General features: G+C 55.6%; 3 protein-coding genes across 7 annotated transcripts in view; 2 read left to right on the top strand and 1 right to left on the bottom strand.

Moving 5' to 3' along the window:
• The window catches only part of EFHC2 (EF-hand domain containing 2), a 26,876-nt gene extending 7,569 nt beyond the window's left edge, over positions 1 to 19,307 (top strand). Inside the window, exons 5-16 of the mRNA XM_078880229.1 lie at positions 3,151 to 3,283; positions 3,506 to 3,633; positions 4,697 to 4,831; positions 5,295 to 5,433; positions 5,994 to 6,165; positions 8,509 to 8,651; positions 11,251 to 11,450; positions 12,637 to 12,776; positions 13,541 to 13,843; positions 14,561 to 14,653; positions 17,628 to 17,748; positions 18,163 to 19,307. Of these exons, the coding sequence (XP_078736355.1) occupies positions 3,151 to 3,283; positions 3,506 to 3,633; positions 4,697 to 4,831; positions 5,295 to 5,433; positions 5,994 to 6,165; positions 8,509 to 8,651; positions 11,251 to 11,450; positions 12,637 to 12,776; positions 13,541 to 13,843; positions 14,561 to 14,653; positions 17,628 to 17,748; positions 18,163 to 18,273 (1,818 nt within the window). The 3' untranslated portion in view covers positions 18,274 to 19,307. The remainder of the gene's footprint in view (positions 1 to 3,150; positions 3,284 to 3,505; positions 3,634 to 4,696; positions 4,832 to 5,294; positions 5,434 to 5,993; positions 6,166 to 8,508; positions 8,652 to 11,250; positions 11,451 to 12,636; positions 12,777 to 13,540; positions 13,844 to 14,560; positions 14,654 to 17,627; positions 17,749 to 18,162) is intronic.
• A 5,861-nt stretch (positions 19,308 to 25,168) lies between these two features.
• On the bottom strand, positions 25,169 to 57,026 carry ARL16 (ARF like GTPase 16). 5 transcript variants are annotated; one of them, XM_078880168.1, is made up of 6 exons: positions 56,960 to 57,026; positions 55,035 to 55,155; positions 53,292 to 53,347; positions 48,692 to 48,808; positions 47,113 to 47,228; positions 25,170 to 26,354 (listed from the first exon to the last, which is right to left on the bottom strand). In XM_078880168.1, exons 2-6 carry the CDS (start codon positions 55,093 to 55,095, stop codon positions 26,081 to 26,083), a joined length of 624 nt encoding a protein of 207 aa, XP_078736294.1. In that variant the 5' UTR covers positions 55,096 to 55,155; positions 56,960 to 57,026; the 3' UTR covers positions 25,170 to 26,080. The 5 variants fall into 5 exon arrangements, with proteins under 5 accessions (XP_078736293.1, XP_078736294.1, XP_078736290.1 ...); XM_078880164.1 differs by lacking the exon at positions 56,960 to 57,026 and adding an exon at positions 56,680 to 56,943; XM_078880165.1 differs by lacking the exon at positions 56,960 to 57,026 and adding an exon at positions 56,572 to 56,620.
• A 2,610-nt stretch (positions 57,027 to 59,636) lies between these two features.
• On the top strand, positions 59,637 to 67,524 carry LOC144950161 (mapk-regulated corepressor-interacting protein 1-like). The gene is made up of 4 exons (XM_078880228.1): positions 59,637 to 60,982; positions 63,175 to 63,323; positions 65,113 to 65,202; positions 65,529 to 67,524. The coding sequence occupies exons 1-4, from the start codon at positions 60,975 to 60,977 to the stop codon at positions 65,594 to 65,596; spliced, it is 315 nt and encodes a 104-aa protein (XP_078736354.1). The 5' UTR covers positions 59,637 to 60,974; the 3' UTR covers positions 65,597 to 67,524.
• Positions 67,525 to 70,295: the final 2,771 nt, after the last annotated feature.

Below are 70,295 nucleotides of genomic sequence, written 5' to 3'. Positions count from 1 at the left end.
CGCGTGACTGTGTGTGTTTGTGCGCGTGACTGTGTCTGTGTGTGCGTGTCTGTGTGTGAGCGTCTATGTGTGTGTGCGTCTCTGTGTGTGTTTGTGCGCGTGACTGTGTCTGTGTGTGTGCGTCTGTGTGTGAGCGTCTGTGTGTGTGTGCGCGTCTCTGTGTGTGTTTGTGCGCGTGACTGTGTCTGTGTGTGCGCGTCTGTGTGTGCGCATCTGTGTGTGTGTGTCTGTGTGTGTGTGTGTCTGTGTGTGTGCGTCTGTGTGTGTGCGTCTGTGTGTGTGTGTCTGTGTGTGTGTGTCTGTGTGTGCGCCTGTGTCTATGTGTGCATCTCTGTGTGTGTGTGTGCATCTGTGTGTGCGTGTCTATATGTGTATGTGCCTGTGTGTGTGTGTCTCTGTGTGTGCGCGTCTATGTGTGAGCGTCTGTGTGTGTGCGTACCTATGTCTGTGTGTGCGTGCCTGTGTCTGTGTGCGTCTGTGTGTGTGTGTGCATCTGTGTGTGTGCGTCTGTGTGTGTCTGTGTGTGCGCCTGTGTTTGTGTGTGCATCTCTGTGTGTGTGTGTGCACCTGTGTGTGCGTGTCTATATGTGTATGTGCCTGTGTGTGTGTGCATCTGTGTGTGAGCTTCTATATGTGTATGTGCCTGTGCCTGTATGTATGTGCATCTCTGTGTGTGTGCATCTGTGTGTGTGTGTGCATCTGTGTGTGCGTGTCTATATGTGTGTGTGCCTGTGTGTGTGTGTGCGCCTGTGTGTGTGTGTGCATCTGTGTGTGCGTGTCTATATGTGTGTGTGCCTGTGTGTGCGTCTCTGTGTGTGTGTGTGTGCATCTGTGTGTGCGTGTCTATATGTGTATGTGCCTGTGTGTGTGTGTGCGTGTCTGTGTGTAGTGGGGAGCGGTAGTGTAGCGGTTAGCGCGCTGCGCTACGAACCCGGCTACCCGAGTTCGATTCCCGCTCTGAACCGGTCCTGGGCCTCCCCTAGGTCAACTCAGCCTCAAATGAGTACCTGTATACGCCGTGCGTAAGTATCGCCACTAGGAAGACAAAGGCGGCCGGGTGTGCCGTGCCGGCCTTCATAGGTGCTACTCGCTAACAGCACTTGCCCCAAATGTCTATTAAGGCTATACGGGGCATCTTTGTGTCTGTGTGTGAGCATCTGTGTGTGTGCGTCTGTGTGTGTGCGTCTGTGTGTGTGTGCATCTGTATGTGTGCGTATCTGTGTGTGTGTGCGTCTGTGTGTAAGCGTGTGTCTGTGTGTGTGCGTCTGTGCGTGTATTTCTGTATGTGCGTGTGCCCGTGAGCGTGTGTCTGTGCGCCTGTGTATGTGTGTCTGTGTGCGTGGCTGTGTGTCTGTGTGCGTATGTCTGTGTGTGTGCGTCTGTGCGTGTATTTCTGTGTGTGCCTGTGTCTGCGTGTATTTCTGTGTATGTGCGTCTGTGTGTAAGCGTGTGTGTGTGTCTGTGTGTGTGCGTGTGTCTGTGTGCGTATGTCTGTGTGTGCGTCAATGTGCACCAATGTGCGTCTGCGTGTGTCTGTGTGCGTCTGTGTGTAAGCGTGTGTCTGTGTGTGTGTGTCTGTGTGTAAGCGTGTGTCTGTGTGTGTGCGTCTGTGTGTGTGTGTCTGTGTGTAAGCGTGTGTCTGTGTGTGTGCGTCTGTGTGTGTGCGTCTGTGTGTAAGCGTGTGTCTGTATGTGTGTCTGTGTGTGTGCGCGTCTGTGTGCGTGCACGTCACCACGCGTTCGGAGTGCCGTATTTGGCTGCTGGTGTGAATGTCCACACGGTGATGATATCAGGACACTCCGTAGAGCCGTCACGCTGCGATGGCCAGGGGCGCTCCTGGGAAAACAGCTGAGTGGGGTGCCTTGCACCTGGTGAAATAAAGCATAAAGTTGTTTTGTTTAGTAGTAGGTTTTTACCCTTTAAACTGGTGCAAAAACTGACACCTTTATACATCATGTTTGCAATAACCACAACACAAGCAGTCAAAATGCAAACAAAAAGAAACAACTCTGATGATGATAATGATATGCACTGTCCTTGAAGTTGATAGGTCCACACCCGAGACAGCTTTTCTCAGAGCCTAGTCTCCATTGGTGTTGGACCAGATGACGCCAAAAGGTGTACAACTCAAAAACAGCGCACTATCAGAGTATTGAGAGCTCGGGTTAAGCATTTACACTATGAGACATCTCCTTTACCAGTGGCAAAATATAGTAGTAGGTTTTTACCCTTTCAACTGGTGCAAAAACTGACACCTTTATACATCATGTTTGCAATAACCACAACACAAGCAGTCAAAATGCAAACAAAAAGAAACAACTCTGATGATGATATGCACTGTCCTTGAAGTTGATTGGTCCACACCCGAGACAGCTTTTCTTAGAGCCTAGTCTCCATTGGTGTTGGACCAGATGACGCCAAAAGGCGCACAACTCAAAGACAGCGCACCATCAGAGTTTTGTGTTTTGTTTGTTTTAATCGTTTTCAAGAGAGCGGCCATTATTATTGATCGGTGTTCTTTGTTTTTGTCGTCGTTGTTGTTCTTGTTTCTTATTCTTTGTTGTTCCTTGTTGTCGTTTGTTGTTGTTGTTCTTTGTTGTCGTTTGTTGTTGTCGTTTGTTGTTGTTGTTCTGTTGTTGTTGTTCTTTGTTGTCGTTTGTTGTTGTTCTGTTGTTGTTCTTTGTCTTTCTTTGTTGTCGTTTGTTGTTGTTCTGTTGTTGTTCTTTGTCTTTCTTTGTTGTCGTTTGTTGTTGTTCTGTTGTTGTTCTTTGTCTTTCTTTGTTGTCGTTTGTTGTTGTTGTTCTTTGTTGTCGATTGTTGTTGTTGTTCTGTTGTTGTTCTTTGTCTTTCTTTGTTGTCGTTTGTTGTTGTTCTGTTGTTGTTCTTTGTTATCGTTTGTTGTTGTTCTTTGTTATCGTTTGTTCTTTGTTGATATTTTTGTCGTTCTTTGTTGTTATCGTTTGTTGTTGTTCTTTGTTGTCGGTTGTTGTTGTTCTTTGTTATCGTTTGTTCTTTGTTGATATTTTTTGTTGTTCTTTGTTGTTATCATTTGTTGTTGTTCTTTGTTGTTATCGTTTGTTGTTGTCTCGTTCTTGTTCCTTGCGTCTTGTTCTTCCCTGTCTCCGCCGCCCGCCCGCCGGCGTGCACCAGCGCGAGGGCAGCCAGCGCCCTCGCCGCCCGTACGAGCGCGTGGACACGCTGCGACAGTTCCTGGAGCGCGACCGCCAGGTGCTTCGCTTCTACTGCGCCTGGCACGACGACGACGACGAGGAGGAGGAGGAGGGCGACGGCGACGACGACCTCGTCGACGAGGGGGTCGCGGGCGGGGTCAAGGCGGGGGTCGACGAGGGGGTCGACGGCGGGGTCAAGGAGGGGGTCAAGGAGGGGGTCAAGGCGGGGGTCAAGGCGGGGGTCGACGAAGGGGTCGACGGCGGGGTCAAGGAGGGGGTCAAGGAGGGGGTCAAGGCGGGGGTCAAGGCGGGGGTCAAGGGGCGACGACGCGGAGGGGAGCCGCGTCGCCTGGTGCTGCACTACTTCCTGGCCGACGACACCGTGGAGCTGCGGGAGACGCTGCCGCCCAACTCGGGGCGCGACGCGGCCCCCGTGTTCCTCCGCCGCGGCCGCCTGCCCAAGGTGGGGGGCGGGGGGGGGGGGGGCTACTTTTTATTTTCGTCGCGGTCGTCGCGAGTAGGCTACCCGGGGGACATTTAGCTTTGTCTCGTGCGTCCGTGACCGTGGGGGAGCGGAGGGACAGCGGTTAGCGAGAACCCTGCGGCGGCCCGAGTTCGATTCCCGCTCGCGGCCACCGCCGCCGGCGACCATTGTCCGAGCCGGGTCCTGGGCCCTCCCCTAGGTCGACTCAGCCTCAAATGAGGCTGAGTGCGGCGTGTAGTGAACATCGCCACTGGGGAGACAAAGGCGGCCGGGCGTGGTGCCGGCCACCCAACCCCCCCTCGTGCGCCCCAGTGCCGGGTCTGTGCAGGCACTGCTGCTTGAAGTGCCCCACGGGGGATCTCTGTTGGTTGTCTTTGTGTGTGTGCACGTGTGTGTGTGCACGTGTGTGTGTGTGCACGTGTGTGTGTGCACGTGTGTGTGTGTGCACGTGTGTGTGTGCACGTGTGTGTGTGCGCGTGTGTGTATGTGTGTGTGTGTGTACGCGTGTGTGTGTGTACGCGTGTGTGTGTGCACGTGTGTGTGTGTGCACGTGTGTGTGTGCACGTGTGTGTGTGCGCGTGTGTGTATGTGTGTGTGTGTGTACACGTGTGTGTGTACGCGTGTGTGTGTGCACGTGTGTGTGTGTGCACGTGTGTGTGTGCACGTGTGTGTGTGCGCGTGTGTGTATGTGTGTGTGTGTGTACACGTGTGTGTGTGCACGTGTGTGTGTGCACGTGTGTGTGTGTGCACGTGTGTGTGTGCACGTGTGTGTGTGCGCGTGTGTGTATGTGTGTGTGTGTACACGTGTGTGTGTGTACGCGTGTGTGTGTGCACGTGTGTGTGTGTGCACGTGTGTGTGTGCGCGTGTGGTGTGTGTATGTGTGTGTACACGTGTGTGTGTGTACACGTGTGTGTGTGCACGTGTGTGTGTGTACACGTGTGTGTGTGCACGTGTGTGTGTGTACGCGTGTGTGTGTGTACGTGTGTGTGTGTACACGTGTGTGTGTGCACGTGTGTGTGTGCACGTGTGTGTGTGCGCCAGTTGGCGCCGCAGCCGCTGAGGCTCCCCGGGGCGAGTGGCGAGCGCACGGTGCTCAACGTGATCGGCCCCGGGGGCCCCGGGGGCCCCGGGGGCCACGGGGGCCACGGAGGGCGCTTCATCCTCGACAGCCTCAAGGTCCGACGCGGAACGACGCCCTCTTCCTTGTTTGGCTTGTTTGTTCGGAACTCGGACGCGCACACATGTCCGCACACACACACGTGCGCACACATACGTGCGCACACACGTGTGCCACGTGCGCACGCACGCACGTCCGCACACACACGTGCGCACAAACGTGTGCGCACACATACGTGCGCACGCGCACATACGTGTGCGCCAACACACACGCACACACACACACGTGTGCCACGTGCACACACACACACCCGCACACACGCACCCGCACACACACACACACGCGTGCGCACACACACGCACACACACACACGTACGCACACACACACACGCGTGCGCACACACACGTGCACACACACACACGTGCGCGCACACGCACACACACACGTGCACACGCACACACACACACGGCTCTCCCGCACGAGATGCGCCCTTGACAGGCTTGGCCCTCTGAACCCGGCAGACGGGCGCGCCGAGCGAGGAGTTCTACACGGACGGCGACCTCCGCGTGGGGGTCACCGTGAACGCGTGGGGGCGGCCGCTGCACCTGCTGGCGTGCGACGGGTTCACGCGCCAGTACCTGAGCGACACGCACGGCGCAGGTGCGTGCGTGTGTGCGCGTACTGGGGAGACAAAGGCGGCCGGGCGCGGTGGCGGCCACCCACCTACTCGCGTGCCGTGCCGGCCTTTGTAGGCGCTGCGTACTCGCTAACAGCGCTTGGCCCGCCGCCAACGCTCCGTTGCAGGCTACACGGGGGATCTTTGTCTTTGGTATGGGGAGGCAAAGGTGGCTGTGGGGTGGTGCTGGACCACCCACCCCCTCGTGTACCGTGCCGGCCTTCGTAGGTGCTACTCGCTAACAGCACTTGCCCCGACATTCTGTTAAGGCTGTAGGAGATATCTTTGTGTGTGGGGGGGGGGGGGGGGGGAGGGGGTGTTAAAATATAAATATACAACAGGCGACGTTTCGGGGCAATGGGTCTCTCTCTCTGGAAGTCTATGGGTCTGCAAGTGAATCAGTAATGATATCTGTGTGAGTCTATATGGGTCTCTACGTGCGCGTACTTGGCAACCCCCGTGTCAAACCCGGCCCACAACGGTGCGCTGAAGGTCTTCACGGGGTGGGTGGGTGGGGGGCCTTTTGTTTCTCCGTCGTGAGCAGAGAGCGTGGGGGCCGTGGCCTCGCCCCCCGGGAGCCCCCCGCGGACGCCGCCCCGCCGGGTGCCCCCCCCCTACAACGGCTTCGGCTCCGAGGAGGACACGCGGCTCGGCTGCCTCGCGCTCGTGCCCAAGCCTCCGCAGAAGGACTTCGTCAAGTTCATGGAGCTGGGCAGGTACGGGGAGAGAGGGGGGGAGCGGCAGAGGTCGCAACCGGGTACCCGATACCCGTACCCTACCCGATACCCGGCTACCCGTACCCGGCTGGGTACGGGTAGCCGTTTGCGACCCTGGTGCGGCCGGGTACGGGTACGGGTAGGCCGTGAGTCACTGGTGAGTCACCGTTTGTCACTCATTTCCCAACGTCTTGTCTCTTCTCACAATTCAAGTTCCTAGAATCAACCCACCCGCGCCTGCAACGTGGCTTCATCCCAGAGGTCGCAATCGGGTACCCGATACCCGATACCCGGCTACCCGTACCCGGCCGGGTACGGGTAGCCGGGTATCGGGTAGGGTATGGGTATCGGGTACCCATTTGCGACCCTGGTGCGGCCGGGTACGGGTGTTGACTACCTCGCCTGGTCTGCAGGAGGTCGTGGGTTCGATCTCCGTCATCATCATCACGGTGGCTAGGAGATGTTGACTACCTCGCCTGGTACACAGGAGGTCGTGGGTTCGATCTCGATCATCATCACCGCTTCCTACACACACTCACACAGCGCGCTAACCACTGCGCCACCGCTCCCTACACACACACACTCACACAGTGCGCTAACCACTGCGCCACCGCTCCCCACACACACACTCACACAGTGCGCTAACCACTGCACCACCGCTCCCTACACACACACTCTCACACAGTGCGCTAGCCACTGCACCACCGCTCCCTACACACACACTCACACAGTGCGCTAACCACTGCACCACCGCTCCCTACACACACACTCACACAGTGCGCTACCCACTGCACCACCGCTCCCTACACACACACTCACACAGTGCGCTAACCACTGCACCACCGCTCCCCACACACACACTCACACAGTGCGCTAACCACTGCACCACCGCTCCCTACACACACACTCTCACACAGTGCGCTAGCCACTGCACCACCGCTCCCTACACACACACTCACACAGTGCGCTAACCACTGCACCACCGCTCCCTACACACACACTCACACAGTGCGCTACCCACTGCACCACCGCTCCCTACACACACACTCACACAGTGCGCTAACCACTGCACCACCGCTCCCTACACACACACTCACACAGTGCGCTAACCACTGCACCACCGCTCCCCACACACACACTCACACAGTGCGCTAACCACTGCACCACCGCTCCCTACACACACACTCACACAGTGCGCTAGCCACTGCACCACCGCTCCCTACACACACACTCACACAGTGCGCTAACCACTGCACCACCGCTCCCTACACACACACTCACACAGTGCGCTAACCACTGCACCACCGCTCCCTACACACACACTCACACAGTGCGCTAACCACTGCGCCACCGCTCCCTACACACACACTCACACAGTGCGCTAACCACTGCACCACCGCTCCCTACACACACACTCACACAGTGCGCTACCCACTGCACCACCGCTCCCTACACACACACTCACACAGTGCGCTAACCACTGCACCACCGCTCCCTACACACACACTCACACAGTGCGCTAACCACTGCACCACCGCTCCCCACACACACACTCACACAGTGCGCTAACCACTGCACCACCGCTCCCTACACACACACTCACACAGTGCGCTAGCCACTGCACCACCGCTCCCTACACACACACTCACACAGTGCGCTAACCACTGCACCACCGCTCCCTACACACACACTCACACAGTGCGCTAACCACTGCACCACCGCTCCCTACACACACACTCACACAGTGCGCTAACCACTGCGCCACCGCTCCCTACACACACACTCACACAGTGCGCTAACCACTGCGCCACCGCTCCCCACACACACACTCACACAGTGCGCTAACCACTGCGCCACCGCTCCCCACACACACACTCACACAGTGCGCTAACCACTGCACCACCGCTCCCTACACACACACTCACACAGTGCGCTAACCACTGCGCCACCGCTCCCCACAAAGACCCCCGTATAGCCTGAACAGACTGATGGGGCAAGTGCTGTTAGCGAGTAGCAGCACCTGTGAAGGCCGGCACGGCACACGAGGTGGTGGGTGGCCAGCACCACGCCCGGCCGCCTTTGTCTCCCCGGTGATGATGTTTACACATTACACCAGGTACTCAGTTGAGGCTGAGTCGACCTAGGGGAGGCTGGACCGGTTCAGAAATTCGTCACTGATGGTGGCCGTGAGCAGGAATCGTACTCGTGTGGCTGGGTTCGTAGCGCAGCGTGGCGCTCCCCACACGCACATACACTTGCCCCAAAAGTCCGTGGAGGCTATACTGAGGGGGGGGGGGGGTGGTCTTTGCCTTTGTGTGGTGGTGGTGCTGGTGGGGGCGGCAGGCAGGGCCTGGACGGGCACGTGCTGCGATTCGCGGCCGAGATGAAGTCCGGCAACCCCCTGGACGAGGGCCGCCGATTCGTGGTCTCATACTTCCTGGAGGACGACACCATCTCTGTGTTCGAGCAGGAGCAGCGCAACTCAGGTGGACACTACGGGCCACCCGCACACGGCGGCCAGGAGATGTTGACTACCTCGCCTGGTCTACAGGAGGTCGTGGGTTCGATCTCTGTCATCATCATCATCACGGTGGCTAGGAGATGTTGACTACCTCGCCTGGTACACAGGAGGTCGTGGGTTCGATCCTGACCCTGACGATGCCTGCTGTATATTTGGAGTTTGCGTGTCTCTTTCATCATCAAGGTGGCTAGGAGATGTTGACTACCTCGCCTGGTGTACAGGAGGTCGTGGGTTTAATCCCGACCCTGACGCCTGCTGCTGTATATTTGGAGTTTGTGTGTCTCTCTCTCTCATCATCATCACGGTGGGTAGGAGATGTTGACTACCTCGCCTGGTGTACAGGAGATCGTGGGTTCGATCTTTGTCATCATCATCACAGTGGCCAGGAGATGTTGACTACCTCGCCTGGTCTACAGGAGGTCGTGGGTTCGATCTCTGTCATCATCATCATCACGGTGGCTAGGAGATGTTGACTACCTCGCCTGGTCTACAGGAGGTCGTGGGTTCGATCTCTGTCATCATCATCACGGTGGCCAGGAGATGTTGATTACCTCGCCTGGTCTACAGGAGGTCGTGGGTTCGATCCTGACCCTGACGATGCCTGCTGCTGTATATTTGGAGTTTGCGTGTCTCTCTCATCATCGTCATCACGGTGGGTAGGAGATGTTGACTACCTCGCCTGGTCTACAGGAGGTCGTGGGTTCGATCCCGACCCTGACAATGCCTGCTGCTGTATATTTGGAGTTTGCGTGTCTCTCTCATCATCGTCATCATGGTGGGTAGGAGATGTTGACTACCTCGCCTGGTGTACAGGTCATAAGTTCGATCCCAACCCTGATGCCTGCTGTATATTTGGAGTTTGCGTGTCTCTCTCATCATCAAGGTGGCTAGGAGATGTTGACTACCTCGCCTGGTCTACAGGAGGTCGTGGGTTCGATCTCTGTCATCATCACGGTGGCCAGGAGATGTTGACTATCTCGCCTGGTCTACAGGAGGTCGTGGGTTCGATCTCTGTCATCATCATCACGGTGGCCAGGAGATGTTGACTACCTCGCCTGGTAGACAGGAGGTCGTGGGTTCGATATCTGTCATCATCATCACGGTGGCCAGGAGATGTTGACTACCTCGTCTGGTAGACAGGAGGTCGTGGGTTCGATCTCTGTCATCATCATCACGGTGGCCAGGAGATGTTGACTACCTCGCCTGGTAGACAGGAGGTCGTGGGTTCGATATCTGTCATCATCATCACGGTGGCCAGGAGATGTTGACTACCTCGTCTGGTAGACAGGAGGTCGTGGGTTCGATATCTGTCATCATCATCACGGTGGCCAGGAGATGTTGACTATCTCGCCTTTTAGACAGGAGGTCGTGGGTTCGATCTCTCTCATCATCATCATCACGGTGGCCAGGAGATGTTGACTACCTCGCCTGGTCTACAGGAGGTCGTGGGTTCGATCCTGACCCTGACGATGCCTGCTGTATATTTGGAGTTTGCGTGTCTCTCTCATCATCGTCATCACGGTGTCTAAGAGATGTTAACTACCTCGCCTGGTATACAGGAGGTTGTGGGTTTAATCTCGACCGACGCCTGCTGAATATATGGAGTTTGTGTGTCTCTCTCTCTCATCATCATCACGGTGGTGAGATGTTGACTACCTCATTTGGTATACACCACCACCTCCAACAGCACCTCCAACACCACGTCCACCACAACCAACACCACCACCACCATCTCCACCACCGCCACCACCGCCACCACTACCACCGCCACCACCACCTCCACCACCACCTCCACCACTACCACCTCCACCACCACTATCACCTCCACCACTACCACCACCACTGCCACCACCTCCACCTCCACCACCACCACCTCCACCACCGCCACCTCCACCACCTCCACCTCCACTACCTCCACCACCTCCACCACCTCCTCCACCACCACCACCTCCACCACCTCCACCACCTCCACCTCCACCACCTCCACCACCACCACTACCTCCACTACCACCTCCACGTCCACCACCTCCACCACTACCACCTCCACCACCTCCACCACCTCCACCGCCACCACCACCACCTCCACCACCACCACCACCTCCACCACCTCCACCACCTCCACCACCACCACCACTACCTCCACCACCACTACCACCTCCACGTCCACCACCACCTCCACCACTACCACCTCCACCACCTCCACCGCCACCACCACCACCTCCACCACCACCACCACCACCTCCACCACCTCCACCTCCAACACCTCCACCACCACCACCACCGCCACCTCCACCACCACCACCACCTCCACCACCACTACCTCCACCACCGCCACCTCCACCACCACCACCACCACCTCCACCACCACTACCACTACCATCACCACCACCTCCACCGCCACCACCACCACCTCCACCACTACCACCGCCACCACCACCACCACCGCCACCTCCACCACCACCTCTACCGCCACCACCACCACCACGTCCACCACCTCCACCGCCACCACCACCACGGTCTCACCCCGGTGCCGGTGTTGCCGCTGCCGCGTGGCCCGCTCCCAGGCGTGGTGTCCGGCAGGTTCCTGGAGCGCGGTGCGGTGGAGAGGCCCGGCCAGCCGCGGGTCGGCGCGACGGCGGCACCGGCGCGGTTCCTGGCGCCGGACCTCCACGTGGGGTCCGTGGTCACCCTGCACGGCCGCACCCTGCGCCTCACCGGGGCCGACCGCTACACCCTGCGCTACATGGAGACGCACCGCGACCAGGTGGCGGTGACGTGGTGCTGGTGGTGCTGGTGGTGACGTGGTGCTGGTGGTGCTGGTGGTGACGAGATGATGGTGATGATGCGATGATGATGATGATGATGACGAGGTGGTGATGTGTCGAGATGATGAGATGACATGGTGACGTGAAGACGAGGTGATGATGACGAGGTGGTGATGACGAGGTGATGATGACGAGGTGGTGATGACGTGGTGGTGATGACGAGGTGGTGATGACGTGGTGGTGATGACGAGGTGGTGATGACGAGGTGATGATGACGTGGTGATGATGACGTGGTGGTGATGACGAGGTGGTGATGACGTGGTGGTGATGACGAGGTGGTGATGACGAGGTGGTGATGACGTGGTGATGATGACGTGGTGGTGATGACGAGGTGGTGATGACGTGGTGGTGATGACGAGGTGATGATGACGAGGTGATGATGACGTGGTGATGATGACGTGGTGGTGATGACGAGGTGGTGATGACGTGGTGATGATGACGAGGTGGTGATGACGAGGTGGTGATGACGTGGTGATGATGACGTGGTGGTGATGACGAGGTGGTGATGACGAGGTGGTGATGACGTGGTGATGATGACGTGGTGGTGATGACGAGGTGGTGATGACGAGGTGGTGATGACGAGGTGATGATGACGAGGTGGTGATGACGAGGTGATGATGACGAGGTGATGATGACGAGGTGATGATGACGAGGTGGTGATGACGAGGTGATGACGAAATGATTATGACGAGGTGGTGGTGATGGTGATGATGGTTATAGTGGTAATGCTGGTGGTTATAGTGGTGATGGTGGTGATGATGGTGATGATGGTGATGATGGTGATGATGGTGATGATTATGACGAGGTGGTGGTGATGGTGATGATGGTTATAGTGGTAATGCTGGTGGTTATAGTGGTGATGATGGTGATTATGGTTATGGTGGTGATGATGGTGATGATGGTGGTTTCGGTGGCGATGGTGGTGATGATGTTGATGATGGTGGTTTCGGTGATGATGGTGATGGTGGTGATGTTGATGATGGTGGTGTTTTCGGTGATGATGGTTCACAATGACGATGGCGGCGGTGACGTCGTTGACGGCGGCGAGTTTGCCCGTACCAACCGGCGCGCGTCACGTGATCGCGTCTCCTCCTCGACCCCGTCTCGCCATCCTCCCCCCGCCAGTTCCCCGAGGCGGACCCCTCCCTGGCGGTGGCGGCGCTGCGGGCGGCCCTGGGGGGTGGCGAGGGCCCCAGGGCCTTCAGGGCGGCCTGCACGGAGGCCGACCCGCTGGGCACAGGGGCCTTGCCCTGGGCACAGTTCAGGTGCGGGGGAGGGAGGGAGGGAAGTTGATGATGGCGACGATGACTACAATGACGATGGTGGTGAAGGTGACGATGGTGATGACGATGGTGACGATGATGGTGGTGACGGTGACGACGATGTTAATGATGGCGGCGATGATGGTGACGGTGTCGACGATGGTGACGACGATGATGACGATGGTCGTGGTGACGGTGTCGACGATGGTGACGACGATGATGACGATGGTCGTGGTGACGGTGACGACGATGGTGACAATGATGACAATGGTGGTGACGGTGACGACGATGTTAATGATGGCGACGATGGTGGTGATGGTGACGACGATGGTGACGACGATGGTGATGGTGGTGACGGGGACCACGATGGCGACAATGCCTAAAATGACGACGATGGTGGTGATGGTGACGACGCTGGTGACAATGATGACAATGGTGGTGACGGTGACGACGATGATGATGATGGTGGTGATGGTGACGACGGTGACGTTGATGACGCTGCCAACAACGATGATGACTATGACTACAATGACGACGATGGTGACGACGATGATGATGATGGTGACGATGGCGACGACGTTGATGACGCTGCCTACAATTATGATGATGGCGATGACGACGACGACGCCTACGATGACGCCTATGATGATGCTTATGACGACGACAGTGACGCGTACGACGACGGTGACGACGGTGACGAAGATGACGATGTCGTCGTCATCGCCGCTGCTGCCGCTGCTGCTGCTGCTGTGTCGCGCGCCTCTCAGGGCGCTGGTGCGCACGGCGTGCGGGCCGCAGAGCCTCAGCGAGCACGGCCTCGTCACCCTGGCCAGGAGGTTCCACGTGCACCGGGAGGACGACGACGACGAGGAGGAGGAGGAGAAGAAGAAGAGGGGTGGTGACGTAGAGGAGGAGGAGGAGGAGGGAGCGACGGCGACGAGGAGGATGAGGAGGATGAGGAGGAGGAGGGAGGACGAGGTGGGAGCGGCGTGCAGGAAGGTGCTCCGGGCTCGACGGTTCGAGGAGTTCCCCGTGCTCCTCCAGGAGTTTGCTCAGCGAGACGCGGCGCGGTGAGCCGGCGATGGGAGGATGGTGGTGGTGGTGGTGACGGTGACAGGAGGATGATGGTGGTGGTGACAGGAGGATGATGGCGGTGGTGGTGGTGGTGGGGAAATCTGTGGAGCGTGGTGGAGGGTGGTGATGGATGGTGATGGATGGTGGAGTGCGTGTGTGTGTGTGTGCATCTGCTGGGTCTGCCCCGTGACCTCCTTGCCAGCGGGCGTTCGACACTTCACGTGGCGGCCTCAAGGTGCACATGGCCTGGCACGAGCGTCGTGGTGACGTCACCGCCACTTGGTGGCGAATGGCGGTTGTTGTTATCTCCGGGTCGGAGTGGCTGTGTGTGATGGTGGATGGTGATGGTTGATGGCGGTGGATGATGATGGTTGATGGTGGAGCGTACGTGTGCGTGTGGGGAGCGGTGGTGCAGCGGTTAGCACGCTGCGCTACGAACCCGGGGACCGGAGTTCGATTCCCGGCTCACGGCCAACAATACCCAGTGGCGATTATCTGAACCGGTCCTGGGCCTCCCCTAGGCCGACTCAGCCTTAAACGAGTACCTGGTGCGGTGTGTAGTAAACATCGCTACTGGGGAGACAAAGGCGGCCGGGCGTGGTGCTGGCCACCCACCCCCTCGTGTGCCACAGTGCCATAGGTGCTGCTCGCGAACAGCACTTGCCCCAACAGTCTGTTGAGGCTACACGGGGGACCTTTGTCTTTGTCTCCAGGTCGGGGTGGCTGTGTGTACGGGAGGCGCGCTCCGTGTGCAAGTCGCTCCGTCTCCCTGTGGACGACTCCCTGCTGCACGACCTGCTGGACACGTGGGGACGACGCACCACGACCTCCACCATCATCACCACCATCACCACCACCTCCACCATCACCACCACCTCCATCATCACCACCTCCACCATCACCTCCACCATCACCACCACCTCCATCATCACCACCTCTACCACTACCTCCACCATCACCACCTCCACCATCACCACCACCTCCATCATCACCACCTCTACCACTACCTCCACCATCACCACCACCTCCATCATCACCACCTCCACCATCACCTCCACCATCACCACCACCTCCATCATCACCACCTCTACCACTACCTCCACCATCACCACCACCTCCATCATCACCACCGCCACTACCATCACCTCCACCACATCCACTACCACCACCTCCATCATCACCACCTCTACCACTACTTCCACCACCACCTCCATCATCACCACCTCTACCACTACCTCCACCATCACCAACGCCACTACCACCACCTCCACCATCACCACAACCACGACATCCACCACCATCATCGCTGCAAGCTTCGCGACCAGCATCACCACCACCAGCATCATCTCCATCTCTACCACTATCTCCACCACGACCTCCACCACCACCTCCACCATCACCACCACCACTACCACCACCTCCACCATCACCACCACGACATCCACCACCATCATCGCTGCAAGCTTCGCGACCACCATCACCACCACCATCACCACCACCACCATCAACACCACCACCGCAACCTCCATCACCACGATGCCCACCACCACAAGCACCACCATCACGACCACCACCACAAAGGCGGAAGGGCGCGGTGCCGGCCACGCACCCCCTCGTGTGCCGTGCCGACCTTCGTACATGAGGAATCGACGTTCGCGCGTCGCTGTAGATTTCAACGCGATGACGATAGCCCCACTTCGTTGGGCTACTGTCCGTGACGGCCAGGCTCGCTACGCAGCTGAGCGGAGCCTTGCACCTGGTAGAATAGACAATAAGTTTATAGTTGAAGTCTCGTTATGTCGTCAAATACTCGTTGGTTCTTTCTTTCGGTAAAGTCACGTAGGTTAAAATAAAATAAAAATGAAAACTCAATTAAATCGCGACGTTTCGATTGCAACACAAGCAATCATCATCATCATCATCAGGTGTGAAAACTACGGCGAGAAAATTGTAGCTGAAGTGGGAGAGATGCTGTGGTACGGGGTTATACTGGTAGGAACCACCTGGTTACACCAGCCCACAGGGGATTATTGTGTCCGTCCGTCGTGCATCCAAATATTGGAGGGGTGGGGCTGGGTGGAGGGTGGGGAGGGGCTGGGTGGGGAGGGTGCGGCGGGGCTGGGTGGGGAGGGTGGGGCTGGGTGGGGGGTGGGAGGGGTGGGGCTGGGTGGGGAGGGGCTGGTCACCCCGTGGTGCCCTTATAAAACTCAACGTTTCACCTACTCACGCCGGCTTGTGTCCGCCCTCACAGTCGGGCATATTTGCGGAATACACCACGCCGCCGTTGACCCTGGCCATTGACCAAGCAACCCAACGTTCCTACCAGCTCCCTCCGCAGGAATGTGTTTTAAGTCACTTCAGCTAAAATGTCCTTCACGTAGTTTTCACACCTGATGACGACGATTGCTTGTGTTGCAATCGAAACGTCGCGATTTTATTGAGTTGTTTTCGTATTGTATTTTCTACCTACGTGACTTTACCGAAAGAACCAAAGAGTATGCATCCTCGCAGTCGCGAAAACTTGGAATCTAGAAATATCGTCAAATGTTCGAACTGCATGTGAGAAAGATCGATGTGGCGGGCGGTGCAACGGTCAGCGCGCCGCGCCACGAACCTACGGACCCCGGCCAGCCGAGTTCGATTCCCGGCCAGGGCCTTGCACCTGCTAAAACGAACAATTAGTTCCTCTCGATTTGAAGCTTTCGTGACTGCAAGGATTCATATTCTTAGGTTTCTTCAGTAAAGTCACCGTGTAGGTAAAACATTAAAATTAATAAAAGTAAAATAAAATAAAAATCACGACGTTTCGGAGGCAACACAAGCTTCCGTCTTCAGGTGGAACCGTCACAGCCACGACAGCTGTATCAAGTAAATGAGAGATTGCAGGAGCTACCACTCCGTTTATATAATGGTTGGAGAAGGTGGTGGGGCAAGGGCTGCATACTTTTTATTAATATGGTAAGGTGAGGCTTAAGAGGCTGAGCCTTTGTTATGGAGAGGTACGGTTTGTGAATCAACCTGTGACAGGGAGACAACCGCTAAACATGGTGAACCTGTAATAGTTGTCTGTCTATTAATTTTAATGTTTTACCTACGTGACTTTACCGAAAAAACCTAAGAATATAATTAGTTCCTCTGTTGATATGTAAATTCCTTTGTCAAGGCGCTCTTCCTCCTCTAACCCAGCTTAAATATACGCTGCCAAGCTTGGCGGTGTTTCATTCGGACGCTGTCTTTCCGACAGACCTGTTCTTCACCTGAGGACGGCTGCTTGCGTTGTGAGAATTGTATTTTATGATGTTTTATTTTTATTATTTCCCTTCTACGTGACTTTACCGAAAGAACCAGAGAAGATACATTTTGATGTAAAGCTTTCGTGACTGCAGGGATTAATCTTCTTGGTTCTTTCGGTGAAGTCACGTAGAAGGGAAATAATAAAATAATAAAAATAAAACATAGTAAAATACAATTCTCATGACGTTTCGGCCACAACGCAAGCAGCCGTCCTCAGGTGAAGACCAGGTCTGTCGGAAAGACAGCGTCTGAATGGCCATTCAGACAACAATGGCCATTCAGACGCTGTCTTTCCGACAGACCTGGTCTTCACCTGAGGACGGCTATTTGCGTTGTGGGAATATTTAATTATGTTTTATTTTTATTATTTTATTATTTCCATTCTACGTGACTTTACCGAAAGAACCAAGAAGATAGTTCGAAGTGGTTTAGTCTGTTGAGGTTTTACCGGGCGGGGGGGGCGGTCTTTGTCTGTGGTGGTTGCAGGTTCTCCCAGGGGGCAGAGCAGGCCGGGGTGGACTACGACCGCAGGGTGGACTACGAGCGCATGGTGGAAGCCATCAAGTGGAGAGAGAACGCGAGCGTCGACATGGCTCACCCACGCCAGGTAAAGAGCCACGGCAACAAACAACAATAACAACAGCAGCAACAACAACAACAACAACATACAGCATCAACATACAACAACATACAGCAACAACAACATACAGCAACAAACAACAGCAAAACAACCCATACCTCACCCTCCCCTGTAACATTAACTCTACCCCTACCCCTAGCGATACCCCTACCGCTAGAGATACCCCTACCCCTAGCGATACCCCTACCGCTAGAGGTACCCCTACCGCTAGAGATACCCCTACCCCTAGCGATACCCCTACCGCTAGAGGTACCCCTACCCCTAGCGATACCCCTACCGCTAGCGATACCCCTACCGCTAGCGATACCCCTACCCCTAGCGATACCCCTACCGCTAGCGACACACCAACAGCGCCGCTGGCCGCTCGTGTCGCCCTGCCAGGTGAGCGCGGGTGAGGAGGGCGGTGAGGCGGGGGACGCGGTGAGCATGGTGCCCGCCGGCGTCGTGAGCTACGCCCACTTGCTGCAGGAGCTCTTCGGAGCGGCCGAGTGACGCGGCGTGGAGCAACTGCGTCGTCGTCCCCCCCTCCTCAAGAACCTCACGACCCCTCACCTTCCTCACCAGAACCTCACCACCCCTCACCTTTGCTCACCACACCGATTAGTTTTTTTCTTCTTCCCCCCGAAGCGACATCGCTCTCTTGTCGCCTCCTTAACCTGCCGCCGCCGCCGCCGGTATTGCCGCTGTCGTCGTCGTCATCATTTGATCTTCTAATCCTCGTAACTGTCAACAACAACGTCACCGTCGTAGCCATCGCCACCACCATCACTCGATTCGTCGTTGATTTTTGTTGGACTCAGCAAATCCGCCCGCATCTGTTATCGATAAGAGCCCTCCCTCCAACCGCCGGGCCCAGCCCAAATAAATGACGAAGATTTTGGTTGCGCTGCGTAAGCGTTCGACGGCGAAGCGCCAACGATTATTCTTCTTCTTCTAGATTTGAAGCTTTCGTGACTGCAGGAATCCTCCACACTCTTTGGTTCTTTCGTTAAAGTCACGTAGAGTAGAAAATTCAAACAAAAAATAATATCGAAACGTCGTGATATATTATTTTTTGTTTACATTTTATACCTATGTAATGTGAGGATATATCCGGCTCACTGACGTATCACAACTCGTCATGGTGATTGGCTCTGCCGGTCCTGGTCTATAGCCAATGGGGGGAAGCCTGGGGGCGTGGCCCTGACGTGATGGAAAGGTGACAGCTGTAAGGATTGGTTCTGCTGGCTTTAGCCACAGCCAATGGGGAGAGGAGTCAGGGGCGTGGTCCCGGGAGCTGACGAGGGAGCCTGGAACATTCCATGCAGGCTAACGAGGATTGGTGGAAACGTACCATGTGACCCGGGTGTTAAATAGGGGTGGAGACGAACGACACGTGGTCAGAACGGGAACGAACGGAGGAAGGGAGCCACGCGGGAGCGGGGCTCCGGGTTGCCACGTGGTCCAGGCTGCCACGTGGTCCAGGCTGCCACGTGGTCCAGGCTGCCACGTGGTCCAGGCTGCCACGTGGTCCAGGCTGCCACGTGGTCCAGGCTGCCACGTGGTCCAGGCTGCCACGTGGTCCAGGCTGCCACGTGGTCCAGGCTGCCACGTGGTCCAGGCTGCCACGTGGTCCAGGCTGCCACGTGGCAGTGTGTCTCTCTCTCTCTCACTCTATCTGTCCCTCTCACGCTGCCTGTCAGCAGCGCGAAGGAAAGCTGTAATACAAGTTGAATAAAAGACGGATTCCAGAAGTCGCCTGAACGAGCTTTATTACGCTGACATGACTTTAAATAACCAAAGCGTATGATTATTATTATTATTCTTCACAAAGGGTTTTTTGTTTCTTTGGGTTAGATCGCGTCAGTATAGACGCGTCGTCAGACCCGCCGCCACCACCCGACACGGCCAATTATTGGGGGTTGTCACGTCACGCAAAAATGTGGCCGATTCGTTGCTAGTTCAGCACGAACCGGTTGCGCGGTGCAGAGTAAACCCACAACGTTTACAGTTCGAGTACCGAGATGTTTCGCTGGTGATTACGACGATCAGTTTCATCAGGCGATTAGCCTGCATTCTGGGCGTACTGCAGTATCAACTATTTGGCGGGTCTAATGACACACTCATGTTCTTCTTGGTTCTTTCGGTAAAGTCACGTAGAAGGGAAGTAATAAAATAATAAAAATAAAACATAATAAAATAATTATTTTAAGTAATAAAATAATAAAAATAAAACATAATAAAATAATTATATAAAATAATAAAAATAAAACATAATAAAGTAATTATTTTATTATGTTTTATTTTTATTATTTCCCTTCTACGTGACTTTACCGAAAGAACCAAGAAGATGAATCCCTGCAGTCACGAAAGCTTTAAATCGAAAAGACACACTCATGTTTATGCGATGATATGGGTTTGCGAAAGCCTCCGTGTTTGAACCGATTCTTATTCTCTCAGCTCAACTCACCCGGTGAGTAAAGAGATTCCCACAGACAGCATTCACCTCGGCTGGATACGCGAAGTCATACCTTTCAACCCCTTATCAGTGCCTTATTACACACCAATTCAAAGCTTATCGATCACCGCGAGCTCCTTATACATCTCAACGTTCATCCTACAAAGTCCCATCACAAGGGAGAAACACAAATAGACAACACAAGTTTTTGCCCGTATTGAAACGGCTGTTCGTCGTACGGACCTGAAAACTAAATTTCCCTGTACAAGAATACGGGTAAGCCGTACGGGTTGACAGATATACGAAGCTCCACTTGAAACTGCGTCAAACATCATCAAGACAGAGATCCAGGAAGTGAGAATAACCGTAGAGGAAGTGAGAATCACTACACATGAAGTGAGAATCAACACAGGAAGTGATCATCACTACACAGGAAGTGAGAATCACAACACAGGAAGTGATCATCACAATACAGGAAGTGATCATCACAACACAGGAAGTGATCATCACAATACAGGAAGTGATCATCACAATACAGGAAGTGATCATCACAACACAGGAAGTGATCATCACAACGCAGGAAGTGATCATCACAACACAGGAAGTGATCATCACAACACAGGAAGTGATCATCACAATACAGGAAGTGATCATCACAATACAGGAAGTGAGAATCACTACACAGGAAGTGATCATCACTACACAGGAAGTGATCATCACAATACAGGAAGTGATCATCACAATACAGGAAGTGAGAATCACAACGCAGGAAGTGATCATCACAACGCAGGAAGTGATCATCACAACGCAGGAAGTGATCATCACAACACAGGAAGTGATCATCACAACACAGGAAGTGAGAATCACAACACAGGAAGTGAGAATCACAACACAGGAAGTGATCATCACAACACAGGAAGTGATCATCACAATACAGGAAGTGAGACTCACAACACAGGAAGTGATCATCACAATACAGGAAGTGATCATCACAACACAGGAAGTGATCATCACAATACAGGAAGTGATCATCACAACACAGGAAGTGATCATCACAACGCAGGAAGTGATCATCACAATACAGGAAGTGATCATCACAACACAGGAAGTGATCATCACAACACAGGAAGTGAGACTCACAACACAGGAAGTGATCATCACAATACAGGAAGTGAGAATCACAACACAGGAAGTGATCATCACGACACAGGAAGTGATCATCACGACACAGGAAGTGATCATCACAACACAGGAAGTGATCATCACAATACAGGAAGTGAGAATCACTACACAGGAAGTGATCATCACTACACAGGAAGTGATCATCACGACACAGGAAGTGATCATCACAATACAGGAAGTGAGAATCACTACACAGGAAGTGATCATCACGACACAGGAAGTGATCATCACGACACAGGAAGTGATCATCACAATACAGGAAGTGATCATCACAATACAGGAAGTGAGAATCACTACACAGGAAGTGATCATCACTACACAGGAAGTGATCATCACAATACAGGAAGTGATCATCACAATACAGGAAGTGAGAATCACAACGCAGGAAGTGATCATCACAACGCAGGAAGTGATCATCACAACACAGGAAGTGATCATCACAACACAGGAAGTGAGAATCACAACACAGGAAGTGAGAATCACAACACAGGAAGTGATCATCACAATACAGGAAGTGATCATCACAATACAGGAAGTGAGACTCACAACACAGGAAGTGATCATCACAATACAGGAAGTGATCATCACAACACAGGAAGTGATCATCACAATACAGGAAGTGATCATCACAACACAGGAAGTGATCATCACAACGCAGGAAGTGATCATCACAATACAGGAAGTGATCATCACAACACAGGAAGTGATCATCACAACACAGGAAGTGAGACTCACAACACAGGAAGTGATCATCACAATACAGGAAGTGAGAATCACAACACAGGAAGTGATCATCACGACACAGGAAGTGATCATCACGACACAGGAAGTGATCATCACAACACAGGAAGTGATCATCACAACACAGGAAGTGATCATCACAATACAGGAAGTGATCATCACAATACAGGAAGTGATCATCACAACACAGGAAGTGATCATCACAATACAGGAAGTGATCATCACAACACAGGAAGTGATCATCACAACACAGGAAGTGATCATCACAATACAGGAAGTGATCATCACAATACAGGAAGTGATCATCACAATACAGGAAGTGAGAATCACGACACAGGAAGTGATCATCACAACACAGGAAGTGAGAATCACGACACAGGAAGTGATCATCACAACACAGGAAGTGAGAATCACGACACAGGAAGTGATCATCAGAATACAGGAAGTGAGAATCACGACACAGGAAGTGATCATCAGAATACAGGAAGTGAGAATCACAACGCAGGAATTCCCGATGTGGTAACTCACCAATATTGTTCTGACTGCCGGAATGAAACTCACCAAATCCACGTTGTGCACGTTACGTCTGCTGTGTTGCTATGGAGACCAATAAACATCCGCAAGGACATCTCGACAGTGAGCGGTGCACCGCCTTCTTACGGAAGTTGACATCACAGAACTACTCTTGACGTTCTAGATGTGAAGCTTTCGTGACTGCAAGGATTCATACTCCTAGGTTCTTTTGGTAAAGTCACGTAGGTAGAAAAAGAAGAATAAAATAATAATGAAAATAACTAATTCTAATATATACAAGGTCGGGTCTCTTGGAATCTCTCTTTTACTTGATACAGCTATCGTGCTGTGACGGTTCCACCTGAAGACGGAAGCTTGTGTTGCCTCTGAAACGTCGTGATTTTTATTTTCTTTTTATCAAGTGATACAGCGAGCGTGCTGTGACGGTTCCACCTGAAGACGGAAGCTTGTGTTGCCTCCAAAACGTCGTGATTTTTATTTTACTTTTGTTAATTTTAATTTATTTTTTTACTTTTTTACCTACGTGACTTTACCGAAAAAACCTAAGAGTATGAAAATAACTAAATTTAATCACGACGTTTCGGAAGCAACACAAGCCCCCGTCATCAGGTGTCATCAGGTGTAACTGGAGTAGTTACACCTGATGACGGACGCTTGTGTTGCCTCCGAAACGTCGTGATTTTTATTTTATTTTTATCAAGTGATACAGCGAGCGTGCTGTGACGGTTCCACCTGAAGACGGAAGCTTGTGTTGCCTCCGAAACGTCGTGATTTTTATTTTACTTTAGTTAATTTTAATTTATTTTTTTACTTTTTTACCTACGTGACTTTACCGAACAAACCTAAGAGTATGAAAATTACTAAGTTAAATCACGACGTTTCGGAAGCAACACAAGCCCCCGTCATCAGGTGTCATCAGGTGTAACTGGAGCAGTTACACCTGATGACGGAGGCTTGTGTTGCTTCCGAAACGTCGTGATTTAATTTAGTTATTTTCATTTATTATTATTTTATTATTATTATTATTTTTTTTACCTACGTGACTTTACCGAAAGAACCTAAGAGTACTTTTGACGTCACTGCATTCGTCATTTTTTGTTCTATTGTGTTGCACCTGGAGGGGGGGGGGGGGATTACAAAGACAAAGATCCCCCGTGTAGCCTTGACAGACTGCTGGGGCAAGTGCTGTTAGCGAGTAACCCCTATGAAGGCCGGCACGGCACACGAGGGGGTGGGTGGCCAGCACCACGCCCGACCGCCTTTGTCTCCACAGTGACGATGTTTACTACACCAGGTACTCATTTCAGGCTGAGTCGACCTAGGCGAAGCCCATGACCCGGTTTAGATAATCGTCACTGGTGTTGGCCGTGATCGGGAATTGAACTCGAGTCGCCGGCTTCGTAGAGTAGCGTGCTGACCGCTGCACCACCACTCCCCACCAACGCACACACACACACAGCAGTTGTGTTGGTATTTTATCGAGTGTTGCGGACAGCGTTTAAATCACGTAATTCACAAGCCCAGCGTGTTATTTAAAAGTCATTAACCAACCCGGCAACTGCAAGCAAGCAATTTCAAATGTACACGCCCACGTACCCGATCCTCTGACTAAATCTACCGGATTTCTAGCAGGCTATCATGTCAAGCTGGCAGCCACTCCTTCTAGGACCAAGTGCAACCTCTTAGGGGCCGTCCATAAATGACGTCACGCACCTAGGGGGGGAGGGGTGGTCAGACATTTGTGACGATGTGTGACGAGGGGGGGGGGGTTTGAGAAATGTGACGTCACATCAAAATGCGCAACTTGAAATAAATATAGACAACACGTTCCACTTAATTAAATAAACTTTCTGATAAATGTTTTCTCCCGCAACATCAGAGTGCAGCGCCACATTCAATACGCACTACAATGACAATAGTTTAAAGCGATTTGAAGCATTTTTTTTATTTTTTTTGGGGGGGGGCAGAGCTTTGTGACGTCATATTTGAGGGGGGGGTCTGACTTTTTGTGACGCCGTGTGACGAGGGGGGGGGGGTCAAAAATCGACCAAAATCGCGTGACGTCATTTATGGACGGCCCCTTACACCCTCTCTCTCGCACCCGCGCGCGTACACACACCCTCTCACGCACACCCTCTCTCGCACCCGCGCGCGTACACACACCCTCTCGCGCACACCCTCTCGCGCACACCCTCTCGCGCACACCCTCTCGCGCACACCCTCTCGCGCACACCCTCTCGCGCACACCCTCTCGCGCACACCCTCTCGCGCACACCCTCTCGCGCACACCCTCTCGCGCACACCCTCTCGCGCACACCCTCTCGCGCACACCCTCTCGCGCACACCCTCTCGCGCACACCCTCTCGCGCACACCCTCTCGCGCACACCCTCTCGCGCACACCCTCTCGCGCACACCCTCTCGCGCACACCCTCTCGCGCACACCCTCTCGCGCACACCCTCTCGCGCACACCCTCTCGCGCACACCCTCTCGCGCACACCCTCTCGCGCACACCCTCTCGCGCACACCCTCTCGCGCACACCCTCTCGCGCACACCCTCTCGCGCACACCCTCTCACACACACCCTCTCACGCACACCCTCTCGCGCCCGCGCGCATACACACACCCTCTCACACACACCCTCTCACGCACACCCTCTCGCGCCCGCGCGCGTACACACAACCTCTCACACACACCCTCTCACGCACACCCTCTCACGCACACCCTCTCACACACACCCTCTCACGCACACCCTCTCGCGCCCGCGCGCGTACACACACCCTCTCACACACACCCTCTCGCGCACACCCTCTCGCGCACACCCTCTCGCGCACACCCTCTCGCGCACACCCTCTCGCGCACACCCTCTCGCGCACACCCTCTCACGCACACCCTCTCGCGCACACCCTCTCACGCACACCCTCTCGCGCACACCCTCTCGCGCACACCCTCTCGCGCACACCCTCTCACGCACACCCTCTCGCGCACACCCTCTCGCGCACACCCTCTCGCGCACACCCTCTCGCGCCCGCGCGCGTACACACACCCTCTCACACACACCCTCTCGCGCACACCCTCTCGCGCACACCCTCTCGCGCACACCCTCTCACACACACCCTCTCACGCACACCCTCTCGCGCCCACGCGCGTACACACACTCTCTCACGCACACCCTCACACACACACCCTCTCGCGCCCACGCGCGTACACACACCCTCTCACGCACACCTTCTCACGCACACCCTCTCACACACACACACCCTCACACACACACCTTCTCATGCACACCCTCTCACGCACACCTGCGTCCTTGACCGAACCTACGGAGTTTCCGGCAGCCTCAACCGTGGCCCGCCCACGCCGGGGGTCAGCGCCGGGGGTCAGCGCCGGGGGTCAGCGCCGCGGGTCAGCTCCGCGCCACGTGTCCCCGTATCCACTGGGCGAGCTCCGGGACCCCAGCTCCGTCCCGTGCGCTCCCGGCCAGCACGTCCAGCACCCTCGGCGTCGTCGCCACCATCTTCCCCGCCTCCCTCCGCCCGTCCACGTCGTCATCCACGTCCACGTCGTCGTCGTCGTCGTGGTTCTCCGTCGGCCACCTCGTCACCGCCGCGGTTGCTTCGGCGCCGTCGAGCCGGAGCAGCGAGCGGAACTCCCGCACCGCTCCGGATGTCGCCAGGTCCCTGAGCGGCAGAGGTCGCAAACGGGTTTTGATTCCTTACCCGTACCCGTACCCGGGCGCCATTGCCCCTTGGTGTGGACCAATCAGTTTCAAGGGCAATGCCACTATATTATCAGTGTGTTTTTTGTTTGCATTTGACTGCAAGTATTGTGCTTAATGCAGTAACATAAATCCTTGTAAAAAGGTTTCAGTTTTGTTGCCAGAAAAAAGGGGGAAAACCCCTAATATTATTATTATTATAATAAGAAACTCAGTATTTCAAGAGCCGCAAAGCGTGTGAATACGAGACACCACCACGAAGCGGTCCTTAAAGAGGCGCGCACGGCTCCACATTTCGTGAGAACTGTTTTTTGCCGGCGTTTTTAGTTTGCTGTCCTTCCCCCACCGCCGCACTTCCGATTTTCGAGAGTGAGCGAGAGAGAGAGCGAGAGAGAGAGCGAGAGAGAGCGAGAGAGAGAGAGAGTGAGCGAGAGAGTGAGCGAGAGAGAGAGAGCGAGAGAGTGAGCGAGAGAGTGACCGAGAGAGAGAGCGAGAGAGAGAGCGAGAGAGAGAGCGAGAGAGTGACCGAGAGAGTGACCGAGAGAGTGAGCGAGAGAGAGAGAGAGAGTGAGCGAGAGAGTGAGCGAGAGAGTGAGCGAGAGAGTGAGCGAGCGAGTGAGCGAGAGAGTGAGCGAGAGAGTGAGCGAGAGAGTGAGCGAGAGAGAGAGCGAGAGAGTGAGCGAGAGAGTGAGCGAGAGAGAGAGCGAGAGAGAGAGAGCGAGAGAGTGACCGAGAGAGTGAGCGAGAGAGTGAGCGAGAGAGTGAGCGAGAGAGAGAGCGAGAGAGTGAGCGAGAGAGAGAGCGAGAGAGTGAGCGAGAGAGTGAGCGAGAGAGTGAGAGAGAGAGTGAGCGAGAGAGTGAGCGAGAGAGAGAGCGAGAGAGTGACCGAGAGAGTGAGCGAGAGAGTGAGCGAGAGAGTGAGCGAGAGAGAGAGCGAGAGAGTGACCGAGAGAGTGAGCGAGAGAGTGACCGAGAGAGTGAGCGAGCGAGAGAGAGAGCGAGAGAGAGAGCGAGAGAGTGAGCGAGAGAGTGAGCGAGAGAGTGAGCGAGAGAGTGAGCGAGAGAGAGAGCGAGAGAGTGACCGAGAGAGTGAGCGAGAGAGTGAGCGAGAGAGTGACCGAGAGAGTGAGCGAGAGAGTGACCGAGAGAGTGAGCGAGCGAGAGAGAGAGCGAGAGAGAGAGCGAGAGAGTGAGCGAGAGAGTGAGCGAGAGAGTGAGCGAGAGAGTGAGCGAGAGAGTGACCGAGAGAGTGAGCGAGAGAGTGAGCGAGAGAGTGAGCGAGAGAGAGAGCGAGAGAGAGAGCGAGAGAGTGACCGAGAGAGTGAGCGAGCGAGAGAGAGAGCGAGAGAGAGAGCGAGAGAGTGAGCGAGAGAGTGAGCGAGAGAGTGAGCGAGAGAGAGAGCGAGAGAGAGAGAGAGAGCGAGAGAGTGAGCGAGAGAGTGACCGAGAGAGTGAGCGAGCGAGAGAGAGAGCGAGAGAGAGAGCGAGAGAGTGAGCGAGAGAGTGAGCGAGAGAGAGAGCGAGAGAGAGAGCGAGAGAGTGACCGAGAGAGTGAGCGAGCGAGAGAGAGAGCGAGAGAGAGAGCGAGAGAGTGAGCGAGAGAGTGAGCGAGAGAGTGACCGAGAGAGTGAGCGAGCGAGAGAGAGAGCGAGAGAGAGAGCGAGAGAGTGAGCGAGAGCGAGAGAGTGAGCGAGAGAGTGAGCGAGAGTGAGAGCGAGAGCGAGAGAGTGAGCGAGAGAGAGAGCGAGAGAGTGACCGAGAGAGTGAGCGAGCGAGAGAGAGAGCGAGAGAGAGAGCGAGAGAGTGAGCGAGAGAGTGAGCGAGAGAGTGAGCGAGAGAGTGAGCGAGAGAGTGAGCGAGAGAGTGAGCGAGAGAGTGAGCGAGAGAGAGAGCGAGAGAGTGACCGAGAGAGTGAGCGAGAGAGTGAGCGAGAGAGTGTGCGAGAGAGAGAGCGAGAGAGTGAGCGAGAGAGTGAGCGAGAGAGTGTGCGAGAGAGTGAGCGAGAGAGTGAGCGAGAGAGTGAGCGAGAGAGAGAGCGAGAGAGAGAGCGAGAGAGAGAGAGCGAGAGAGTGAGTGAGAAAGTGAGCGAGAGAGTGAGTGAGAGAGAGAGAGCGAGAGAGTGAGTGAGAAAGTGAGCGAGAGAGTGAGTGAGAGAGTGAGCGAGAGAGTGAGCGAGAGAGTGAGCGAGAGAGTGAGCGAGAGAGAGAGCGAGAGAGAGAGAGCGAGAGAGTGAGCGAGAGAGAGAGAGCGAGAGAGTGAGTGAGAAAGTGAGCGAGAGAGTGAGCGAGAGAGTGAGCGAGAGAGTGAGCGAGAGAGTGAGCGAGAGAGTGAGCGAGAGAGTGAGTGAGAGAGTGAGCGAGAGAGAGAGCGAGAGAGTGAGCGAGAGAGAGAGCGAGAGAGAGAGCGAGAGAGAGAGAGCGAGAGAGTGAGTGAGAGAGTGAGCGAGAGAGTGAGCGAGAGAGTGAGTGAGAGAGTGAGCGAGAGAGAGAGCGAGAGAGAGAGAGAGAGCGAGCGAGAGAGTGAGCGAGAGAGTGAGCGAGAGAGTGAGCGAGAGAGAGAGCGAGAGAGTGAGTGAGAGAGTGAGCGAGAGAGAGAGCGAGAGAGTGAGTAAGAGAGTGAGCGAGAGAGTGAGCGAGAGAGAGAGCGAGAGAGAGAGCGAGAGAGAGAGAGAGCGAGAGAGTGAGCGAGAGAGTGAGTGAGAAAGTGAGCGAGAGAGTGAGTGAGAGAGTGAGCGAGAGAGAGAGCGAGAGAGAGTGAGCGAGAGAGTGAGCGAGAGAGTGAGTGAGAGAGAGAGCGAGAGAGAGAGCGAGAGAGAGTGAGCGAGAGAGTGAGCGAGAGAGTGAGCGAGAGAGAGAGCGAGAGAGAGAGCGAGAGAGAGTGAGCGAGAGAGTGAGCGAGAGAGTGAGTGAGAAAGTGAGCGAGAGAGTGAGTGAGAGAGTGAGTGAGAAAGTGAGCGAGAGAGTGAGTGAGAGAGTGAGCGAGAGAGTGACCGAGAGAGTGGGCGAGAGAGTGAGTGAGAGAGTGAGCGAGAGAGAGAGCGAGAGAGAGAGCGAGAGAGTGAGCGAGAGAGTGAGCGAGAGAGTGAGCGAGAGAGTGAGTGAGAAAGTGAGCGAGAGACTTTTGACTTTTATAAGTTTATTTCACCAGCGCAAATTGCGCTGGAATATTTCCGGTTCATTCAGTATACCTGCCTTTATGGCAACAATAAATGCACAACATCATTCCGCACCACATCGCCACCGCCCCACAGTCAGTGTCCGGTGTGCTTTTGCTTTTCAAAGCATTCAGTGTATCTGCCTTTATGGCAATAAACACTCATCGTCATCACACATCACGTCGTCACCGCTCACAGCCAGTGTCCGGTGTGCTCGTCATCCGGGCCCTCACACCTCTTTGCCTAGCAGAGCAGCTCTTCCGCTCCCACCTCCTCACCCCCGGCTGGCGGCGACGGTAGTGGTGTCCTCTTCAACGCCTCGGGGGAGAAGGGGGTGGTGGGGGGGGATGGTGGCTGTTTTCTGACCTTGATCAACAAGGCCTTTAGCCGGAAGATCTCCTGGCGACTATATCCGAACGTGCCCGGGTCCTGGATCACACGCCGGGCTGTGCTCATAAAGTTGCTCCTGTTGGGGAAGCTGTCCCGCACGCGGACGTTTCGTCTCCCATACGACCATTTCAGGAAACCAAGGAGGTATTCGGGAGAGCACCCCATCTCGGGCATCGGAGGCCAGCTCTTCGGCCTTTCTGCCTGTCCCTTTGGGTCGCCGCCGCTGACGACGCTCACCCTGCTCCCCTGCGACGACGGGCTGGGCGAGGCTGGGTCTGGCTGTTCCACTCCCTTGGTCACCGCCTTCACTTGCGCGTCGCCGCTGGCCTCCATGGCCTCCCTCTTCTCGGCCTCCCTCTTCCCCGCGTCCTTCAAGGCGGAGGGGGGGGGGGGCGTCCACCAGCATGCCCGACAAATCCATCACCCGTTCAGCCTCCCGCTCGCTGAACGCGTACCTGTGTGGCTCCCAGCCCACGTCCGTTACTGCCTGCTCAAGGGAGCGCCTGTCGGGGAAAGCCTTCGTCAGCTCCCTCGCCACATTCCCCTTCCTCCCCCTGTCCACCTTCCTCAACCACACGAGGAGGGCTTTGGGCGTACACTTCCCCGGCCTGGCCTCATCTCTCCAACCTCCAAGCTTCTGGGGGTACTTCCTCTTGTCCAGATCGTCCTCCAAGTCAACACTGTTAGCCACAGCTGCAGCTTTCTGGACGGCGCGATCCCACCATCCGGTGCCCACCGACGTTCCCGGAACGGGGGCCTCCCCGGGCTCGAGCCCAATTTTGCCCATTTTGTTTTTCCTCATTCTCTCTCTCGCCGCTTCATCGTACCACCTTGGGGTGGGCAGAGGGTCGCCCTTCACCGGCACGAAACCCCCCGGCACGCCGTTGTCATCAGTGTCGGGCCACCCCCCGATGTCGGCGAGGGTAACGCCACCTCCCACGTCGGCGCAGGCCTCCTCTTCCATCCCCGCCACCCCCTCTGGGGCCGGGCCCTCGCTGGGCACAATCCCGCTCGCAGGCAGCCCACTCTCCCCCGGGTCCATTTCCATCTCCTCCCCCTCCCTCAGGACAGGCGAAGAGGTGGTTCCCGGAGCCTCGACGCCACCCGGCACAGCCACGGCGCCGGTGGCGGTCGTCGGTTGTTCCTCTCCCTGCGTTGGAGGGGATGAGGTCGGGCCCGGAGGTCGCGCTCCCGGCTCGGTCGTCTCCACCAGGGGCGCGTCACCCACGCCCCCCCCCCGCTCCTCCACAGGGCGGTCGGCTGGCTGGGTACCGTCGCCGGCTGTTTTGGCTGTTTCCACGGGCTGGGCGCTCCCGCGCCTGCCCATCTTCCTCCTCTTCCGCGACCCTCCGACGCTGGTGAACTCTCCACCGTCCTCGTCAGAGGGTTCCTTCTCTGGGGCCGGCTCCCCGCGCTCCGGCGCGGAACCGGCACCATCTTGCTGCGGCTGTTGTTGCTGCCGCTGCTGCTGCGGCGGCTGCTGCTGCACGTCATGCTGCGGCGGCGGGGGGTGCTCCCTCACCCGCTGCTGCTGCTGCTGCGGCTGTTGCTGCTGCTGGTCCTGCAGCTGCTGCTGCTGCTGATCCTGCAGCTGTTGCTGCTGCTGATCCTGCAACTGCTGCTGCTGCCGCTCGCGCTGCTCCCGCTGCTGCTGCGGTTGCGGCTGCAGCGTCGGCGTCGTCCCTGTCGCAGCTCCACCCGACCCCGCCCTGGTGGAGCAATTTTTCTTCACGTGTCCCACGCTGCCACATCCGTAGCAGCGTGGTTCGGTCGTGGCCAGGTACACCGTGTGGACGCGGCCACCAACGGTGCGCTTGAAGGCCACGTCCAACACGGTGCGTCCACCCTTCAGGATGAGGAGCACCTGCCGTTGCCCAGACAAGATGTGTCGCATGGCAGGGTTCCGCGTTCTCATAGGCAGCCTGCTGATGTTCGAGGCCACCGCGCCGAAGCGTTGCAGCTCTCCCATCAGCTCCGCGTCGGTCATGTATGGTGGAGCGCCCGTGATGGTGATCCGCGCCGTCGGTGCTGTGAGAGGGGTGCACTGTACCCGCTGCCCCCCCTCACCTCCGACTACGAGTCCTTTCTCCACCACACGCGCCGCCGCCTCCACCGTGGCTACGTACACAACATAGCCACGGTTCTCTTTTTGCACCACCCGGACAGCAGGCAGCCCGGTGTGCGTTGCTACAGCAGTGGCGACTTCCTCGGGTGCTGTCCCCGACGATGGAAAACATCGGAAGCCGTGGGTATCCGTGAGAGCCTCCGTGCTGCTGGGCTGAGCCATGTCGCCCGCATGGCAGCACCAGCAGCAACAAAAAAATAATCACCAAAAAAAATAAAAAATAAAAATACACCAAACAAACACACAACACAAACACACACACACACAGACAGGCACACACACGCGCAGGACAAACACACAGACGAACTCACACACGACCGAACCAACAAGCAGACAAACGAAAACGAACAATCAAAACAAACATACAAATAAACAAAACGACAGATAGACGAACAAACGCACGCACAATCAACACACAAACAAACAAACACTCAAAACAAACACTCACCAACACGACAACCAGGCCAAACACACGTGGTGTTAACCCAGGTAAAAAAAAACCACCAGGCCAACACACAACGCGACCAGCCAAGCAGACAAACAAATAAACAAAACGACAGAGAAACAAAACAAACGCACGCACAAGCAACACACAAAACAAACAAACACACAGACAAAACACTCACCAAACAGACAAACAGACAACCAGGCCAAACACACGCGGTGTTAAGCCAGGTAAACCAGGTAAAAAAAAACCCCAGGCCAACACACAACGCGACCAACCAAGCAGACAAACAAGCAGAACAAACACACAGACAAACACACAGACCAGACAAACACACAACAACAACAGTAGTAATACAAACTGTTACTATAGCAGGCTGATGTACGAGGAGAAAAACGCAGAATGAACTAGCGTTTTCTCCCTAGTTCACCTCTCTCTAGGCCAGGCTCAGGCTTACACCTGAGCCCAGGCCCCCACCCACACACACGTTAGAGCAGGAGCTCCAGGTGAACACGACCGCACCCAACGGTGGCGAGAGAGAGAGAGAGAGAGACTTTTTTTGACTTTTAAAAGCATCTTTATTACCGTAACAGCAAAAGCTGCCACGGCTGTTGCGTGTCAGGTATCGCTCTGCCACATTCGGCCCGAGCTAACAAACAACAAAACAAACAAACCAAAAGAACAACAATTCGAGGAAAACCGGAGTATCCCGGGGAAAAAACCTCGTCTCGCGCGCGCATTGCGTCATCCGCGCATCTCGCGTCGCCGATTTGCCATGACTGGCGGTCTTATTTTAAAAGTACCACCGCGCGCCGGTTTGGATTCCAACGATCGGGAAGAGACCCGGTCCCGCGCGCGCACCATTTCCATCCCTCACACGCGTCATACCGCCATGTCCACTGTCTTTCGTTTGTCAGTGTCACGCGTGGTGTCGCGCACAGCGCGTGGCGCCGTAAATCAGGTCGCCCGTGCCTTCGCGACGGCGCGCACATGTTGCCCTTCCGGGCTGCTGGAGCGCCGTTCGCGCCGTGTCTCAGCTCGTCCCACGTCTTATTTCGCCCGTGCTCGCCGTCCTTAGCGGAGACCTTTCAGGGAAGGCTCTCCAACGGCCGCGCCAGTCTGCCACGGACGCGCGTGCACGCCGACACTCCCAGCATCGCGCTGTAGACAGTCGCCGGTGCCACGCAGCGGCGCGCGCAAATTGCCCATCCGGGCTGCTGAAGCGCCGTTCGCCTCGTGTCTCAGTCCGTCGCACTTCTTGCTCCGCCCATGCTCGCCGTTCGTCGGGATCCTCCCAGGAACGGCTCTCCATCGGGCGCACCAGACTGCCACACGCCGGCTCTCCCCTGTGGGGAAGGGGACGGAGGGGGGGGGGACAGGGGAGGGGGGGGGAAGGGGGGGGGGGGGACGAGGGGGGGGGGGGGGGGTGGTGGGAGGGCGCTGCTCCACGCAACGCGCGGCTTGGAGCGCCACCACCAGCGCGCGCAGCTGCCCCACACGCGCAGTCGCCGGTCGCTCACACGGGCAGAGACCCGTGCACTTCGTTTGTCCGCGCTATACACGCGGCTTGTCACGGCCGTTGTCATAGGCGTATTATTAGGGTTCCGCCCTCACTTGACCATAGAGAATGGCCGGCCCCCCATTTGTTCTGGAAGGACTCGTGCTCCCCTCCCATTCGCGTGTAGTACTCGTGTTCCATTTTTAGCCTCGCTGCTATCAGCCCGCGCATCATCGCTACTGCTGAGCAGCTTTCGTTTGTGGCTCCTGCGTCTTCCAGCTTTTTTTTGCGTGTTTTGTATACTGCCATTTTTGCCTGCGCCAACACAAAGTTGGCCAGGACGTGGCGCTTGTCCAGCCTGCGGGGTACTCCGCACACCAAGGTGCTGCGAAAGAAGGGCACGCCGATTTTGGTGAGGATGGCTCCCAGCGTCGCGAAGAGCGGTGCCAGCCTCCGACAGTCCAGGTATATGTGTGCGAGATCTTCTTCCTCGTCACAGAAGGCGCATGACGCGGACGCTCCTGGCTGGATCTTGTGGACCCACACTGCTGAAGGCAGTGCCCAGTGGGCCAGCCTCCATTGCAGGTCTCCGGCTCTTTTCGCCACTGGGGCTTTATAAAACTCTCTCCACTGCGGGGTGACATCTAGCAGTGGGGAGAAGCGATCTTTCCATTTCGTGGATGGCGTACTTTCGAGTGCTCGGCGATGCAGTGTTTTTACGCAGCAGTTGTAAATAGCTGCTTTGGAGGCAGTCCGTAGGGCAAAGTCCCCGCACTCATCCAGCTTCAACAGCAGCCCTGTGTCGTTCCGCCCGGGGGGTTGAACGCAGGCTGCCTGTAGTTCCGGGCAGGTGAGGGGGCGGGCCGAGTCAGTGCCGTCCGGCGTACGTAGCTGCAGATGGAAATCCTTCGCCGTCGCCAGCACCGCTCGCAGCACTTTCCCTCCGGCTATCACCGTGCGGAGACCTGCGTCGAGACTTATTTCAGCCGCGCTCTTCCACCTTCGACAGCCATCGCGGCTCTGTGTTACGTCTCCAACCGTCTTAACGCCGGCTCGAATAAAACGGAAAGCCATCGCTTTTTCACCCTTCACCCCTCCGAAGAGGTCATTAAAGAACAGGGGCTCCGTCAGGAAGGCGGCCATACCGCAGTAGGGGGTCTTCCTCGCCCACTCCAGGCTTCGCCACGCCTCGCTCAGATTTTGATAGTATGCAGGCAGTCCATTGCAGTCCACTAGGCTCAGGTCCATAAGGAACAGCTCTCTCCCATAGCCCATCCGTCCCCCGGCGCACCTCAGCACGGCGAGGGCCAGCGACTTCCACGGCGCTTCCTCCTGATCGTATAATATGGCCTTCGCTGTCTGGATGCGAAAGCACATTATTCTGGCCGCCACGTCCACCAAGCCCTGTCCGCCTTCGTGCCTCGGCAGATGGAGTACGCCGGGCCTGAGCCAGTGTTTCCCGGCCCAAACGAAGGCGACGAGCGCTCTGCTGACCTTGGCCACCAACCATTCCGGAGGGGAGAGGGCCTTCATTCTGTGCCATAGTACAGCGGCAGCCAGGTTGTTGGCGATCAGTGTCCTGCCCTTAAAGGAGAGATGTGCACGAAGGTGTTCCCACGATTTCAGCTTGTCCTCAAGTTTTGCACGCAGCTCCTCCCAGTTTTTCCGGGTCGTCGAGTCGCTCCCCAGGTGCACTCCGAGGTACAAAACCCCGTCATCCCGCCACTGCACTCCGCCCGGGAGGGATACGGGTTGCGTGGCGCTGTGTAGCCCCATCCACAGTGCCGTGCTTTTCCTCCAATTGACCTTGGCGCCGGCGGCGTTCTCATAGTCCTCGACCGCACTGCGCAGCGCGACGACGTCTTCACTGTCGGTCACCACCACGCAGACATCATCAGCGTACGCCGAGAGCCTCAGGTTCGCTCCGTCAGGACCAGGGAAGGATAGTCCAGGCAGGGTGGTTCTCAACCTTCTCAGGAAAGGCTCTAGTGACAGCGCATATAGCAGCCCCGAGAGAGGGCATCCCTGCCGCACCCCCCTCGTTACCGGGAAGGGGGGACCTAGGCGTTGATTGATTTTAATTGTGCTTTGTATGTCGGTGTACAGTAGTTGGACTTGTGCCGTGAACAGAGGTCCGAAGCCGAAGGTGGATAGGAGTTTTTTGAGGTAGCCGTGTTCCACCCTGTCGAAGGCCTTCTCTTGGTCCATGAAGACCATTCCGGCGTTCATACGGTGTATTTCGGCCAAGGATATGGCATCGCGGACCGCAACAATGCTGTCATGAATGGTGCGTCCGGGGATGCAGTAGGTCTGGTCCTTGCCGATGATGCGGCCTGCCACGGTCTTTAGACGGTTAGCTATCGCCTTAGCGATTATTTTATAGTCTGTGCACAGGAGGGACACCGGCCGCCAGTTCTCTATCTTGCGCGGGTCTCCTTTCTTTGGTAGCAGAACTACCACTGCCCGCCTGCAGCTGACTGGCAGCCGTCCTTCTCGCAGGCTCGCCGCCAGCACCTCCAGCAGGCAGGGGCCGATTATATCCCAGAAGGCCTCGTAGAACTCTACTGGGAGACCGTCGATGCCTGGAGATTTGCCCCTGGGGAGCCCTGCCATCGCGGCCCGCAGCTCCTCCATGGTTATGGGGCCTTCCAGTTTTTCTCTCTCCTCCTCCTCCAGGGTGGGACTTCCTTCTAGGAGGAGATCGGCTGCTCCTGGTTGTGTAGTTCCGCTTTTCAGCAAGCGTGAGAAGAACTGTGTGGCCGTGAGCCTGATTTCCTCCTCAGAGGTTGTTGTTTTGCCCTCTTCAGTCAGCAGACTCGTGATCGTATTGTTACTGCTGTTCTTGTTGCTGTTGCTGTTCTGAAGGCGAAAGAAGTATTTGGAGGGCGAGTCCATCTGTTCTAGATGCCGTATCCTCTTTTCCACATAGGATGCGTGCATCCGCTGATCGGTCACAGCCCTAAAAAGTTTCTGTTTTTCGAGCAGCGGTGGCGCCAGATCCACGTCTCTCTGCGCTACCCCGCCGGACCCTGTATCCATTTCCAGCTGGAGCAGCTCCTCTTCCAGGCGTCGCAGTGCATCGTGCCTCGCAACAGCGCGATGGCCCACAAGCTGTATAGAGAGGGCTCTCACCTGCGCCTTGACGGCTTCCCACCGCTGTGGGGCGGGGATGGAGGGGTCCTCGTCCTTTTCCAAATGCGACCAACATGCCCTGATCGCCGTTTTGAACTCTTGCTCGTCCAGCTGGGTCACATCCATCCGCCAATAAGGGCAGCGACGGCGCTCCCCGGGCACCCGTAACAAAGCTGTAATTAGATGGTGATCTGATATGCCTGTCGGTCTTATCCGGCATTCACCGAGGAGAGTCGTGTTATCCTTATTTATGTAGATGCGATCCAGTCTAGCGAGGCTCACCCCGCCTTGAGGAGAGCCGCGGCACCACGTGTATTGCCGTTTCGTCGGATTTTGCAGCCTCCACGCGTCGGCGAGGCGGAGTTGTTGTAGCGTCCTCGCGAGTGGTCTCGCCGATTCAGGGTGCGGCTCGGGGCCGCTGCGGTCGAGCGCCGGATCCAGGGTGCAGTTCCAGTCTCCGCCCGCGACCGCAACGACCCCGTCAGCCCTGCTCGCCTCCAACGCGGTGTGCAGCGTGTCAGTGAAGAAACCCTTCCTCTCTTTGCTCTTGCATGGGGCGTAGACATTGAAGCACCTGAATCTGGTGCCATTAACTACAAAGTCCACCGAGATCAGGTGCGCCTTAAGAATCTCCCTGAAGACCACCTTCTCCGGGGTGAATCTTCTTCCGAACAAGAAGGCTACTCCTGCCCGATTCCCGTCCCCATTGCTGAAGAAGGAAGGGGCACCTATCAGGGGCTGCCGTCGAGCACATAGGGTGGCGTCAAGATGCGTTTCTTGTATCATCGCGATGTCTGCTTTGTTTTCCTCTAGCAGTATACAAACGCGATGCCATCTTTCTCTGTCTCTCACTCCGTTGCTGTTAACACTCAGGATCTTAATGCTGGAGGCCGTCATTGGTTTTCCTCATTCCCTTCTTCTTGCGGTGTCACGGGAGTCTGCTCCTGGAAGAGGGAGCTCTGCTTCCCCAGTTTCGTCCGCAGTGCCCGCAGCCGATGTGCCTCACCGGAGCCGAAGCCGTGAAGCTCCGGTTTCTGCAGTATTATGCGGGCGGCCTTCTTAAACCCTTCCAGGTCGGGGAAGGCCAGTTCAGGCTGCTGGTGCCATTGCCTGAAGTTTGCCCTGAGGTAGCGGAGGATGTCCTGGGGGGCATACACCCGCTCTGCCACCACTTCGGAATAACTCCTTTCACTCGCCGTGTCGTCATCATCGCAGTCCCTTCCCTCACCGATCACGGCCCCCTCCGCGACCGTGTGGGGTCCGGCCGTGGTGGGTTGCCCCCCGACACTCTCAGGTGTTGGTAGAGTGTTCTCCCCGTCTTCCACCTGTACTCCACCAGGTGGGGGGGGGGGGGGTCACGTCTTCCCCGCGCGCGACAGCACTCCTTCTGCTCTCATCTTTCGATGTCTGCGCATCGGGCTTACGACCGCCCTGCGTTGCTACCCCATCGCAGCTGTCATTTTCGTCACAACTGCTGGCGTTGACGGTGCCACTGCCACTTTCCTCTTCCGTGGTCGTGAATTGTGCCCTTGCTGCTGCTGTTGCCCGCTTCGGGCGGGTGCCACCACCACCCCCTTGGACCGCAGCATTCCGCATGGCCCTCCTCCTTTTCCTGCTTTCCACGACGGTGAAATCCATTTCACCGTCGTCCTCACCATCTATTCCATGCGTGCTGCTCGTGGCGTCTCCAGGCAGGTGGATCTGCTGCTGTTGCTGTTGCTGCTGCTGCTGCTGCTGTTGCGGTTGTTGCTGTTGCTGCTGTTGCTGCCGTTGTCTCCGCCGCTGCGTTGGCGATGGCAGCGGCGGCGGCGGCGGCATCTGTTCTTGTTGTACCTGCTGTTGCTGCTTTTCCTGTTTGTCCTGTTTTTGTTGTTGGTGCTGCTGTTGTTGCGGCGTCTGCTGCTCCTGCTGTTGTGGCTGCTGTTGTGGCGGCTGCTGCCGCTGCTGCTGCTGTTGTGGTGGCTGTTGTTGCTGTTGCTGTTGCGTTTGCTGCTGCTTTTTCTCCTTCGGGCAGTTCTTGCGGGTGTGCCCCGCTCCACCGCACCCGAAGCATCTCAGGGCTACCGACGAGGCAAAGACTATGTAGGTGTGCCCATCGATAGCGTACTTCATCGTCAGTTCTATTTCTGACTTGCCATCTTTCGGAATTACATACACCTGGCGCTGCAGGGATTTGACGTGCGCCAGGCGCGGGTTCTTCGTCCGCAGTGGCACCATCGTAACGTTGGACACCACTGTCCCAAAGCGCTCCAGATCCTTCTTCAGGGCCGCACCGGGGAGGAAAGGGGGGGCTCCGGAGAGGAGCACCCTGATGGCCGGTGTCGCGAGAGGGGTGCACTGAAGCAGTTGCTCGTCCATGACGATACCGGTCGCCACAACGCCGTCCACCATTTCCTCCTTTGCCACGTACACCACCACACCGTGGTCCTGGCGTTGTGCTGCCCACACGTTGGGGTAGCCGACGATCTCGGCTACCACCTCCGCTACAGCCTCCGCAGTCGTTGTTGGCGGCGGGAAGACAATGAAGCCGTTCCGCTTTGTGAGACCTTCCAGTCCCATGCGGTGCTCCATCGTGCACAAAAGAAAGAAAAACGGCTGTGGCCTCAAGCCGCAATAAAGGAAAGGAATAAAAGAAAACCACTACAAAGGGAAGGGCGTATGATTAAAGGTTCTTTTCCTTTTTAAGGGAGAAAGAAAAAAGGTCGCCAAAAAGGAAGGATGCTAGAAGAAAAAACCGTATGTAAACTCTCACTCTAGGCCGAGCCAGGCTCACACCTGTGCCCAGGCCTCCGTTCACACCAACGCTAGGGCAGGAGCTCCAGGTGAACACGACCGCACCCAACGGTGGCGAGAGAGAGAGAGAGAGAGAGAGAGAGAGAGAGAGAGAGAGAGAGAGAGAGAGCGAGAGAGAGAGAGCGAGAGGGTGAGTGAGAAAGTGAGCGAGAGAGTGAGTGAGAGAGAGAGAGCGAGAGAGTGAGTGAGAAAGTGAGCGAGAGAGTGAGTGAGAGAGTGAGCGAGAGAGTGAGCGAGAGAGTGAGCGAGAGAGTGAGCGAGAGAGTGTGCGAGAGAGAGAGCGAGAGAGTGAGCGAGAGAGTGAGCGAGAGAGTGTGCGAGAGAGTGAGCGAGAGAGTGAGCGAGAGAGTGAGCGAGAGAGAGAGCGAGAGAGAGAGCGAGAGAGAGAGAGCGAGAGGGTGAGTGAGAAAGTGAGCGAGAGAGTGAGTGAGAGAGAGAGAGCGAGAGAGTGAGTGAGAAAGTGAGCGAGAGAGTGAGTGAGAGAGTGAGCGAGAGAGTGAGCGAGAGAGTGAGCGAGAGAGTGAGCGAGAGAGAGAGCGAGAGAGAGAGAGCGAGAGAGTGAGCGAGAGAGAGCGAGAGAGTGAGTGAGAAAGTGAGCGAGAGAGTGAGTGAGAGAGTGAGCGAGAGAGTGAGCGAGAGAGTGAGCGAGAGAGTGAGTGAGAGAGTGAGCGAGAGAGAGAGCGAGAGAGTGAGCGAGAGAGAGAGCGAGAGAGAGAGCGAGAGAGAGAGAGCGAGAGAGTGAGTGAGAGAGTGAGCGAGAGAGTGAGTGAGAGAGTGAGTGAGAGAGTGAGCGAGAGAGAGAGCGAGAGAGAGAGCGAGAGAGAGAGAGCGAGCGAGAGAGTGAGCGAGAGAGTGAGCGAGAGAGTGAGCGAGAGAGAGAGCGAGAGAGTGAGTGAGAGAGTGAGCGAGAGAGAGAGCGAGAGAGTGAGTGAGAGAGTGAGCGAGAGAGTGAGCGAGAGAGAGAGCGAGAGAGAGAGCGAGAGAGAGAGAGCGAGAGAGTGAGCGAGAGAGTGAGTGAGAAAGTGAGCGAGAGAGTGAGTGAGAGAGTGAGCGAGAGAGAGAGCGAGAGAGAGTGAGCGAGAGAGTGAGCGAGAGAGTGAGTGAGAGACTTTTGACTTTTATAAGTTTATTTCACCAGCGCAAATTACGCTGGAATATTCCGGTTCATTCAGCATACCTGCCTTTATGGCAACAATAAATGCACAAACTCCATTCCGCACCACATCGCCACCGCCCCACAGTCAGTGTCCGGTGTGCTTTTGCTTTTCAAAGCATGCAGTGTATCTGCCTTTATGGCAATAAACACTCATCGTCATCACACACCACGTCATCACCGCTCACAGCCAGTGTCCGGTGTGCTCGTCATCCGGGCCCTCACACCCCTTTGCCTAGCAGAGCAGCTCCTCCGCTCCCACCTCCTCACCCCCGCTCTTCAACGCCTCGGGGGAGAAGGGGGTGGTGGGGGGGGATGGTGGCTGTTTTCTGACCTTGATCAACAAGGCCTTTAGCCGGAAGATCTCCTGGCGACTATATCCGAACGTGCCCGGGTCCTGGATCACACGCCGGGCTGTGCCCATAAAGTTCCTCCTGTTGGGGAAGCTGTCCCGCACGCGGACGTTTCGTCTCCCATACGACCATTTCAGGAAACCAAGGAGGTATTCGGGAGAGCACCCCATCTCGGGCATCGGAGGCCAGCTCTTCGGCCTTTCTACCTGTCCCTTTGGGTCGCCGCCGCTGACGACGCTCACCCTGCTCCCCTGCGACGACGGGCTGGGCGAGGCTGGGTCTGGCTGTTCCACTCCCTTGGTCACCGCCTTCACTTGCGCGTCGCCGCTGGCCTCCATGGCCTCCCTCTTCTCGGCCTCCCTCTTCCCCGCGTCCTTCAAGGCGGAGGGGGGGGGGGGCGTCCACCAGCATGCCCGACAAATCCATCACCCGTTCAGCCTCCCGCTCGCTGAACGCGTACCTGTGTGGCTCCCAGCCCACGTCCGTTACTGCCTGCTCAAGGGAGCGCCTGTCGGGGAAAGCCTTCGTCAGCTCCCTCGCCACATTCCCCTTCCTCCCCCTGTCCACCTTCCTCAACCACACGAGGAGGGCTTTGGGCGTACACTTCCCCGGCCTGGCCTCATCCCTCCAACCTCCAAGCTTCTGGGGGTACTTCCTCTTGTCCAGATCGTCCTCCAAGTCAACACTGTTAGCCACAGCTGCAGCTTTCTGGACGGCGCGATCCCACCATCCGGTGCCCACCGACGTTCCCGGAACGGGGGCCTCCCCGGGCTCGAGCCCAATTTTGCCCATTTTGTTTTTCCTCATTCTCTCTCTCGCCGCTTCATCGTACCACCTTGGGGTGGGCAGAGGGTCGCCATTCACCGGCACGAAACCCCCCGGCACGCCGTTGTCATCAGTGTCGGGCCACCCCCCGATGTCGGCGAGGGTAACGCCACCTCCCACGTCGGCGCAGGCCTCCTCTTCCGTCCCCGCCACCCCCTCTGGGGCCGGGCCCTCGCTGGGCACAATCCCGCTCGCAGGCAGCCCACTCTCCCCCGGGTCCATTTCCATCTCCTCCCCCTCCCTCAGGACAGGCGAAGAGGTGGTTCCCGGAGCCTCGACGCCACCCGGCACAGCCACGGCGCCGGTGGCGGTCGTCGGTTGTTCCTCTCCCTGCGTTGGAGGGGATGAGGTCGGGCCCGGAGGTCGCGCTCCCGGCTCGGTCGTCTCCACCAGGGGCGCGTCACCCACGCCCCCCCCCCCGCTCCTCCACAGGGCGGTCAGCTGGCTGGGTACCGTCGCCGGCTGTTTTGGCTGTTTCCACGGGCTGGGCGCTCCCGCGCCTGCCCATCTTCCTCCTCTTCCGCGACCCTCCGACGCTGGTGAACTCTCCACCGTCCTCGTCAGAGGGTTCCTTCTCTGGGGCCGGCTCCCCGCGCTCCGGCGCGGAACCGGCACCATCTTGCTGCGGCTGTTGTTGCTGCCGCTGCTGCTGCGGCGGCTGCTGCTGCACGTCATGCTGCGGCGGCGGGGGGTGCTCCCTCACCCGCTGCTGCTGCTGCTGCGGCTGTTGCTGCTGCTGGTCCTGCAGCTGCTGCTGCTGCTGATCCTGCAGCTGCTGCTGCTGCTGATCCTGCAACTGCTGCTGCTGCCGCTCGCGATGCTCCCGCTGCTGCTGCGGTTGCGGCTGCAGCGTCGGCGTCGTCCCTGTCACAGCTCCACCCGACCCCGCCCTGGTGGAGCAATTTTTCTTCACGTGTCCCACGCTGCCACATCCGTAGCAGCGTGGTTCGGTCGTGGCCAGGTACACCGTGTGGACGCGGCCACCAACGGTGCGCTTGAAGGCCACGTCCAACACGGTGCGTCCACCCTTCAGGATGAGGAGCACCTGCCGTTGCCCAGACAAGATGTGTCGCATGGCAGGGTTCCGCGTTCTCATAGGCAGCCTGCTGATGTTCGAGGCCACCGCGCCGAAGCGTTGCAGCTCTCCCATCAGCTCCGCGTCGGTCATGTATGGTGGAGCGCCCGTGATGGTGATCCGCGCCGTCGGTGCTGTGAGAGGGGTGCACTGTACCCGCTGCCCCCCCTCACCTCCGACTACGAGTCCTTTCTCCACCACACGCGCCGCCGCCTCCACCGTGGCTACGTACACAACATAGCCACGGTTCTCTTTTTGCACCACCCGGACAGCAGGCAGCCCGGTGTGCGTTGCTACAGCAGTGGCGACTTCCTCGGGTGCTGTCCCCGACGATGGAAAACATCGGAAGCCGTGGTTATCCGTGAGAGCCTCCGTGCTGCTGGGCTGAGCCATGTCGCCCGCATGGCAGCACCAGCAGCAACAAAAAAATAATCACCAAAATAAAAAAAAACACTAAACAAGCACACGACACAAACACACACAGACAGGCACACACACGCGCAGGACAAACACACAGACGAACTCACACACGATCGAACCAACAAACAGACAAACGAAAACGAACAATCAAAACAAAACTACAGATAAACAAAACGACAGATAGACGAACAAACGCACGCACAAGCAAACACAAACAAACAAACACACAAAACAAACACTCACCAAACAGACAACCTGGCCAAACACACGCGGTGTTAACCCAGGTAAAAGCACCAGGCCAAACCACAACGCGACCAGCCAAGCAGACAAACAAATAAACAAAACGACAGATAAACAAAACAAACGCACGCACAAGCAAACACACAAACAAACAAACACACAGACAAAGCACTCACCAAACAGACAAACAGACAAACAGGCCAAACACACGCGGTGTTAAGCCAGGTAAACCAGGTGGAAAAAAAAACACCAGGCCAACACACAACGCGACCAACCAAGCAGACAAACAAACAAAAACAAACACACAGACAAACGCACCACACAGACAAACCCACAAACGACAGTAGTAATACAAACTAACTACAGCAGGCCGATACACGGGGAGAGACGCAGAGATAACCTCGCGTTTTCCCTAGGAAAACTCTCCCTAGGCCAGGCTCAGGCTCACACCTGAGCCCAGGCCCCCACCCACACACACGTTAGAGCAGGAGCTCCAGGTGAACACAACCGCACCCAACGGTGGCGAGAGAGAGAGTGAGAGAGAGAGCGAGAGAGTGAGCGAGAGAGTGAGCGAGTGAGTGAGCGAGAGAGTGAGTGAGAGTGAGCGAGAGAGTGAGAGAGAGAGCGAGAGAGCGACCGAGTGAGTGAGCGAGAGAGTGAGCGAGAGAGTGACCGAGTGAGTGAGCGAGAGAGTGAGCGAGAGAGTGACCGAGTGAGTGAGCGAGAGAGTGAGTGAGAGTGAGCGAGAGAGTGACCGAGAGAGAGAGCGAGAGAGTGAGCGAGAGAGCGAGAGAATGAGAGAGAGAGAGCGAGAGAGTGAGCGAGAGAGTGAGCGAGTGAGTGAGCGAGAGAGTGAGTGAGAGTGAGCGAGAGAGTGAGAGAGAGAGCGAGAGAGTGAGCGAGAGAGCGACCGAGTGAGTGAGCGAGAGAGTGAGCGAGAGAGTGAGCGAGAGAGTGAGCGAGAGAGAGAGAGCGAGAGAGTGAGCGAGAGAGAGAGAGCGAGAGAGTGAGCGAGAGAGTGAGCGAGAGAGTGAGCGAGAGAGTGAGCGAGAGAGTGAGCGAGAGAGTGAGCGAGAGAGTGAGCGAGAGAGTGAGCGAGAGAGTGAGAGAGAGAGCGAGAGAGTGAGCGAGAGAGTGAGCGATAGAGAGAGAGAGAGAGTGAGCGAGAGAGTGAGCGAGAGAGAGAGCGAGAGAGTGACCAAGAGAGTGAGCGAGGGAGTGAGCGAGAGAGTGAGAGAGAGAGTGACCGAGAGAGTGAGTGAGAGAGTGAGCGAGAGAGTGAGCGAGAGAGTGAGCGAGAGAGTGAGCGAGAGAGTGAGCGAGAGAGTGAGAGAGAGAGCGAGAGAGTGAGCGAGAGAGTGAGCGAGAGAGTGACCGAGAGAGTGAGCGAGAGAGTGACCGAGTGAGTGAGCGAGAGAGTGAGTGAGAGTGAGCGAGAGAGTGAGCGAGAGAATGAGAGAGAGAGTGAGCGAGTGAGTGAGCGAGAGAGTGAGCGAGAGAGAGAGCAAGAGAGTGAGCGAGAGAGTGAGCGAGAGAGAGAGCGAGAGAGTGACCAAGAGAGTGAGCGAGGGAGTGAGCGAGAGAGTGAGAGAGAGAGTGACCGAGTGAGTGAGCGAGAGAGTGAGTGAGAGTGAGCGAGAGAGTGAGCGAGAGAATGAGAGAGAGAGTGAGCGAGAGAGAGAGAGAGAGAGTGAGCGATAGAGAGAGAGAGAGAGTGAGCGAGAGAGTGAGCGAGAGAGAGAGCGAGAGAGTGACCAAGAGAGTGAGCGAGGGAGTGAGCGAGAGAGTGAGAGAGAGAGTGACCGAGAGAGAGAGCGAGAGAGTGAGAGAGAGAGTGACCGAGAGAGTGACCGAGAGAGTGAGCGAGAGAGTGAGAGAGAGAGTGACCGAGAGAGTGAGTGAGAGAGTGAGCGAGAGAGTGAGCGAGAGAGTGAGCGAGAGAGTGAGCGAGAGAGTGAGCGAGAGAGTGAGCGAGAGAGTGAGCGAGAGAGTGAGAGAGAGAGAGTGAGCGAGAGAGTGAGCGAGAGAGTGACCGAGAGAGTGAGCGAGAGAGTGACCGAGTGAGTGAGCGAGAGAGTGAGTGAGAGTGAGCGAGAGAGTGACCGAGAGAGTGACCGAGAGAGTGAGCGAGAGAGCGAGAGAATGAGAGAGAGAGAGCGAGAGAGTGAGCGAGTGAGTGAGCGAGAGAGTGAGCGAGAGAGAAAGCGAGAGGTGGGGGTTTACATAAAGCAAAGTTATAAAAAAAAAATTACGAAATGATGAACGAAGCAAAGTACCGAATACACCGAGCATCTTCTTGTTTCCACTGATCGTAAAAAAAAGAGAGAGTCAACATTGGCCACGAGACAGAGAGCGGGAGAGAGAGCGGGAGAGAGAGCGGGAGAGAGAGCAGGAGAGAGAGACAGACTTTGACTTTTAACAACTTTTATTGCTGCCAGCAGCCACAGCGCTGGAGCCACATTTGACACGTGGTCACCAACATCTCGTACAGCAAACGGCGCCATCGCAAACCCGCGGCACGTGCGCCACACCGGCACAAACCCACGTGATCACCGCGTCGTCACGCACACCGCCCGCTCAAAGTCGACCATTCGTTCTAGATTTGAAGCTTTCGTGACTGCAAGGATTCACACTCGTAGTTCTTTCGGTAAAGTCACGTAGGTAAAAAATGAAATTAAAATTAATACAAATAAAATAATAAAAAATAATTAAAATTCTAGATTTGAAGCTTTCGTGACTGCAAGGATTCATACCCTTAGTTCTTTCGGTAAAGTCACGTAGGTAAAAAATGAAATTAAAATTAATACAAATAAAATAATAAAATAGTAAAAATTGCCGTATCAAGTGATGCTTGATACAGCAAATCTGGCTGTGACGGTCCCACCTGATGACGGAGACTTGTGTCGCCTCCGAAACGTCGTGATTTTTATTATTTTATTTTTATTAATTTTCATTTCATTTTTTTACCTACATGGTGACTTTACCGAAAGAACTAAGAGTATCGACCGTTTGCATTTGTGCAGAGGGCCTGACCGGCACCCCCAACGTTCAAAGAACACGGCGTGTGCGTCCCCGGCATGGGAGAGAGAGAGCGAGAGCGAAAGATGGGACGCCTACGTTTTGTTGAGCAGCACGCACAGGGACTTGTCCCGCACTTCCTCGTGTGCCAAGACCTCCCAGAGTTGAACTCCGGCCGATGCCAGCTGCCTAGGATTGGCCACATCCACCACGAACTACGGGGGGCACGGGGGAAAGAGACAGCAGGAGAGCGAGCGAGGTTGACCACGCAGGAAGAGAGGATCGCGACACGTCACGGCACTCGAATTGTAGATGTTGTAGTGGGTTTGCTCTCCAACACACAACCGGTTAGTGCTGTACTCGTAGACTACACTATAGACTACACTATACACTACATAACTATAGACTACACTACTATACACTACACGACTATAAACTACACTATACACTACACTATAAATGTAAATGTTGTAGTGGGTTTACTCGCCAACACAACCGGTTAGTGCTGTACTCGTAGACTACACTGTAGACTACACTATAGACTACACTATACACTACACTATAGACTACATAACTATACACTACTACTATACACTACACGGCTATAAACTACACTATACACTATAAATGTAACGAATTGGCACGTTTTATTCACGTGACAAACCTTACTAATTGGCCGTGTCGGGTGGTGGCGGGTTTAACGACACATTCATATTTACGCGATCCAACCCCCAAAAAAACCCTCTGTCATGGACTAATATTGGTCGCGAAAGCCTACGAAGCATTCAAGTGAGAATCACAATGCGACAAACGACTTGTGTTTTACCGGGTGTGAGCCCCACCACTGAGCAGAGGTCGCAACCGGGTACCCGATACCCGTACCCTACCCGATACCCGTACCCTACCCGATACCCGTACCCTACCCGATACCCGGCTACCCGTACCCGGCCAGGTACGGGTACCCGTTTGCGACCCTGGTGCGGCCGGGTACGGGTACGGGTAAGGAATCAAAACCCGTTTGCGACCTCTGCCACTGAGCTGTGTAACTCTTTGTCAGAGGCGACCTGGCTCTCACAAATCATAGCTCATTGGGATGATCATCATCGGCGTGTGGAAATGTAGAGCAGCAGCCAAATACTACGAACGCGTGGCGGTGATTCTAAATGTGGAGGGGAAAAAACCGGAGGACCCGGAGAAAAGTCTACACGGGGAGAGAGACACGCAAACTGGCGAGGTAGTTAACATCTCCTAGCCACCGTGATGATGATGAGACACGAAAACTCCAAACATACAGCAGCAGGCATCGTCAGGGTTAGGATCGGACCCACGACCTCCTCTGCATACCAGGCGAGGTAGTTAACATCTCCTAGCCACCGTGATGATGATGAGAGAGAGACACGCAAACTCCAAATATACAGCAGGCATCGTCAGGGTTAGGATCGGACCCACGACCTCCTGTATACCAGGCGAGGTAGTTAACATCTCCCAGCCACCGTGATGACGATGATCAGAGAGAGACACGCAAACTCCAAATATACAACAGCAGGCGTCGTCAGGGTCGGGATCGGACCCACGACCTCCTGCGTACCAGGCGAAGTAGCTACCATCTCCCAGCCACCGTGAGATGTTAACTGGTGGGTGGGTGTTGCAGCGGCGATGCCCCGTGCGAAGCTCTCACAATGACAGCCGCGCTGTGCTTGTAGTAGCTGTCCCAGATGGGCGCCATGGTGCCCCCGAGTTCCCGCAGGGTCAACCGGCGCTTGCCAACGGACACGTCCACGAGGTTGGTGCCCACCTGTAACAAAGGCAAAGTTCCCACACCCCCCGTATAGCCTTAGCGGACGTTTGGGGCAAGTGCTGAGCGCCTATGAAGGGCGGCAGTGCACGCGAGAAGGTGGTGCGTGGCCAGCAACATGCACGCACGGCCACCTTTGTCTCCCCCCAGCGCTGATGTTACACAGCGCATCATGTCAACTAAAACAAACTTTTAGAAAATTATTTCACCAGCTAAGGCCCACTGAGCTACGTAGCGCGGTTTCAGAAGCAACCTGGCTATCACAAATGGTAGCTGAACGAAGTGGCTCATCACGTGGACATTTATCGTGGCCAAATACCCTAGACGCGTGTTTCTAAATGTGGAGGGAAAACCGGAGGACCCGGAGAAAAATCCACGCGGCCACAGGGAGAGAGACACGCAAACTCCAAATATACAGCAGCAGGCGTCAGGGTCAGGATCAAACCCACGACCTCCTGTATACCAGGCGAGGTAGTTAACATCTCCTAGCCACTGTGGTGATAATGAGAGAGACATGCAGACTCCAAATATACAGCAGACGTCAAGATCAAGATCAAACTCACGACATCCTGTATACCAGGTGAGGTAGTTAACATCTCCTAGCCACTGTGGTGATGATGAGAGAGACACGCAAACTCCAAATATACAGCAGCAGGCGTCAGGGTCAGGATCGAACCCACGACCTCCTGTATACTAGGCGAGGTAGTTAACATCTCCTAGCCACTGTGGTGATAATGAGAGAGACATGCAGACTCCAAATATACAGCAGACGTCAAGATCAAGATCAAACCCACGACCTCCTGTATACCACGCGAGGTAGCTAACATCTCGCCACCGTGTACAGTACTCATTTAAGGCTGAGTCGACCTAGGGCCGGGAACGGTTTAACTAAGTACTTGCTGTTGCCGTTCTTGGTCGTGAGCGGGAATCCAACTCAGGTCTCGACCAGGTTCGTAGTGGGACACTGGTCTGCCACCCTGCCCGCCGCCAATGATGAGACTGTTCAGAGCGGTTCATCGGAGGTCGGGCATCAATTGTGAAATAAATAAATAACTGCCTGTGGTGGCATGGCCGTGTTGGCATCACCGTGTGGTGTGTGGTGGCATCTGTGTGGTGCGTGTTGGCATCACCGTGTGGTGTGTGGTGGCATCTGTGTGGTGCGTGTTGGCATCACCGTGTGGTGTGTGGTGGCATCTGTGTGGTGCGTGTTGGCATCACCGTGTGGTGTGTGGTGGCATCTGTGTGGTGCGTGTTGGCATCACCGTGTGGTGTGTGGTGGCATCTGTGTGGTGCGTGTTAGCATCACCGTGTGGTGTGTGGTGGCATCTGTGTGGTGCGTGTTGGCATCACCGTGTGGTGTGTGGTGGCATCTGTGTGGTGCGTGTTGGCATCACCGTGTGGTGTGTGGTGGCATCTGTGTGGTGCGTGTTGGCATCACCGTGTGGTGTGTGGTGGCATCTGTGTGGTGCGTGTTGGCATCACCGTGTGGTGTGTGGTGGCATCTGTGTGGTGCGTGTTGGCATCACCGTGTGGTGTGTGGTGGCATCTGTGTGGTGCGTGTTGGCATCACCGTGTGGTGGCATCTGTGTGGTGCGTGTTGGCATCACCGTGTGGTGTGTGGTGGCATCTGTGTGGTGCGTGTTGGCATCACCGTGTGGTGTGTGGTGGCATCTGTGTGGTGCGTGTTGGCATCACCGTGTGGTGTGTGGTGGCATCTGTGTGGTGCGTGTTGGCATCACCGTGTGGTGTGTGGTGGCATCTGTGTGGTGCGTGTTGGCATCACCGTGTGGTGTGTGGTGGCATCTGTGTGGTGCGTGTTGGCATCACCGTGTGGTGTGTGGTGGCATCTGTGTGGTGCGTGTTGGCATCACCGTGTGGTGTGTGGTGGCATCTGTGTGGTGCGTGTTGGCATCACCGTGTGGTGTGTGGTGGCATCTGTGTGGTGCGTGTTGGCATCACCGTGTGGTGTGTGGTGGCATCTGTGTGGTGCGTGTTGGCATCACCGTGTGGTGTGTGGTGGCATCTGTGTGGTGCGTGTTGGCATCACCGTGTGGTGTGTGGTGGCATCTGTGTGGTGCGTGTTGGCATCACCGTGTGGTGTGTGGTGGCATCTGTGTGGTGCGTGTTGGCATCACCGTGTGGTGTGTGGTGGCATCTGTGTGGTGCGTGTTGGCATCACCGTGTGGTGTGTGGTGGCATCTGTGTGGTGCGTGTTGGCATCACCGTGTGGTGTGTGGTGGCATCTGTGTGGTGCGTGTTGGCATCACCGTGTGGTGTGTGGTGGCATCTGTGTGGTGCGTGTTGGCATCACCGTGTGGTGTGTGGTGGCATCTGTGTGGTGCGTGTTGGCATCACCGTGTGGTGCCATCACTCTGTGTGATGGCATCACCGTGTGGCAGAGGTCGCAACCGGGTACCCGATACCCGTACCCTACCCGATACCCGGCTACCCGTACCCGGCCGGGTACGGGTACCCGTTTGCGACCCTGGTGCGGCCGGTTACGGGTAAGGAATCAAAACCCGTTTGCGACCTCTGCCGCGTGTTGGAATCACTCTGTGTGATGGCATCACCGCGTGTGATGGCATCACCGCGTGTGATGGCATCACCGCGTGTGATGGCATCACCGCGTGTGATGGCATCGCTCTGTGTGATGGCATCACCGCGTGTGATGGCATCGCTCTGTGTGATGGCATCACTCTGTGTGATGGCATCACCGCGTGTTGGCATCGCTCTGTGTGATGGCATCGCTCTGTGTGATGGCATCACTCTGTGTGATGGCATCGCCGCGTGTGATGGCATCACCGCGTGTGATGGCATCGCTCTGTGTGATGGCATCACCGCGTGTGATGGCATCGCCGCGTGTGATGGCATCGCTCTGTGTGATGGCATCGCCGCGTGTGATGGCATCACCGCGTGTGATGGCATCGCCGCGTGTGATGGCATCGCCGCGTGTGATGGCATCGCTCTGTGTGATGGCATCACCGCGTGTGATGGCATCACCGCGTGTGATGGCATCGCCGCGTGTGATGGCATCGCCGCGTGTGATGGCATCGCTCTGTGTGATGGCATCGCCGCGTGTGATGGCATCACCGCGTGTGATGGCATCGCCGCGTGTGATGGCATCGCTCTGTGTGATGGCATCACCGCGTGTGGTGGCATCACCGCGTGTGATGGCATCGCCGCGTGTGATGGCATCGCTCTGTGTGATGGCATCACCGCGTGTGTTGGCATCGCTCTGTGTGATGGCATCACCGCGTGTGATGGCATCACTCTGTGTGATGGCATCACCGCGTGTGTTGGCATCGCTCTGTGTGATGGCATCGCTCTGTGTGATGGCATCACTCTGTGTGATGGCATCGCCGCGTGTGATGGCATCACCGCGTGTGATGGCATCGCCGCGTGTGATGGCATCGCCGCGTGTGATGGCATCGCTCTGTGTGATGGCATCACCGCGTGTGATGGCATCGCTCTGTGTGATGGCATCACCGCGTGTGATGGCATCGCTCTGTGTGATGGCATCACCGCGTGTGTTGGCATCGCTCTGTGTGATGGCATCACCGCGTGTGATGGCATCGCTCTGTGTGATGGCATCACCGCGTGTGTTGGCATCACCGCGTGTGATGGCATCGCTCTGTGTGATGGCATCACCGCGTGTGATGGCATCGCTCTGTGTGATGGCATCACCGCGTGTGATGGCATCGCTCTGTGTGATGGCATCACCGCGTGTGTTGGCATCGCTCTGTGTGTTGGCATCACCGCGTGTGATGGCATCGCTCTGTGTGATGGCATCACCGCGTGTGATGGCATCGCTCTGTGTGATGGCATCACCGCGTGTGATGGCATCGCTCTGTGTGATGGCATCACCGCGTGTGTTGGCATCGCTCTGTGTGTTGGCATCACCGCGTGTGATGGCATCACCGCGTGTGTTGGCATCGCCGCGTGTGATGGCATCGCTCTGTGTGATGGCATCACCGCGTGTGTTGGCATCGCTCTGTGTGTTGGCATCACCGCGTGTGATGGCATCACCGCGTGTGTTGGCATCGCCGCGTGTGATGGCATCGCTCTGTGTGTTGGCATCACCGCGTGTGTTGGCATCGCTCTGTGTGTTGGCATCACCGCGTGTGTTGGCATCGCTCTGTGTGATGGCATCGCTCTGTGTGATGGCATCACCGCGTGTGTTGGCATCACCGCGTGTGATGGCATCGCTCTGTGTGTTGGCATCACCGCGTGTGTTGGCATCGCCGCGTGTGTTGGCATCGCCGCGTGTGTTGGCATCGCTCTGTGTGATGGCATCACCGCGTGTGATGGCATCGCTCTGTGTGTTGGCATCACCGCGTGTGATGGCATCGCCGCGTGTGTTGGCATCGCCGCGTGTGTTGGCATCGCTCTGTGTGATGGCATCACCGCGTGTGTTGGCATCGCTCTGTGTGGTGGCATAACTGCGTGCGGTGTCATCGCTGCGTGGTGTTGTTGGTGGCATCACCGTGGGCACGGTCGATGGAACCTCCCACTTGTCCACGCGCTCGCCGGCGAATATCTGTGATGGCCTCGACGAGTCAAAGTCGGCCACGGGGATCTCTGATCATTTAAAAAATAAAATTCCCAACCAATCCCTGAAACCGATCAGTTGCACATCTCGATTGCGTGCATCCGAACACCTCATGCACGTGCACACCGCCAACGCAACCCGTTGCGTATTTGGACGTGTTGCATACCTGTCAACCCCTTATCAGTGCCCTACCTTATATTACAGACCAATTGAGACCTTATCCGTCACCCCGTGCCCTTATAAATCTCAACATGAATTCTACAAAGTCCCATCACTTTGTAGGACGGTTGGTGATGATGGGTTCTGCAGAGTGGAGTTTGTGTGATCTCCCCCTGCTCTACAGAGTGAGTGTGAGTGGAGTTTGTATGATCTCCCCCTGTTCTACCGTTTGTATGATCTCCCCCTGTTCTACAGAGTGAGTGAGTGGAGTTTGTGTGATCTCCCCCTGTTCTACAGAGTGAGTGTGAGTGGAGTTTGTATGATCTCCCCCTGTTCTACAGAGTGAGTGAGTGGAGTTTGTGTGATCTCCCCCTGTTCTACAGAGTGAGTGTGAGTGGAGTTTGTATGATCTCCCCCTGTTCTACAGAGTGAGTGAGTGGAGTTTGTATGATCTCCCCCTGTTCTACAGAGTGAGTGAGTGGAGTTTGTATGATCTCCCCCTGTTCTACAGAGTGAGTGTGAGTGGAGTTTGTATGATCTCCCCCTGTTCTACAGAGTGAGTGAGTGGAGTTTGTGTGATCTCCCCCTGTTCTACAGAGTGAGTGTGAGTGGAGTTTGTATGATCTCCCCCTGCTCTACAGAGTGAGTGAGTGGAGTTTGTATGATCTCCCCCTGTTCTACAGAGTGAGTGAGTGGAGTTTGTATGATCTCCCCCTGTTCTACAGAGTGAGTGAGTGGAGTTTGTATGATCTCCCCCTGTTCTACAGAGTGAGTGAGTGGAGTTTGTATGATCTCCCCCTGTTCTACAGAGTGAGTGTGAGTGGAGTTTGTATGATCTCCCCCTGTTCTACAGTGAGTGGAGTTTGTATGATCTCCCCCTGCTCTACAGAGTGAGTGAGTGGAGTTTGTATGATCTCCCCCTGTTCTACAGAGTGAGTGAGTGGAGTTTGTATGATCTCCCCCTGTTCTACAGTGAGTGGAGTTTGTATGATCTCCCCCTGCTCTACAGAGTGAGTGAGTGGAGTTTGTATGATCTCCCCCTGTTCTACAGAGTGAGTGAGTGGAGTTTGTATGATCTCCCCGGTCTGTATGGGTTTTCTACAGGTTCTAAGGTTTACTACCACAGCTAAACTCACACACACACAGTGGAATTAACCACAAAATGCCCATTGCTGAACTCAATTGATATCAAAGACAAAGATCCCCCGAATAGGCTTAACAGAGTGTTAGGGCAAGTGCTGTTGGCAAGCAGCACCTTCTAAGGCCGGCATGGCACAGGAGGGGGTGGGTGGCCAGCACCACGCCCGGCTGCCTTTGTCTCCCCATTTGAGGCCGAGTCGACCTAGGGGAGGCCCAGGATCGGTTCAGATAATCGTCACTGGCTGCTGGTGGCCGCGAGTGGGAATCGAACTCGGTTCTTTGCCGGGTTCGTAGCGCAGCACAGCGCTAACCACTGCGCCACCGCTCCCCAATTTGGCATCTCACACGCGCGACAATAATTTCTTTAGAGAAGGATATTTTGTAGTCTTTTGAGAAGCAGAGTCTTTCCAGAACCCGTCGGTCCCAGCAGCAACAGCATCTCCCCCGGTCTGTTGTTATCGCCGCAGCGCGCTAACCACTGCGCCACCACTCTCCTCCACTGTGGAACAATGTCGAAAGATCAGTTTCGCACTTAGGAGGCTTTCGCTATACACTACACTATCCACTACACTACACTATACAATACACTACTATACACTATACTACTATACACTATACTACTATACACTAAACTACACACTACTATACACTACACTACTATACACTACACTACTATACACCACACTATACACTACACACTAGTGCTCTACTCGTAACGAATTGCCACGTTCTGTTTACGTGACACTAAACCTCACTAATTGTCTGTGTCGGGTGGTGGCGGGTTTAACGACACAACATTTACATATTTACGCGATCTAAACCCCCTGTATTATGATAGTTAGAAGATTACAGGAGCCAGCCACCTACAATTGTCGACTGTTCTTGCAAGCGGATGCACATCTCCACTAGAGGCCGCTCTAATTAGCCCCTGAAACAATGCGGTCATTGGCCTACTCTTCCATTCGCTGCAGATTAAACCAACACAAGTTTTCAAGTTCATTTATTTGGTATAGCCCTGTGAGCCATTCGGCTCTTGAATCGGGTGCAACCGCAACAAACAAAAAACAAAAACGTGAACAAAAAACATCTTAAAGTGACTAAGTGAATATGTGCAAACAGAAAATCCAAGAAAAGACAGCAAAATATTACAGAAAAAACAGCGTACACCAACGCTGTGTGCAAAAATCCCAGTGGGATGCAAGTCAAACAACAACAACAACCACAAGACAACTTAGATTAAGGCCATCAGTGTAACTCTGTACTACAACAACACAAACATGGCTAAACCGATACACTTTTCGAAAATCACCAAAATAAAGCCATGAAAGTCAAACAACAACCACAAGACAACTTAGATTAAGGCCATCAGTCTAACTCTGTACTACAACAACACAAACATGGCCAAACCAATACACTTTTCGAAATCACCAAAATAAAGCCATGAAAGTCAAACAACAACCACAAGACAACTTAGATTAAGGCCATCAGTCTAACTTTGTACTACAACAACACAAACATGGCTAAACCGATACACTTTTCGAAAATCACCAAAATAAAGCCATAAAAGCAATGAAAAAGCAATCATAGGAACTGTGACGGAATTTTCAACACAGCACCCGAAAGCGAATCGAATCAAAACGCCGCAAACCATTCGGTGGCATTTAAACTTCAGCAACAGTGAGTATATGTTTTGTTAAACTGCCGCAGTAACATTACCATTTGTAAACATTTCGCTATTGTATATAATATAATATTAAACACCTTAGGCCTATTCAATCAGAGGTCGTTAGTTGATGTTACTTTACAATTAGACCACTCCACCGATTACAGACAAGCAGACACGGCAGTTTAAATAAATATGTGTGCGGCGTGCACATTAAAAAAAGAAAACGTTAAAGTATCGTAAAGTTTTAACGTTTTAAGCCGTCAAGTCGACGCAGGCCTGAGGCCTCTCTGCTGACGCGATTGGTGACGCGTTGCCATAGCAACGCAAACAAAAACATATATTTTAAAAAATCATTACATTTCTTCATTCAAGTTTGTAGTTAACCCAAGTTGTTTATTTGCTTGTGCTGTATGTGTGTGCTTTTTTAAAAATTTGTGTGACATTTATTTTTAAATTTGGCATATGCAAATTAACCCTTCGCAAACTACCCCCGCTCTTTTTTTTTTAAGCATCCACAATCTGTCGTCTTTTGTATTAACACGGCGACAACGTTCGATATTCCCTCAACACTTAACAAAAGAACAATGAACCAGACTCGGTAATTGTAATAATTATGTTTTAAATAATTAGTATTTACAATTTAATTTCGTAGACGCGATAAGCGCTGCGGTCTCTCTCTCTAACGTCTCGCGCCATTGGCCGGCAGGAAGAGGGGTGGGGGGGGGATAGAGGGGGGGTAGAGGGGGGATAGTGGGGGGGGATAGTGGGGGGGTGGATAGTGGGGTGGGAGGTAGAGGGGGGGGAGAGTGGGGGGGGGGGAGTTTGGGGGGATAGTGGGGGGGGAGAATGGGGGGGGGAGTTTGGGGGGATAGTGGGGGGGGGGAGAGTGGGGGGGGGGAGAGTGGGGGGATAGTGGGGGGGGAGAGTGGGGGGGGGAGTTTGGGGGGATAGTGGGGGGGGAGAATGGGGGGGGGAGTTTGGGGGGATAGTGGGGGGGGGGAGAGTGGGGGGGGGGAGAGTGGGGCAGTTTGGGGGGATAGAGGGGGGGTGGATAGTGGGGTGGGGAGAGTGGGGGGGAGAGTGGGGGGGGGAGTTTGGGGGGATAGTGGGGGGATAGTGGGGGGGGGAGTTTGGGGGGATAGTGGGGGGGGAGAGTGGGGGGGGAGTTTGGGGGGATAGTGGGGGGGGGGAGTTTGGGGGGATAGTGGGGGGGGAGAGTGGGGGGGAGTTTGGGGGGATAGTGGGGGGGGAGAGTGGGGGGGGAGTTTGGGGGGATAGTGGGGGGGGGGGAGAGTGGGGGGGGGAGAGTGGGGGGGGAGAGTGGGGGGGGCAGTTTGGGGGGATAGTGGGGGGGGAGAGTGGGGGGGGGGGGAGAGTGGGGGGGGAGAGTGGGGGGGGGGAGTTTGGGGGGATAGTGGGGGGGGAGAGTGGGGGGGGAGTTTGGGGGGATAGTGGGGGGGGAGAGTGGGGGGGGAGTTTGGGGGGATAGTGGGGGGATAGTGGGGGGGGGAGTTTGGGGGGATAGTGGGGGGGGAGAGTGGGGGGGGAGTTTGGGGGGATAGTGGGGGGGGAGAGTGGGGGGGGAGTTTGGGGGGATAGTGGGGGGGGGAGAGTGGGGGGGGGGAGAGTGGGGGGGGAGAGTGGGGGGGGCAGTTTGGGGGGATAGTGGGGGGGGAGAGTGGGGGGGGGGGGGAGAGTGGGGGGGGAGAGTGGGGGGGGGAGTTTGGGGGGATAGTGGGGGGGGAGAGTGGGGGGGGAGTTTGGGGGGATAGTGGGGGGGGGGGGGAGAGTGGGGGGGGGAGAGTGGGGGGGGGCAGTTTGGGGGGATAGTGGGGGGGGAGAGTGGGGGGGGGGAGAGTGGGGGGGGAGAGTGGGGGGGGGGAGAGTGGGGGGGGAGAGTGGGGGGGGGAGTTTGGGGGGATAGTGGGGGGGGAGAGTGGAGGGGGGGGTAGAGGGGGGGAGACTGGGAGGGGGAGAGTGGGGGGGGGGAGAGTGGGGGAGAGTCGGGGGGGGGGAGAGTCGGGGGGGGGGAGAGTCGGGGGGGGGAGAGTGGGGGGGGGAGAGTCGGGGGGGGGAGAGTGGGGGGGGAGAGTGGGGGGGGGGAGAGTGGGGGGGGGAGAGTGGGGGAGAGTCGGGGGGGGGGGGAGAGTGGGGGGGGGGAGAGTGGGGGGGGGAGAGTGGGGGGAGAGGGGGGGATAGTGGGGGGGGAGAGTGGGGGGGGGGAGAGTGGGGGGGGGAGAGTGGGGGGAGAGGGGGGGATAGTGGGGGGGGAGAGTGGGGGGGGGGAGAGTGGGGGGGGAGAGTGGGGGGGGGAGAGTGGGGGGAGAGGGGGGGATAGTGGGGGGGGAGAGTGGGGGGGGGAGAGTGGGGGGGGGAGAGTGGGGGAGAGTCGGGGGGGGGGAGAGTCGGGGGGGGGGAGAGTGGGGGGGGGGAGAGTCGGGGGGGGGAGAGTGGGGGGGGGAGAGTGGGGGGGGGAGAGTGGGGGGGGGAGAGTGGGGGAGAGTCGGGGGGGGGGGAGAGTGGGGGGGGGGAGAGTGGGGGGGGGGAGAGTGGGGGGAGAGGGGGGGATAGTGGGGGGGGAGAGTGGGGGGGGGAGAGTGGGGGGGGGGAGAGTGGGGGGGGGAGAGTGGGGGGAGAGGGGGGGATAGTGGGGGGGGAGAGTGGGGGGGGGAGAGTGGGGGGGGGAGAGTGGGGGGGGGAGAGTGGGGGGGGGAGAGTGGGGGGGGGAGAGTGGGGGGAGAGGGGGGGATAGTGGGGGGGGAGAGTGGGGGGGGGAGAGTGGGGGGGGGAGAGTGGGGGAGAGTCGGGGGGGGGGGAGAGTGGGGGGGGGAGAGTGGGGGGGGGAGAGTGGGGGAGAGTCGGGGGGGGGGAGAGTGGGGGGGGAGAGTGGGGGGGGAGAGTGGGGGAGAGTCGGGGGGGGGGGAGAGTGGGGGGGGGGAGAGTGGGGGGGGGAGAGTGGGGGAGAGTCGGGGGGGGGGGAGAGTGGGGGGGGAGAGTGGGGGGGGGAGAGTGGGGGAGAGTCGGGGGGGGGGGAGAGTGGGGGGGGGAGAGTGGGGGGGGGAGAGTGGGGGAGAGTCGGGGGGGGGGAGAGTGGGGGGGGGAGAGTGGGGGGGGGAGAGTGGGGGAGAGTCGGGGGGGGGGAGAGTGGGGGGGGAGAGTGGGGGGGGGAGAGTGGGGGAGAGTCGGGCGGGGGGAGAGTGGGGGGGGGAGAGTGGGGGGGGGAGAGTGGGGGGGGGAGAGTGGGGGGAGAGGGGGGGATAGTGGGGTGGGAGAGGGGGGAGAGTGGGCGGTGGTAGAGAGAGGAGGGTGGGGGGGGGTTTAGGGGGAAGGGATAGAGGGGGGAGGGGGTAGGACGGGGCGCACCTCCCATTGGCTCGCCGCCACCCCACGTGGGCCGCCCGCTCTCGACAGCGAATCGCGGTGCTCCGGACAACTTATCCGGACTGGCAAATACAAAGCGGCGGAGTTGGCGGCTGATTTCCGTGATGACGAAAGGCTCGATTTAGAAATTCCCCTCGCTACCAATAAATATTTATACATCCACGCGGTTCACGATAATAACAACAACAACAATCATCTTAAGTTATTTTTTTTAGTTGTTGTTTTGTCGCCTGCCGGTCGCCTTTCCCGCGAACATCGGCACGCATCGCCTACTGTACACACACTCTACTGTACACGCGCTCTACTGTACACACAATCTACTGTACACACTATACTGTACACACATCGCCCACTGTACACGCAGCTACTGTGCACACTGCCTACTGTACGCAAACTACTGTACACACATAGTCTACTGTACACCTGCAACGCCGACGCACAAACTAATCTACTGTACACACCCACCGCCTACTGTACACACACCGCCCACTGTACACACGGTCTAGTGTAAGCACATCACCTACTGTACACACTCACCGCCTACTGTACACACACCGCCTACTGTACACACGGTCTAGTGTAAGCACATCACCTACTGTACACACTCACCGCCTACTGTACACACCGCCTACTGTACACACGGTCTAGTGTAAGCACATCGCCTACTGTACACACTCACCACCTACTGTACACACACCGCCTACTGTACACACGGTCTAGTGTAAGCTCATCACCTACTGTACACACTCACCACCTACTGTACACACACCGCCTACTGTACACACGGTCTAGTGTAAGCACATCACCTACTGTACACACTCACCACCTACTGTACACACACCGCCTACTGTACACACGGTCTAGTGTAAGCTCATCACCTACTGTACACACTCACCACCTACTGTACACACACCGCCTACTGTACACACGGTCTAGTGTAAGCACATCACCTACTGTACACACTCACCACCTACTGTACACACACCGCCTACTGTACACACGGTCTAGTGTAAGCTCATCACCTACTGTACACACTCACCACCTACTGTACACACACCGCCTACTGTACACACGGTCTAGTGTAAGCACATCACCTACTGTACACACTCACCACCTACTGTACACACACCGCCTACTGTACACACGGTCTAGTGTAAGCACATCACCTACTGTACACACTCACCACCTACTGTACACACACCGCCTACTGTACACACGGTCTAGTGTAAGCACATCGCCTACTGTACACACGCCGCCTACTGTACACATCAATGGCCAGGTACGCATCACGTGCTGAGATTCCGCGCCTGTAACTTTGTTTATTTTTAAAACACGTGTCGTGTACGAATTGACTAATACTGTCATCGAATCGCGTGCGTTAATATCAAACGGTGTGGTTGTGTTTTAAATGAATCCCCCGTTATATTATCAAGTCTTAGCAGCCGGCGCTGTTTGTATTTTAGGCACAAATCGACAGTCGTAAAGTACAGGAGCGTTCTAAACTAAACTATTAGCTTTCGATTTGAAGCTTGCGTGACTGCAGGGATTCATACGCTTGGTTCTTTCGGTAAAGTCACGTAGAAGGGAAATAATAAAATAAAATAAATGAAACTATTAAAAATCTTAGAATAAAATAATATTATGTTTTATATTCTTGGTTCTTTCGGTAAAGTCACGTAGAAGGGAAATAATAAAAATGTTACTATAAAATATTTTAGAATAAAAGAATATTATGTTATTGTATTATTGGTTCTTTCGGTAAAGTCACGTAGAAGGGAAACAATAAAATTAAAATAATATAAAACAAAATTCTCACGACGTTTTGACTGCAACACAAGCAATCGTCATCAGGTGTGAAATCCACAGCTTTTTTTCAAATTGTCTTGCTGTGGATTTCACACCTGATGACGATTGCTTGTGTTGCAGTCGAAACGTCGTGAGAATTTGTATTGTTTTATATTTTTATTATTTTATTATTTCCCTTCTACGTGACTTTACCGAAAGATATTCTTAGGTTTTTTCGGTAAAGTCACGTAGGTAAAACATCAAAATTAATGAAAATTAAATAAAAACAAAAATCACGACGTTTCGGAGGCAACACAAGTCTCCGTCATCAGGTGGGACCGTCACAGCCGATGACGGAGACTTGTGTTGCCTCCGAAACGTCGTGATTTTTGTTTTTATTTTATTTTCATTAATTTTGATGTTTTACCTACGTGACTTTACCGAAAAAACCTAAGAATATGATTCCTTGCAGTCACGAAAGCTTCAAATCTAGAATTTACCGAAAGAACCAAGAAGATGAACTATTCGCCTTTTTATGTTTACCAGGTTTTTTTTATTTAATCGCAAGCGATCTGGCGTCACAGGTGATAGATGAAGGGAGTGGGGTCGGCTTCTTGTCAACATTTGTAGCAGCAGCAGCAGTCAAATAACCGCGCTTGCTAATTTACCGTAGTTTGGTGTGTCTGTGTGTCTGTGTGTTCTTGTGTCTGTGTGTACTTGTGTGTACTTGTGTGTCTGTGTGTACTTGTGTGTACTTGTGTGTCTATGTGCTTGGGTGCTTGTGTGTCTGTGTGTCTGTTTTGTGTGTCTGTGTGTCTGTTCTGTGTGTCTGTGTGTCTATGTGTCTGTGTGTCTATGTGTCTGTGTGTCTGTGTGTCTGTGTGTCTGTGTGTCTGTGTGTCTGTTCTGTGTGTCTGTGTGTCTGTGTCTATGTGTCTGTGTGTCTGTGTGTCTGTGTGTCTGTGTGTCTGTGTTTCTGTGTGTCTGTGTGCTTGGGTGTTTGTGTGTCTATGTGGCTGTGTGTCTATGTGTCTGTGTGTCTGTGTGCTTGGGTGTTTGTGTGTCTATGTGTCTGTGTGTCTGTGTGCTTGGGTGTCTGTGTCTGTTTTGTGTGTGTAGCGGTCAGCGAGCGCTGCGCTACACACCCGGGCGCCCGAGTTCGATTCCCGCCCGCGGCTCTTATCCGAACCGGTCCTAGGCCTCCCCTAGTTCGACTCGGCCTCAAATGAGTACCTGGTGGTTGGTGTGTAGTAAACATCGCCACTGGGGAGACAAAGGCGGCCGGGCGTGGTGCTGGCCACCCACCCCCTCGCGTGCCGTACCGCTGCTGCTGCTCGCTAACGGCACTTGCCCCAACAGTCTGTCGAGGCTACATGTGTGTGTGGGGGGGGGGAGGAGCGACGCTCACAACAACGAGCGGAGCGCCGAGTGGCTAAAGCACAGCAAGTTGGCACAGTAGGGGGCACAGGTGGTGCATCAGCCAGTCATCTCGGTCATCTCGGTCAGTCGACCCGTGGCACCTGCTGGGTCTGCCCCGTGACCTCCTGCCAGCGGGCGTTCGACACTTCACGTGGCTGCTTCAAGGTGCACTTGGCCTGGCACAAGCGTCGTGGTGACGTCACCGCCACTTAGTGGCGAATGGCGGTTGTTGTTTTTGTTGTTGTTGTTTATCTTTGGTGCGTGCAGCTCTCCCGTCATGAGGCTCGGCTTGCCGGTGGTGAACGGCAAGAGGCCGCTTGGGCCACGCGCAGCTCCTCCGACGACGACGACGACGACCTCGCGACCCGAGCCGGTCGCCCCCTCCCACGACGACAACGTCCTGTTCATCCACAAGAGTGAGGGCACACGCCGAGACACGGAGACACGGAGATGGCGGCGAGACACAGACACGCGGAGGCGACACGCAGATTCACAAAATCCTGTTCGTTCACAAGAGTGAGGGCACACGCGGAGACACGGAGACGACGGAGAGACACAGACACACGGAGGCGGACACACAGATTCACAAAATCCTGTTCGTTCACAAGAGTGAGGGCACACGCGGAGACACGGAGACACGGAGATGGCGGCGAGACACAGACACGCGGAGGCGACACGCAGATTCACAAAATCCTGTTCGTTCACAAGAGTGAGGGCACACGCGGAGACACGGAGACGACGGAGAGACACAGACACACGGAGGCGGACACACAGATTCACAAAATCCTGTTCGTTCACAAGAGTGAGGGCACACGCGGAGACACGGAGACACGGAGATGGCGGCGAGACACAGACACGCGGAGGCGACACGCAGATTCACAAAATCCTGTTCATCCACAACAGTGAGGGGACACGCGGAGACACGGATACGACGGAGAGACAGAGACACAGACACACGGAGGCGGACACACAGATTCACAAAATCCTGTTCGTTCACAAGAGTGAGGGCACACGCGGAGACGCGGAGACACGGAGACACGGAGACGACGGAGAGACGCAGACACACGGAGGCGGACACACAGATTCACAAAATCCTGTTCGTTCACAAGAGTGAGGGGAGACACGGAGAGACAGAGAGACATGGGGCAGAGAGACATATTCACAAAGTCCAGTTCGTCCGTATGAGTGAGGGGAGACGCGGGGACAGAGACGCGGGGACAGAGACGCGGAGACAGAGACACAGACATTCACAGATTGACAAAGTCCAGTTAGGCGACACGGGGGACACACAGACAGAGATAATCACAATTTCCAGTTCATCTACAAGAGTACGAAGACATGAAGTCACAGAGACTTCACACAAAAATTAGGAAACACGGTTATGGAGTGATTTGGTGAGTGAGTTGTTGTGGTCGGCAGTGTGGTGAGTGAGTCATTTAATGAGTGTTGTGATCGGCTATGTGGTGAGTGAGTGATTTAATTAGTGTGTTGTTGTGGTTGTCAGTGTGGTGAGTGAGTCATTTGGTGAGTGAGTTGTTGTGATCTGCAGTGTGGTGAGTGAGTGATGTGGTAAGTCCATGAGTGTATTGTTGTGAGTTGAGTTAGCGAGTACGTGAGTGTGTTGTGACTTGTCGTGTGGTTAGTGGATGTGCGAGTGAGAGTGTTGTGACCTGTGACCTGCAGTGTATTAAGTGAGTGTACGAGTGAGTGAGTGTGCGAGTGAGTGAGTGTGCGAGTGAGTGTGCGAGTGAGTGCGCGAGTGAGTGAGTGAGTGTGCGATGCGATGTGCGAGTGAGTGAGTGTGCGAGTGAGTGTGTGAATGAGTGTGCGAGTGAATGAGTGTACGAGTGAGTGAGTGTACGAGTGAGTGTACGAATGAGTGAGTGAGCGAGTGAGTGTGCGTGCGAACGAGTGAGTTCGTTGCTGTGACCTGCGGTGTGTTCAATGAGTGAGCGAGTGAGTGAGTGTGCGAGTGAGTGAGTGTGCGAGTGAGTGATTGTACAAGTGCCGCTGTGAGCTGCAGTGACCGCCGTTGAACAACGGGACCAAAACAAGGAGCCAAGGTCACGGCAACGCGGGCCGAGACGAAACAAATACCCGCCCCCTCCTCCTCCGCGGTTTGAGTGCGGTGCGTCTCGGGGGGGGGGGGGGGGTTGCGCCGCTGTGCTGAGTGTGCGTGTCTTGTCGCGTGTGGGCGACGTGCAGCGTGGCTGCAGGTGGAAGCCGCCATGGGGAGGGATGGCGGAGCGCAGAGATACACAGACAGGGACTCTGGGCACAACCCCCACGTTGCCAGTGAGTATCTCCCATCACCACCACCACCACATCCCCCCTCTCCCCTCACCCCCCATCCCCCCATCCCCCCACTCACCCCACCCCCCCATCCCCCCACCCCCATCCCCCCACCCCCATCCCCCCACCCCCATCCCCCCACCCCCATCTCCCACCCCCCCCATTCCGTCATCCCCTCATCCCCCCACCCCTCATCCCCCCACCCCCCCCATTCCCCCAATCCCCCCACCCCCCCATCCCCCCCCACCCCCCATTCCCCCAGTAGTTACTGAGTGCTGTGGGCTCAGTTATTTCACCACCGTTGTGATGTTTGGTCTTCTCACACGCAGATTTCACTCCTGTGGACCTGGAGTTGTTGCTGCAGAAGCGCGAGCCACTGGCAACTGAGAAACACTAGGTGTAAATCATCGTGGCCTTCGCCACCACCATCACCACCACCATCGTCACCACCATCGTCACCAACACCACCACCATCGTCACCAACACCACCACCATCGTCACCACCACTAACGCCACCACCAACACCACCACCAACACCACCACCATCGTCACCACCACCAACACCACCACCACCAACACCACCAACACCACCAACACCACCATCATCGTCACCAACACCACCACCAACACCACCATCGTCACCACCACCAACACCACCACCATCGTCACCACCAACACCACCATCATCGTCACAAACACCACCATCGTCACCACCACCAACACCACCACCACCAACACCACCAACACCACCACCAACACCACCATCATCGTCACCACCACCAACACCACCACCAACACCACCACCATCGTCGCCACCAACACCACCACCATCGTCACCACCAACACCACCATCATCGTCACCACCACCAACACCACCACCAACACCACCACCAACACCACCATCATCGTCACCACCACCAACACCACCACCAACACCACCATCATCGTCACCAACACCACCATCATCGTCCCCACCATCACCATCATCGATAGCACAATCATCGCCACCATCGCTACCACCGCCATCACCACCACCACCAATAAACAAAGAATCCAACGCATCCTCGCCTGCTAGAGGAGCTCACCGTCTAGATCTTCCAAGGATCTGTGAGCTTCTCACACAATCCAGCATGATTTAAACCTAGGATGGATCATAGGGCAGGCCAGCCTGAATGTTTCACGCCGTGGCAATTGTTCCTTTAAAGGGCTCAACGTTTTATAAGCATAGAGGAGGGCATTGCTGTGGCCGAGAAGAACCCGGAGTTCCGTGTAGAGAAGATAGGCCAGGGAGCTTCCACACGGCAGTGTTACGCAGCTGATGAAAAGAGAATTCCCCTTGATGGGCACTCCTCCGCTCTCTCCTCAACTGCCCCATCAGTCACGAGGAGGGGAGGGAGTGGAGGCATCCAGGTTCTCTGTAAGGCCCTGATCTCTTAGTGGCACACTCCAGGTTCAGCAGTAGCATCTCCCAACTCATCAGAGTGGATTAATTCTAGATTTGAAGCTTTCGTGACTGCAAGGATTCATATTCTTAGGTTTTTTCGGTAAAGTCAAGTAGGTAAAACATTAAAATTAATATTTGTTATGTAGGCCAGGCTTAGTCACAAACCGTAACTCTCCATAACAAAGGCTCAGCCTCTTAAGCCTCACCTTACCATATTAATAAAAAAGTGTGCCGTACTTGGCCCTTCCCCTCTCCAACCATTATATAAACGGAGTGGTAGCTCCTGCAATCTCTCATTTACTTGATACAGCTGTCGTGGCTGTGACGGTTCCACCTGAAGACGGAAGCTTGCGTTGCCTCCAAAACGTCGTGATTTTTTATTTTATTTAATTTTATTAATTTTAATGTTTTACCTACGCGACTTTACCGAAAAAACCTAAGAATATCATCAGAGTGGGTAGCAATGATCGTGAGCAGTGAGTCAGGGACCCCGGAAGCACGGATAATAACCCAGAGGCCTTAGTCTGTCGATCGTATCATAGGCCTTGACCAAGTTAACAAAGCAGAGATGTAGGGCCTGTTGGGAATTCCCTACACCGCAGAGGTCGCAACCGGGTACCCGATACCCGTACCCTACCCGATACCCGGCTACCCGTACCCGGTCGGGTACGGGTACCCGTTTGCGACCCTGGTGCGGCCGGGTACGGGTAGACCGTGAGTCATTGGTGAGTGCATATTATTATCCTTATCAGAGTTGCTTCTTTTTGTTTGCTTTATTGACTACTTGTGTTGTGGTCATTGCAAACATGATGCCTTGAATAAAGGTGTCAGTTTTGTACCAGTTAAAAGGGTAAAAACCTACCATTATATTTTGCCACTGGTAAAAGAGATCTCATAGTGTAAATGTTTACCCCGAACTCTCAATACTCTGATATTGCACTGTTTTTTGAGTTGTACGCCTTCTGGTGTCATCTGGCCCTACACCAATGGGGACTAGGCTCTAAAGAAAGCCGTCTCGGGTGTGGGCCAATCAACTTCAAGGACAGTGCATATTATTATCCTTATCAGAGTTGCTTCTTTTTGTTTGCTTTATTGACTACTTGTGTTGTGGTCATTGCAAACATGATGCCTTGAATAAAGGTGTCAGTTTTGTACCAGTTAAAAGGGTAAAAACCTACCATTATATTTTGCCACTGGTAAAAGAGATCTCATAGTGGTGAGTAACCGTTTGTCACTCATTTTCCAACGTCTTGTCTCTTCTCACAATTCAAGTTCCTAGAATCAACCCACCCGCGCCTGCAACATGGCTTCATCCCAGAGGTCGCAATCAGGTACCCGATACCCGTACCCTACCCGTACCCGGCCGGGTATGGGTAGGGTACGGGTAGGGTACGGGTACCCGTTTGCGACCCTGGTGCGGCCGGGTACGGGTACGGGTAGACCGTGAGTCACTGGTGAGTAACCGTTTGTCACTCATTTCCCAACGTCTTGTCTCTTCTCACAATTCAAGTTCCTAGAATCAACCCACCCGCGCCTGCAACATGGCTTCATCCCAGAGGTCGCAATCAGGTACCCGATACCCGTACCCTACCCGTACCCGGCCGGGTAGGGTACGGGTAGGGTACGGGTACCCGTTTGTGACCCTGGTGCGGCCAGGTACGGGTACGGGTAAGGAATCAAAACCCGTTTGCGACCTCTGCTTCACCGCTGCTGTAGCAGACAAACAGCAAACGTGGTTCTTCTTGTCACCAGTTTTTCGCCGATCAGTTGCCTTAATGCCTGGAATCGCTTCAATTACTGCCAACAGTTTTCCCACGTTGAGTTCGTCGTCGCCAGGGCTGTCCATAGGGGGGCCGAGGGCCGTGGCGGTGGGGGGGTGCCCTGGGCAAAGCCGACCGCGTGGTGTGGGCTACCCCAACACCCCAACCGACGCCTTAAAACTCAACCAGAAGTTTTGTATCTGAACCGGAACTTTTGTTCGTGGCTGTGACCTGCGGTGTGGTGAGCGTGTCTGCTGCTGTGAGCTGCACAGTAACCGCTGCTGTGAGCTGCTGAACAGCTGTTAAGGCCCCCCAAAGCGCAGGGCCCGGGGCAGTCTCCCACCTCCCCCCCCCACTATTCGGCGTGTACCCGTGGGAGCGCCTCTGTCCGTCGCAAACACTCTAGCCTTACAAACTTTTCTACCAATTTTCTATATATGTCGAGTTTGTCTTGTTTCCATCGGCGAAAGGGGGGTGAGGAGGAGGGAGTGGCGGGAGGCGGGGGGGGGGGGGGAGTTCATAATGGCCGTGTCGGAAAAAAAATACTGCTTTTGTTATTTTGTTTTCCGACGCCCGGTTCAGCATAACATCCCTACCAGGGCAGCGTCAACCGTGGTCAGTCCACTGCTGGATGAAAGCCTCCCGCACCCCCTGCCCCCAAAACCGCCGCCAGCCTCTCGCGTTCCTCCCGTGCCCGCAAGCCAATGGCGACGCTCCCGTGATTGTACGTCTCGCGAGCTGTCGGATACCGTGATTATCGCGTCGGTTTTCGCATCGTCTTTTTTTTTCTACCGCTGTGCCGTCAAAAATCAAAGCCGGCGTCGCCACCCACGCCCTCGTGAGGACGCTCGCTCGCTCGCGCGTCCGTTGGGAGTGCGTCCATTGGGCGTGTGTCAGTTGGGCGTGTGTCCGTTGGGCGTGTGTCAGTTGGGAGTGTCCGTTGGGCGTGTCCGTTGGGAGTGTCCGTTGGGTGTGTGTCAGTTGGGAGTGTGTCAGTTGGGCGTGTCTGTTGGGAGTGTCCGTTGGGTGTGTGTCAGTTGGGAGTGTCCATTGGGCGTGTGTCAGTTGGGAGTGTCCGTTGGGCGTGTCCGTTGGGAGTGTCCGTTGGGTGTGTGTCAGTTGGGAGTGTGTCCGTTGGGCGTGTGTCCGTTGGGCGTGTGTCCGTTGGGAGTGTCCGTTGGGTGTGTGTCAGTTAGGAGTGGGTCCTTTTGAGTGCGTCCGTTGGGCGTGTGTCCGTTGGGCGTGTGTCCGTTGGGAGTGTCCGTTGGGTGTGTGTCCGTTGGGTGTGTGTCCGTTGGGTGTGTGTCCGTTGGGTGTGTGTCAGTTGGGCGTGTGTCAGTTGGGCATGTCCGTTGGGCGTGTGTCCGTTGGGCGTGTCCGTTGGGAGCGTCCGTTGGGCGTGTGTCCGTTGGGCGTGTGTCCGTTGGGAGAGCGTCCGTTGGGCGTGTGTCAGTTGGGTGTGTCCGTTGGGAGCGTGTCCGTTGGGCGTGTCCGTTGGGAGTGAGGTCGCAAACGGGTTTTGATTCCTTACCCGTACCCGTACCCGGCCGCACCAGGGTCGCAAACGGGTACCCGGTTGCGACCTCTGGCGTTGACCCCTCGACCTTTCGCGAATGCTCGCGCACGCCGCTGCGTTTGTACAGCCGAGGCTCGCCCCCCCCCCCCCCGCTGGCTCAGTGGGTGGGGGGGGGGCGATGCTCCGTTTTGTTGTTGTTGTTGTTGACACGCGCTGCTTGTTGTTTTTTCACGATGCGCTGCTCGTGTATTTTCTACGCGAGTTTGGCTCGGTGGGGCCCTGAGCTGAAACCAAAACTCACAATTTGTACTCAGTTTTTTTTTTTTTAAACAATCACAATTTTTTCCTACTTGCTCGGGGAGAGAAAAAAAAACGC

This window comes from Lampetra fluviatilis, chromosome 56 (genome assembly GCF_964198595.1).
Source record: "Lampetra fluviatilis chromosome 56, kcLamFluv1.1, whole genome shotgun sequence".
NCBI classification, from domain to species: domain Eukaryota; kingdom Metazoa; phylum Chordata; class Hyperoartia; order Petromyzontiformes; family Petromyzontidae; genus Lampetra; species Lampetra fluviatilis.
Note: the sequence above shows the minus strand (reverse complement) of the source record. Positions and strands in the feature narration are given on the sequence as shown.

Coding starts and splice junctions, on each gene's coding strand:
- ARL16 (XM_078880168.1), bottom strand. CDS start 55,095: ATGCTGTTGCTGCTGGGACCGACGGGTTCTGGAAAGACTCTGCTTCTC. Junction 53,348..55,034: donor GCTTCTCAAAAGACTACAAA/ATATCCTTCTCT, acceptor CGAGGCCATCAC/AGATATTCGCCGGCGAGCGC. Junction 47,229..48,691: donor AGCACAGCGCGGCTGTCATT/GTGAGAGCTTCG, acceptor TGCCCCCCGTAG/TTCGTGGTGGATGTGGCCAA.
- LOC144950161 (XM_078880228.1), top strand. Junction 63,324..65,112: donor CGTCCTGTTCATCCACAAGA/GTGAGGGCACAC, acceptor GGCGACGTGCAG/CGTGGCTGCAGGTGGAAGCC. Junction 65,203..65,528: donor GCACAACCCCCACGTTGCCA/GTGAGTATCTCC, acceptor TCTCACACGCAG/ATTTCACTCCTGTGGACCTG.